The sequence below is a fragment of the Pezoporus wallicus genome, unplaced genomic scaffold (genome assembly GCF_028554395.1).
Source record: "Pezoporus wallicus isolate ANWC-B61680 ecotype Strahan unplaced genomic scaffold, APGP_CSIRO_Pwel_v1 contig_13243, whole genome shotgun sequence".
NCBI classification, from domain to species: Eukaryota; Metazoa; Chordata; class Aves; order Psittaciformes; family Psittacidae; genus Pezoporus; species Pezoporus wallicus.
In genome coordinates, this window is record NW_026635036.1 from 300,104 (window position 1) to 372,192 (window position 72,089).

The window sequence follows — 72,089 nt, forward strand, 5'->3', positions numbered from 1 at the left end:
AGGAGATAGCAGGTAAAGCAGAAAAGTATTTCACTTTCATTTATTCTCAGCTTGACTGGGACTTCTCCGACTTGTGCTGAGATCAGAGCAACTATAGCTTCAGCATAAAGTCAATCATTTCTTCAAGAGAAGTTCTCACCCCTGGTTTGTGTAGACCTTGTTGTAAGAACCTAACTCAGAAACTCTGAGGATCTGTATTTATGACCCTGCCTCTGCAAATCACTGTTACAAGTATAGCCTAATGCTCAGTACTCAGTCCTGGTTTTGTAAGACAGATGTCATGAGTCCATGCATTGTCTCTGGGAAGAAGGAAGTAGAAGACCTGATGTGTGCATGCATCCCTGGGATTAATATAAATACAAGACAAGAAGATTTCTATAGGAATATAGACTCAGCATGCATACAATGTATTATCTGCAGCTTCTCTTTCTCTTATTTGGAATGTTGGATTGTGAAGTTTTGCAAATTAAATCCTGTAGTACTTAGAGACACTTAGAGAAATTAAAATATCCTTGTTGCTATTGCTGGAGTTTATGTTTTCAAAATATCAAAGACGCATAGCCTGCTACAAGAATTAACTTCCTATAGAATGTTACTTTTAATTCAGAATACATCTCAACTAATTCAGAATGGCTAACAAAATCAGTTTTGCTAAAGATATTAGGGTACATGTTATTCTTTAAAAATCTGAAGTGGGCAAAACATTAAATGACCCTCACAACTCAGTTTTGTAATGAAAAAGCTCCTAGAAATTACTGAATAGACACAATCCGCCAAGTTTTCTCATGCTGCTACCTTTTGCATGGACAAGCCAGATGCTAGAAAGCATCCTTAATGAGTTCCTGTATCTCTGATACAAAGCCACTGTAGCTTCATATATGTATTTTTGGACTGCCACTTAGTTTTTGAGCACAAAACCTACCTTTGTTTCTGTAAATCAATAGATCCCTAAGTACTGGGACCTGGTGCCCAACTACAATTTTCAAAGACCAGGTTGTTCAGAATATGTAGGAAACTAGAGGAAACTAGGCCTTGGAGTTCAGCTGTCTTCTTTGGGGAGCTAATTACCTTGGGGAAAGTGGGAGGAAAACAGTAAACTAAGCTGCTCCACCCTTTCCCTTCAGACGTAAATGACTAAAGACCGTGTCAGCCAACTATTAGACTTTTTGTTCTGTTTGACCTTCTTTCATTCTGAGAAGTGTCAGTGTTAAATTACATGCATTTAAATACACACAGATCTTGTCCACTTATACTTTCAAGCCAAAAAAGACAGCTGGGGAAAAGGGAATGATAAACAATCCTTAACCTACAGAAAAAAAGAGAAAGTGTGTCCATACAAAATAAAAAAAATAACCTTCTCTAGCTGTTTGTGCACTTCACTTCTTCAACTTGCCTCTGGTTACAAAACCTTCTGAGCAGGAAGAATTACAGAATTGTGTAGCTCTAGTAGATGTATGGCCAAAGGAACTGGCAGAACAGGAAGCAAAAGTTAACCCTGACTGATCCTCTTCAGTAGACTAGTAAAAAACTGAAGGCAGAATATCAATGCAATGCCACCTTCCCCTGAAAAACAGGAAATCCTACTCAAAAAGCTATTCAGTCACACACACACTTCACAGAAGATAGATTTTGTACCAAGGCAGAGCACAGCTGTCTTCTGAGCAGGCCCAGATAATCACAACTGCCTGCATAAACTGTTATGGTCCTGATCCTTTGACATATTTTAGATTCAGAAAAAGGGGATTAGCATTTTCTTTTAGAAGTTAAAAATATTTTATTTAAATTCATAGTTCTAGTGTGGACATTGAGATATCATTGAAAATATCATGGTAACATCAGAATTATTGAAGTGTTTGCCAAATTTGTAACTAACTTCAAGGTTAGAAGTTTTGTTGTTGTTTTTAAATCTAGCAAACATCAGCTGGCAGAGAAATTGCATGCCTTAGAACTTCTTCAACTGAGCAAAGCTGTTCAAGTCTTGGTATTTTTAAATTCTGCAAGGCTCTCAGGTACTAAGAACAAAAATAACAGGAGCCAAAAAGTGTCTTTCTAATACTGTCATGAGTTAAAAATGAAAGCTTCTGGATCAGTTAGTCAATTGATTGTTAGTTGCTTAGACTTATACCTAGCAATTCACAAAATTATGAGATATGGAACCTCAAATCTGGATGCTTCATGAAAACTAAATGTAATATAGGAACTCTCAATGTGAAAGCCTTCTTTAACACTTTTCTTAGACTCTTTTTATGAGCTTCGCATGGAGACAGCACTGAAAAGAAGGGTTGGACATGCTGTTTTAAACAAATAAGGCATGATTCTTCAATACGGTTTTTAAATCTGTAGTACTATTTGGTTCTTGATACAGGACTGGGCCCAGATCTTCTTTCTGAATTTCTGTATAATTTGATCTCATAGACTGCTGTTATTTTTATTCTTTTTTTTATTTCCCCACCTGGTTTTGTAACCCTGTGTCTAAGTAATCTTGCACCTCAAATCAATACCTTTGCATCTAACTTATATTTCTTTTGATATAGTCTTCAAAACTGTTTGTTCTTCACCAATGTGTAATACCTTTACATGAAATAAACTCTAGTAATTTTTGAGAAATTCTCAGAAATAAAGATGGTTCCCAGTGTTTGATCCTTCCCAGCTTTGATCTCCCCCAGTAGCTGCTTTTATACTGACATTGCACCACCTATGCAAAAGAATTAACAACAGAAATTCTTAAGACTACCTTGTTGTCAGCAAAATTAAACATTGTATAAAAACAAAACAAAACAAAACAAAACAAAGCCAAAACATGAATGGTAACTGATATTGAACAACAGAAGCTATAATACTAATATTATAGTGATAGCTTTACATCCCTTTTTCCAAATAAAACTTATCTACAGAACATTCAAGAAAAATCCTGCTCAGCTGCACCTGAATCAGGTGCACTGAGATTAGCCAAATTATCAGACTTAACTGTTTTTTTTCTATCTTTTGTCTGCTTTCATTTCCCATGTTGCCAGTTGTTTCATGTAAAACTGGACATTACTATATTCTGAGGGACATTTTGCTGTCCCTCAGAATCATCATCTTGACTTGTATATTTTTTTTTAATTTATTCACACTTTAGTGTGTGTAAATTACTGAGAGGAAGAAGTAAAGATGAAGCCAGTGTACAGTGACCAATCAGAGGCAATGGATACAAAATGAAACACAGGAAATTGCTCTTAAGAAAAAGCTTTAATTTCACTGAGGATTGGCAAAAACTGAATCAAAATGTCCAAACTGGTTGTGGAGTCTCCATTATGGCACCTATTCAAAAGTCAACTTTAACACATCCCTGAGCAAACTGCTCTACCAAACCCTGCTTTGAGCAGGGAGGAGGTGGGGATCTCCAAAGGCAGCTTCCAAACTCAACTACTTGACGAGCCTCCTGTTTTGTGATTCTGTAATTCTAGTAATAAGTTCATAGTTACAGCTATTACTGTTTAACAAGAGCTAGACATAAATTTAACTAACATATCACTGCCTTACACAGTAGAAAAGGGTATTAGGAGAACTCACTTGACCTTACAGTGATGTTAGCTGAAGCATTTCTTTAAAGAACCACTTTGTTAAATTGCTCTTCCTCACTAAATATGGTTCTATTCTGGCCAGATTAGATGGGGCTTGGAGCAACCTGGTCTAGTAGAAGGTGTCCCTGCCTGTGGCAGTGGGTTGAAACTAAATGAGCTTTTAGGAATGCCATCCAGAGGGACCTTGACACACTTGTAAGGTGGGCAGATGCCAACCTCATGAAGTTTAACCATGACAAGTGCAAGATCCTACACCTGGGTTGGAGCAATCCCAGGCACAGCTACAGATTGGGCAGAGAAGAGATTCAGAGCAGCCCTGCGGAGAAGGACTTGGGGTGCTGGTCGATGAGAAAATGAACATGAGCCGGCTTCAGTGTGTGCTCACAGCCCAGAAAGCCAACCGTATCCTGGGCTGCGTCAAAAGGAGCGTGACCAGCAGGTCGAAGGAGGTGATCCTGCCCCTCTACTCTGCTCTTGTGAGACCTCACTTGGAGTATTGTGTGCAGTTCTGGTGTCCTCAACATAAAAAGAACATGGAACTGTTGGAACAAGTCCAGAGCAGGGCCACGAGGATGATCAGGGGACTGGAGCACCTCCTGTATGAAGACAGGCTGAGAAAGTTGGTGCTGTTCAGCCTGGAGAAGAGAAGGCTGCATGGAGACCTCATAGGAGTCTTCCAGTATCTGAAGGGGACCTGTAAGGATGTTGGGGAGGGACTCTTCATTAGGGACTGTAAACTTCCCCTAAAGAAGGGAAGTTTAGATTGGCAATAAGGAGGAAATTCTTTCCTGTTAGGGTGGTGAGGCACTGGAATGGGTTGCTCCAGGAAGTTGTGAATGCTCCATCACTGGTGGTGTTCAAGGCCAGGTTGGACAGAGGCTTGGGTGTCATGGTTTAGTGCGAGGTTCCCTGCCCATGGCAGGGGGGTTGGAACTAGATGATCTTAAGGTCCTTTGCAACCCTAACTATTCTATGATTCTATGATTCTAAGGTCCCTTCCAACTCAAACCAGTCTGTGATTCTAAAGAAATGGAAGAGAAGCATATATTCTATATTCAGATATTAGTTTGTCAGTCACAGAAATCAGTATTCATATTTTTATATTGTGAAAATATAGCTCAGGATTTGGTCAATAGTGCAGTAATAATTTGCTCCTTGCTGGCTTAAGTGAAACCGTTTTCTGTAACTATTGATATACCTTACTGTTTAATTTTTCTTTGATTCCAAAGAGGCATCTACACACAATGACATTATAGCTTTTTGCACAAAATCTTTAAAATTAATTGTAAGTTTATTCTAATCCAAATTAACTTTGAAGGATTGATCCTGCAGGCCTGTGCACCTAGCTCATTACAGCATTATGCAGCTTTACTAAATGAAGTGAAACTTTAGCTAGCAAAAAGAACTGGCCCAAACCAAACTGATCCTGAAAGGTTTCTGACACAGGGTTTTGTCTATAGCTAGAAGATGCCATACAGGTATAACGTATTAGACAGATACTCTACTGACACAATGGCAAAATCATAAGAAATACATTTGGGGATTAAAAATAATCAGGAAGTTGACCCTTTGTTTTTTCCTGCTCCTTATACTCTCTCTAAAGAGAATAGGTTTAAACACACCTCCAAGCCTCTGCTACAATGCATTCTGTAAGTTACTTAACCTTACAGCACACTTAACCTTGCAGAGCACACACTTAAAGCTTCCAGGAAAAAACTAAATATCCCCGACTGACTGTTCCCACATTTTCCCACATGATGGAAACTTATCACCATATTATATAAGTACCTATTACTGAGTTTTACTGAGGTGTTTGGAATCTGAATCTGAAAACCACACATACTAACTTAGGACATGAACACTGCCAATGTCTATGAACTTTAAACACTTTCATGGTGTCCTGGGTTCAGCAGTAGCAGTCATTTTTCCCCTTCTTGGTAGCTGGTGCAGTGCAGTGTTTTGACTTTCGGCTTGGGAACAGAGCTGATAACAATGATGTTTTGGTTTGGCCAAGGACTTTGTGAGCCTCATGCTCTGCTAGGGAGGAGGGGAAGCCGGGAGGAAGCAGAGACAGGACACCTGACTCAAACTGACCAAAGAGGTATTCCATACCACAGCACGTCATGCCCAGGATGTAACTGGGAGTTAGCCGGAAGGGCTGGAAGACTGCGGGGTTGGAGGAGGTATGGGTCAGAGCTTGGTCGGGCTGGGGGGTGGGGGGTGAGTTATCAGCCAGCTGGTGGTGAGATGTCGTATTCTCTTCCCTTGTTTTTTCCTTTATCATTGTTGGTGGTAGCAGTAGTGATTTGTGTTATACCTTAGTTACTAAACTGTTCTTATCTCAACCCGTGGGAGTTGCATTCTTTTCGATTCTCCTCTCCGTCCCTCCAGGAGTAGGGGGAGGGAAAGAAGAGGGGGAGTGAGTGAACGAGTTACTTGACTGGATTTAAACCACGACACATGGCAGAATGATGTTTAATTACTTATTTTGCATGGTCTTAAGCCATTATTTGTTCATGAAGACTGTAGTCATCACATCACAGTAGCAGGAACTTGTCACTATCACTGAGTTAGCAGATAGAACCAGTCAATATTTAGCTCTTATTTTATGGATAAATTGGGTTATTGATAGAAGTCAATCTCTCATGCTAGGACATCAAAGCTTCCTCCTGTAACAGTGAGAATGTGGAGTAGCAACATTGTCTCCATTGGCAAATTCATCTTGAATTTGTATTGGTGATAAAAATAGAATTTGGACCTGATTTGGTGTCCCTTCCTGAGTACTCAAGGGTAATGAGTACATTAATTATAGCTAATCTCAGCACTTTCTGACTCAGGTGGGTCTGGATGTAATAAATCAAATCAGGACAAAAGCAGTTATTAATATAAAACCCATGTCAGTATAATCAACTTATTAACTGTGTCACATGAAAAAAAAAATCATTAGCAGCTTCTATGTGTAAACAGAATATTTCAATAAATTTCATGTCAAGAGGCACTGAAAACTAAGACGTGTGAGAACACTTGTTATGAACTTCACTCAAACCTTCAGTATTTTTAAAATTTTGCTCAAGTAACTTACACTTTGCCTTTCAAAAGATCCAAGATACCTAGTCTACCTCTTCAGTATGTCTTATTCACCCAAACAATTCAAACGTGACAGGCTGGATAAGTGAACTCAAGTAACAATGCTCAATTTAATGCATCAGATGAAGCACATATCAGAGAGCTAACTAACCCATCTTTTTTTTCCAACTACCAGTATTTATTTGTGAAGGATGAGGAAGAAGGGTTCTTACATAGCAAGGCCACAGTTTTTCAGCCTCACTGAAGAAAACCTAATAGATTTAGAAATTCAAATCTAGTTTGAACTGTTCCTGAAGCTGAAAGAAATTTCTAGATGCTTAGATAATCCAAATTCCACCACCCAATGAATTATCAAGATTTTTTTATTATTATTTGATGTGAAATCTGCAGCAACATTAGATCTAGATTTCTGTCCACTGAAAACAAGACATTTCAAGAATACATCAGTCATTCACTTACAACTCTGGGATGAGTCCCTGACTGGGAAAAAAGCTAGCAGATATTTCTATTTCTGCATTTGCGAACTTTGATGGATTCTTTTAGGTTGCACTTAATAGAGTGTAACCTTCTACATTCATATATCACATATGTATCACTAAGGAGCTGGCTACAACATGGAATCCTGGTGACAATCAGTCCTGCATGTTTCCTGATGCTGCTAAATGCTCTTTTGTGAACAATTTTTAGGACCCCATTTCTCACCTAAAGTCTATCTTTGCTTTTGCTGCTGCTGTTGCAGGTGTTTGCTGCCAATTGCCTGTCTGGTGTGCACACTCTTCTACACATTAAAGGGCCTTTTGCTTATTGCATGGCTAGTAAAGAACACTGCAGTCAATTTCCCTGGTTCAGATTTGTGCACTTGAAGAGAAAACATGAAGTTAAGGTAGCACACTGCCATGTACACAACGAGTGCAAATGCAACTTTTATTCTGACTCTAGCAGATGATTTGGAAAAGAATAAGAGCAGCAGCAACAACAGCAGTCAGTAGGACGGATATTTCTCTATAGGCAAGCCTGTCTATTTGAGACAGGAAAATTTACATTCCAGATTGTTGCATGTTTGCTTTCACTGGGATGTGTGTTTGTGCAGCTAAATGGAAATAAGCAACTTTCTCCAGAGGTCTACAGAAAACCAAAATTATAGAGGCAATAATCTTAGAAAAAAAAAAATAAATAGTTCAAACACTAAAATATCTCAGTTGGCTCTTGTAATATTTGGGATGTCTGGCTATGTACAGCCTGTTTGGTGCTGGAGACGATGCACTGTCTCTCTGTCAAACTCCTTTCTGACATTCTAAACTGAAGAGCATTCTTGCCTTCTCTCCCATCTCCTATCTCCAGATTGACTTCAAATCCATAGAAGGTGATAAGAAAAAAGTTTTGCACAGAACACAGTGCTAATAGAGCAGGCTGATAAACTTTGATCATCCATTTAAATAGAGCACCAAGGAGCAAAGGTATGGCTACTTCTCAAGACAAAGCAATTTTTCAAGAGTGAATTCCAAGCAGGTGGTAACTAAGCAACAGCTTACCTGTACAGGGACTTTGATCACTTGACAAAGAAGATCAGAGCAACACAAGGGAAAGAGAACTAGGTCCTTTCTTGGCCTATCAATCAGAGACAAAGATGGAAAAAAGACTAAGAGATGCTGCAAAAAGCAGCCTGATGATCTGGAGAAGAGAAAGCTGAAGAAAGGAGCTAATGAACAGTTTAGTAACCATACTTTATACTTTGAACAGCTTCTTTTACTTCAATACCCCTGTTGCTTCACCCAGTATTGACAGAGATACTTGGATAGTACAGAAGAACAGCGCCTCTTCCTAACTCCAAGCTTGAAAGCCAACAATTTCCTGCCCTTGACCTGTGACAGACACATGTGGAAAGAAACATTGGCCAATGAAGAAAAAAAAGATGAATGTATTGAACTTCAGGGTTGTAGGGACAAATGGCAGCAAAGCAGGGGAGACAGTTGTTATATGGTGGGGTCTATTGCAGGATGCATTGATAAGGGGCACATACAGAATTTACAGTATGCAACTCACTTGGATGAAGAAAATAATTAGGAGATTAGATGTAGAAATTTACTGATAGGAGATTAGAGGTATATGGAGAGAGTAATATCTATAGCAATCACTGTCACAAACACTGGACACAAGCAGTAAGGAAAAGCAGGCATGCCAAAAGAACAACATAAAAGTTTTCAAATACCTTACGATTCCAATGATAATAAAGTTCTATTCTACCTCTTGAGTCTGATGATACTATAAATCTCACCATGTTTTATTCCTCTATCTGCATATTGCAGAACTGTTCTGATGCTGCCTCCCATATGAATTAAAACTGCATTTGCCTTCAAAGGGAGTTGAAAACCTGGCACATTATGGCCTGGATTTGTAAGTTTTTTGTTGTTTTTTTTTTTTTTTTTCAGAGAGAACTAGTGCAGGTCTTACAGACAGGAAATGAAAAAGTTATAGAATCATAAGGCCAGCAGTCAGATTGGTACCTCTTTTTCTGAGGAACCTTGTTATCTTTGAGTGTTTCAAGTTGCTATACTCCTGAGGAAAAGAGAGAAGAACATTTTAATTAAAAATGAATGTCCACAAAACTTTAAGTCATTTTTGCAATTTCATTATTCTAGCTAAAGAAGAAAGATACTAAAATATTATTAACTTCCCTTAAAATATTTATTAAGGGAAATTTAATTTAACTGTCTCAGTCCAGCACTATTGGAACAATTCCATTTCTTTGGTATATCCAAGGTAAAGACTACACTAATATTAGAATAACAGAAAGATCATTGATGATGCAACTGGGTTTTAGAGGTTCTGATGAACAATTTATTTTCCTCAATAATTGGTGATTATTAAACTGCAGGGTTTCTTCTTATTAAGCACAGAGTCCATTCAGACTAAATTGCTGCTTTTCTCTGCAACGTAAGAACTACTGCAAATGACAATGATGCAGCATAAAATGTCATATGCATGGTGAGTACAATTAAAGATTTTCTCTGTATTTGTCTGAAGACTGACAGCTCAGCCAACAGGGCAGCAAGGTTTATGCAGCTTTATGTAAGCCAATTGACAGTTTTCCCTGTAAAACTCTCTTCCTGGCTCTCTTCATCAGGTAAAATCCTTCTGAACCTTTGTCAGACAGCTCTTTCAAGAGCAAACAGGATGGGGAGTCCCACCATGAGCAGCTATGAAGTCTCATTAAAAAAAGTCTTTCACACTCTGTTGTCCTTGTTCTGCATTATGGTGATGGTTTGCCATAAAGTGCAAAGAAATGTTATTCTAATGAACAGAGGAGAGCCACTGCTACAATAAGGCATGATTAATGAGCTGAAGTCATTCATGAAGTCATTTTCCATGTCTGGCTGGTGACCTTTGAATTTGAAGAATTTTATTGCACATAATGTATAATAGGAGAAATTATTTGGTTAGCATACAATGTATTCACCATTTAACAAAGGAATTTGAAATGGCTTATGGTCCAGGAGAAAAGGCAATCCTGACACAAAAAATGAGATTACTTCTTCCACCTCTCTCCTTTTTCATCCTCCTTTGATTCTAATGCAAAGAGCTCACCCATACTACGAGCACTTGCTTATAAGCCAACATGTGACAGAATTCCCTTTCCTTGACAAGATTAAGGGAACTAGAGAGCACACAACAGCTGAGAGATCTGACCCTATCTGGGTTGCAAAATAACTAGGAAAAAAGAAAAAAATGTTGTTTTTTTTCTCTCTTTTAGGGAGCTAAACACAGTTCTTTAGACCATTTCAGAGGGGCTTCAAGAGTCTCAGCCTGCCCCAGTGATATACATGTCAGAAGCAGCCAGCAACCCCTTTTCCCTCATGCAGGGTGGGTCAGTAGAGGCTGAGACTCAGATTAACAAAAGACTTATACGGAAAGTACTTTGTCCAGACACAGTTAGGACTGCTCCAGTTTCACTTGGATATCTGGAACGATAACCCTCATAAGTCTACACAAATCCAATAACAGCACAAACCACTAAGCTTCTACTTGGCCACTTTCATATGCGTCACATTGGGTCTGCTTTCATGTGACTGAACAGAAGGGGAAATAGGTTTCAGGACTCTTTGTGAGTGCTCCAGTAATCTTCCTGCCTGCAAATTCTTTCTTATGCCCTGCTTCTCAGCATGTGAGCTACACCTACTGGTTATAGAAAGCATGATGGGATTACAAAATAAACCCTGGTGAGACTCAGAAGCATTCATAATTAACTGAGTGAGGGGCCAGTGATAGGAGTACCACTTCTCTCACAGCAGAATGACAGGTCCATCCACTAGTTTTTAGATGACTTGCAGCACTGTTTACTGTACAGTTTTGAATACAAAGGAAATGAATGAAGCTGATAGCAGGTAGCGTGTGAAGGACACAATGAGAAGGGATTGATTAGCTATTTTGTTTAAACCGTACTGATCAAAATAACAAATGATCAAGAGCAGCAAAGGACACTACATGTGTCAGGGCAGGTATTCATCTATTCTGTTACACACTGCTGCTTCCAGTGCAAGGTAAAAATGGAAATTCTACCTGCTCTGGCATCTGCAAGAAAGATGGAGAAAACAGAAGCTAAAAATATGGTTAACCTAGGTTATAAGTATAATACTGCCTTGATACTGTACATGGAGTGGAGCTAAGTGCATTTGTTAGTATTTTGTGGCACTACTGTAGTTTCAGTCACAAGCAAGTTAACTGGACCTCAACCCTATGTGCTTGGCTGAGAATCATTCCTCTCCCCCTACCATCCTCTGGTTAAGAGAACACCTTGCTTTTAGACTGTGACCTTGAATTAGGCAAACCAGTTTGGGCATGGAAATGAAAAGCATTTGCCACCTTTCAGTTTCAAAACTAGGAAAAACAGTCAAATAACAGGAAGAGAAAGGAATAAAGACATTCTCTCCATCTTTTTTTAGATTCTTACTCAATATGAACTATAATAATATTACCTTGTGCTCTTTTTGACATCTTTTCTTGCTGTGTGTATGCTGACAGAAAAGGGGAAATCCCATTTTTTCCCCATTCCCTTCAAAAAATAATGACAAATTCTTGCAATTAAACTTTTTTAAGCTTTCATAGAATCATAGAATCATAGAATAGTTAGGGTTGGAAAGGACCTTAAGATCATCTAGTTCCAACCCCCCTGCCATGGGCAGGGACACCTTACACTAAACCATATCACCCAAGGCCTCGTCCAACCTGGTCTTGAACACTGCCAGGGATGGAGCATTCACAGCCCCCCTGGGCAACCTATTCCAGTGCCTCACCACGCTAACAGGAAAGAATTTCCTCCTTATATCCAATCTAAACTTCCCCTGTTTAAGTTTTAACCCATTACCCCTTGTCCTGTCACTACAGCCTCTAATGAAGAGTCCCTCCCCAGCATCCACATAGTTTTGTTTAACTTTGGAAATTAGAGCTTCCTTTGAACTTTTTTTTTTCCCACAGTATCACAAAAACTTTTAACTGACATAAGACAATATTACCACCAAAAGAAGCCCTTTCTGTCCTTCCTCTCCCTAGCCTCAACCTATATTTTTTTCTGTTCTTTTGTGGCAGTGTAAGTACTTGCAAGGCTAGGTGGTGAACCAGACCAGCAAACTAAACTATATCAAACCTTATTCAGTCTTATTTTGTCACGTTCATTTTAAGTCAACTTCTCCTCCTTTGTTGTCCATTCTTGTTACAGCATAAGCATACAAGGGAAAGAAAGAATCAGCTGCTGGTGTCACGGCAGGTTGGGAAAACTTAATCAGTAGAATTGGCTTAAAACAATGGCTAAACCGTGGCTCCTGACACAGATGTAGCCACATCAGATATTCCATCATTAACCCAAGAGATTATTCCATTATAAATTCTAGCAAAGGTGACATCCTCACATAGTAAAATTCTTTTTTTTTTTTATAAATCTATATTTTCTGACAAAAAAAGTAACAGGGTAACTTCTCCAAAAGTCATCCCTGGGAAGTATTTTCCACAGCTACACATATGCTTCAAGCCACTTGCATTGCCAGAGAACCTGGACTGCTCTGTGAAAAGAAACAACAAATCTACTTGTTTTCCAGACAGCCCCTCTGTAGTTGTCAGATTCTCTGTCTCTCAGCAGACTGACCATTGATAAAGTACAGTCAGGCAGCATGATTAGTCCAAGGTGCTAGTATGGCAGCTGTAGGTCTTGAGAATTCACTTGCAGGACACTACACCAGAGATTTATTTTTTTTTTTTATTTCATGGTATGGAATAGTATAGTTTAAATTGTCTAATGAGAGCAGCAGAAGAGCTAAGTGGGATTTGATATTTTGTCTAATGAGGTGTGCAGAAAATTGCTAATGGATTTAATCTGCATAAATTTATTCTATCATACATATTCCCATGCACCCACACAAATTCACTCTAAAACTCAATCGCTAATGATGAATTTCATTTGTTTCTACATCGCAATTAAGAATATTTAATGAATTGTAATGTATAGTTAACTATCACATTCATAATTTAGACCTTGACTATATTGAGGTCTGGGTAAAGGAAAAGAGTTAGCTCCTTGTTATGGCTATACCAAAGTTGTTAGTGTGGCAAACACAATGCAAATACAGGCACTTAAGGTGAGGCTTGCAATAATGGCATAAATGCTGCTGGCATATATTTTCAAGGAAAGATGAATTTTGCATAGGTACAAATCACCTTTAAAGGATAATGCCTTTTCTTCCAGGACTACATACAATTATAATCAGAGCAGAGCACTGACAAACCCTTAGAATGTCTGGAAAAGAGCACGTGAGTCATTAGTTACCAAAAAGGATTCATTCTATTCCAAATTCACTGAATTTTCCACAAAATGGAGGGAAAGTAAGAAGCAAGAAGTGCTTTCCTCAGCAAATAAAATGCATGTAATGCATGAAGTAGCATTACTTGATATTTTTTTTTTTCTGGGGTAATGAAAAGTAGTGGGGACATGCAAGGAAGGCAGTTCAGCTGCATAAGTACAAACCTATGTTTGGAATGAAACTAGAAAATGTTCTCTCCTGAGACTCTTGTTAGTGGCAATTAATAATGGATTTATTTCTGAACCATAGCAAATCCTTCTGCATTGTGCAATTTTCCCATCATCCCAGTCAGCAAGCATCTCTTATGTCATATCTCCTTTCACTAGACTGAATATTTTCAAAACATAGTACACCTCTTCCATATTGCATTACTGTATGTGTAACATTAAATATCTTACCATAGTATTACTTCACCTTGAGTGTGTTGCCAACAGATTTACCATTAATTAAAGTAACATTGGATTTTGAAACTGTTTCTATGGGTAAAGGAGGAGTTATGAGCTAAACAGTTCAAGATGTAGGCAAGTTTAGAGAAGTTGTTTTAGGGATGAATCTGGCCCACTGTAGACTGGTTAAATTCTAATGTGTCTCTAATTCTTTTTTTATCTTTTGTGAAAACCACTTTTTGGGTTTGATGATAGTCAGCAAAGACAAGACAACACTTAAGAAGGCATCTCTGGATTGTTTTTTTGAATTATATGACCTTCAAAAAGTAGGGGGAGGGGAATAAGAACAGGGAAGATGCACACTTTCCTGTGTGCATCAATGAGCTGGTAGAGGCTGCAGGGAAGCTTTCCATCCTAGCTGCCTTGCTCCTGCCTCTGGATATCCTTGTAGGGCTAAGCCATAAAGGCACAAGTACAAGAGAGAAGAAGTTAAGTGGAAAATGGAGAAAAACACAGCTAAATACTCTTGAAAGAGATGAATACTGTTGAAGACTTCAGGATAAAACATTTTTGGACTTGCTGAATGCAACCATTCAATACAACTTACGAAGATTTGTATTCATTAGCAGTGCATCATCCACAAATCTCTTTTGGAGCCCAGTGTTACATGCATTCTGTCTTTTACATCTTCTTCCCTAGGAATTTATATGTCACATTTACTGAAATGTATTGTATAGCTTGTTTTTCAAGTAAAACACCCCAGAAATGCATTATGATGACAAATAACAACAAATAACAACATTAAATATAATACAAATCACATTTGTACCTGAGGCTTATTTCCTAAAAACCCTAGATAGTCTATTAGTATTCTCATGATTCAGTACCATTGATACTTTTATTTACATTTAGCTTGTATAGTTTAGTATGCCTAAGAAAATTCTTTAAGATAGTGACAAAGAAAAGAACAGATTTAAATGGTGATATTCTGTGTCCAGAAACAGTTACATCTCAAGTGACCAACAAACACTTCTTTCCTAAGCTACGTATTACCTATTCAGGTAACTGAAATAACAAGACCATCTGGCTACTTGCAAAAAAGGTTACACATATTGTCACCTCTGTTGCTCCCAGCCTTTGCAGGGGAAGACCATGGAGGCTTGATATTCCAGGTATGTCAGCCTTGCAGGGCTGAAGAGTTACATTCTTTCTACGATGCATAGACAGGGGAAAACTATGGAGACAGTGTTCTTACAGGAGAATGGATATTTGGTACATGAGCTCTGAATAATCCCGAAAGACACAGCAAGGCCATGAGAGGCCCAAGGAAGCTTAAGCAAGCAAGATAAGAAGAAGCTGGAATTCACCGAGTTATGATAACTGTGGACTGTTGGCAAGCTTTCGAGGTCAAGTTCTCACACCTGTGTTTAGCCAATTATATGTTATTGCTAAGGGTCTTCAAGACATGTAGCCAATCATAATATGCCAAATCACTGTGTTTGTAAGCAATAGTATATAAGGAGTTAAGGCTTTGCAATAAATGGCTTTTGTCTGATCATATTGATCTCTGACTGAGTCCATATATTTTCTGCAGCAGAAAACTTATTCCCATCTTTAACCAGTAAATTTCAGGACAGTAGTTACCTGAATGGCCTTCATCAGTGAAGCTATTCCACAACAGAGGAGGGTGTAAATTTTGACTGGAAGGTACAGAGTGGCTCTGCAGCCACCGTTATTTTGAAGGTGTAAGACACCTTCAGTGTTGGAGTAGTGGAGAAAACAGTTTCTTATTTTTAAAGAACAACTGGATATATTCAATTTGTACTTTGAATATATATTGGCACCTAAATTCCAGCCAAAATTCACCTCTCTATTGCATTGTGGCATGCTTTAGTTAACTCCAGGAAAGTGAGGTAAAAGTACATTGTCCCTCCTCATTGCAGGGGGATTGGACTAGATGACCTTTGAAGGTCCCTTCAACCCAAACTATTCTATAATTCTATAAATCCCCTTACCATAGACAGACCCCAACATACCACAGTTTGCATTGTAGGTGCATGACTATACTATGCCTCATACTGTCATCATCACCTTATATGATATTCTTTCTGCAACATCACACATTTGACATTGGAGAGACAGCCCTAGATCATTCCTGCAGCATCTTTAATATTGCCCATCATCATGAAAGACAAGATATGATCTATGTCAAACTACAGACACACCACAGGCAGCTTATGGAGGAAAATGGATCAGGAGTATAGTGATCTTTAATCCATTCCAGTTTTGGCCATGAATGCAAAATTGAGTCAAGGTAATTCCTGTATGAAAGATTAGCTAGTCACTTTCCTGTTTGCTACTAGAATTAACATACACATTTAGAAAATGGTAAGAAAAGCTGGCTAAGAATCCACCTTGAGAAGGCCTTCTTCTTGCACATTCAAAGTGAGCCAATACCTACTGAGTGCAGTCATAGAGACAGCAATGTTTATGTAGACTTCATATGTCTTCTGCCATTCATTGTGTCATAGTAACACATAAGGAGACTTGACATTTATAATGATCAGGCATTTAATAAAAAAGGCATGTGCAGGTAAGGAGTATTCCACACCTGCATATAGGCTGTCTTATGATGCTTCCTGAAAGTCTCCCCTCCAAAACCACTTCCTTCAATTCTATGTAGTAAAGCTGCAAGCAACAATTTGGTTTCTCATTCACTGATCCCCCTTGGTGCTCCATAAGCTCTAGCTTAATTTAAATCACGAAGTATTTTTTAAAACAAAACACAAGAAAATCCCTAAAAAAATATGTGAAGAAAATTGCTTGTATGAGTTGAATGAACTTTGGGAAAATTCTATTGGAAATAAGTTCTAGTACACCCAATTTCAGTATAAAACAATGCAAGGAACTGAACCTGTAAGTAATAGCACTTTTATCCAGAAACAAATCTGAATTAGATTGCACTAGTGAAAAAGTTACTACTGTGTTTATTTGTAGCTATAACTTCACTCATTAATATAAGAAGATTTTGCCCCGGTGGAGTTTCCATGAACCTCCACAGCAGAACCCCACAGACAGGTCTTAAAGCTTCAGAGGAAAAAAAATAAAAAAAAAAAAAAAAAGAAAGAAAATTAAAGCCTGATACTCTTTTGCTCTGGCAATACTTTAAAGAAATATTCCTCACCTTAGCATTTGAATGAATAAATTCATGATTAATCTGATCATATTCTTATCCTTAGCACCCAAACACTGCTGTGAATTTCTTTTCAGTGGTCTATGTGTAGGTTTGCTCTAGTTTGGGATGGATTTATTTTACAGGTAATAAAAATAATTTAAATTCATTTACATTGATTTCTTAGTCCATGTTTCAAATGTAAAAATCAAGTAATGCATGACAATTGCTCTCTGGTTTACAAAACCCCGTCCATTTTCAGGAATTATTGACAACAGCTAATTTGAAATAAACTATTATCAGTTTTGACTCAAGTTATAGAATAAACTGTTTCATACGTGCTGTTAATCACACTGTTGTTTAAAAGAGTACAAATTGTTTGCACAGCTTTAGATAAAGTTCCTAGAAATAATTTTTGCTAATGCTCTTTGTGGCGTGCAATTACTGATAGGTTTTCTCCATATAACAAGCAAGTAATACAGCTATGATAAAAAATACATTCCAGTTATGAGCTACATTTGTGAGGCTGTCAATTCCTACTGAAAACACAAAAATTAGATTACTAGAAAAAAATTAAAAATTCTTGATTCCAAATTATTACCTTTAACAAGTTAGAAAAAGGAACAAGACATAAATGATACCTGGCTGATCAGTGTAAAGAACTGTTAAAAGTAGTATTTTATGTTCTGTTAATTTTATGTATTAAATGCCATTTTGGGAGATTTGGAAGTTTAACCATACCAACTGTTTTTCATTGAATTAGAAGAAAGCCCTCTCATAGTAGCAGGAATCTAAACTCAAAGGAAAACATTAGGAAATACTTTTCTTATGATTCTTTGAGTAAGCCACTATTGTGATAAGTTGCAGCAAAAAACCTACACAAACAAACAAAAGAAAAATCAAACCAAACAAATGAAACCTGGGACCTGGGGCTGTATCTTTATGTCATCTTCTTTTTAATCTAAGAACTTCAGAAGCAAATTAGGCCATAGCTAGCCACAAGGAAGTACATCAGTGTAGTCAGTTTATATGTAAATAGATTAAGTGATTCCATATATTCAGTAGCTTCTCTACTGACCATTTACAACTCAGGTGATTTCCAGGTGCCTATGCTGTAATAACTACATAGTTGCAAAACTATTCATAACCAGAATATCCAGAAACAGTACATGGAAACACCTATGACAATTCTCATGAATAGGAAAATGGTTACACTTTGTAACATTTAAGACCAAATACCTGACCCAAATATTGACATAACACTGGAGCATATTTGGGGACATGACAGGCCGAGTACAGCAAACTTATTGGAAATGTGTATTAAATTTCTGGACTATCAGTTATGTCTCAGTGGGTTATGTCATTCAGATTTCATTGTATCACGTCATGCCTGTCAAATTATAATGGTGTCTGACTGCCAAAACACAATCTAGTATAAAATTTGATTGTACCTTACCTGTTTGGGAGTTTTGAAAAGCACAGCAAATAATATGTCCTTTGAAATATCGTAACTTTCACCACAGACTTGTCAACTTGCTGTTCACCTGAAAATATCCACAAATGAATGCAATGTCACATAAATCATAGAATGGTTAGAGTTGGAAAAGACCTTAAGATCATCTGGTTAAATCAAGGCAAGTCAAAATTATAAAGTCTAGGTAACGGATGAGCTGGCGAGCTATGTTTATAAGAATGAGTATACAGCTTTACAGTTCAAGTATTAAAGTATATAGGACAGACATAACAGGTTCCTTGAGAAACACTACATAACCACTGAAACCTTAGCATCACACAGTTACATCAATATATTCTAACAGTACTATTTCACATTTAATTTACTAACACATATTTAGAAACCGTGTTCCCCCTTAATCAGTTTACTTGTATTATGCCTTAAACAACAACATTGCAGTTCACAGGGTAAATGCCACACTGGCTGAAATAGGATCTGAGTCTGCCTTACTTCAGTCTTACTCTCAAGGCAGTTAAGCCATGAGTCCTTTCTACAGTTAAAATCAAAACTTTCAGAATGGCTTCTATTAAAATAAATGCAATAAATATTAAAAAAGAAAATTAAAAAAGCAATATACAGGCTGCCATTAAAACTGATTGAAATAAATCTTGTGAGCTATCCCAGTGCTGGCTACTCTAATGTTTTGTTTTGGTTTGCCTGTCTAGAGCTGGCGGATTTTAGGCTTAAAATTTTTTTGCCATCAAAAATGTAAGAAATTTTGAAATGAAAAATCAGTGAGTTGAAAGATTCTTGGCAGCCTCTACTATCTGCTATTTTTCAGCTTGCCGCAAGTATAACTACTGGGGAATCTCCTTCTTTAAAAAAAAAATAAAAAATTAAAAAGAAGAAAGAGCATACTGCCTGAAGTTACAAGAAGGTGACAGAAAGGATAAAAAAAAATGTTAGTTACAAGTGAGACAAAGCATCAAGAAAGTTTAATCATGGAAAAGTAGGAAAAGCTGATTAATCAATATTGTGATCATGGAACCATTTTGTTTAAAAAACAAAGCTGTGACAACGGGCTAGCAGAACAGGTTCATCACAGAATGGAGACAGACATGGCCTGATTTGGCAGGTATGCTTTCTGAGCAATCTGAAGAGCATGTACAAAAATATGAAACTGGAAATTTCAACTATAATTTCTGTCAGTTTCCCAAGAGTGGTCCAATCACATACAACAGTGTGAACCCTTGAAACAAGAACTGAATCCAACTCTTAACATTTCTGTTATGTATGTTCTTTGTTTGAAAAGGGAAAGGGGCTGCCTGTTGAAATCTTACACACAGACATGTACACACATTTTTTATGCAACTAAACAAATCCCCTTTTTATTATAAATAAAGTTCATCACTGAATCAAAGTGGTGAATATATTCCAAATATCATCCATATCACAAGAGAAAGTGTTGCTGGCTCTTTAAGATCATAAAATAAAATCTTTAAAATGAAAAACTTCTTAAAAACACTAGAAGACATAGCATTTCCCTTGTAGGTAAACACCCATTATGCAACATATTCTTAAAACAATCAGATCTGCTCTTACTGTGCTACAGGCCCAAAATATTTAAAACAGCAATGTAGTCTAGTCACACACTCAATTCCTAAAAAATATCCTAAAGTGTTCAAACAATACAATAGTTTCATTTATTTTTATTAAGGATTACTTTTCTATATTTTGCTTCATTTGTAGCTGTTATAACAGCTGTGACAAAACACATGCTTCCAAAATTACCTAATTGTCACTGAGAAATAAGGTTCTTTTGTTTAGAAACATCTTTGCCATGACACTGTTACATCTCTATTGGAAAACAGGAAAACATACAGTAGGTTTACTCATGAACTGAAATTAAATGCTTGAGAAAAAGTTAAATGGTGAGTGTCATTCAATTTGGCACCCAAAATATTTTTCACCTTTTCTAGTAGCCTGTCCTTGTCACACCATAAGTGAAAGACACCCCTTTTTCTCTCTAAGTAAGTATCTCTCTGCTAGGAGTATTATCCCACTGCTTCTAGCATTGAATTGTATTTGATGTTATAGGTAGAGTAAATGAAGAAAACTAAGAATAAAATATTTCTCAGTAGGATTAAATGTGACTGATTCCAATAAAGAAAAATTAAATTAATTTTTAAGTATCCAGAGTGAATTATAGATAATCTTATTTTCAAATTAAGCCTCTTACTATCTACAAGTATCTGATTAAACACTGATGTATGGCACTTGCTCTTCCTTCTTAAACTCAGACATCTATTTTATTTACATGCAATATTTTAAATGCATTTATTTAATGCAACACCTACCTCTGTACTACAAATTGCTTTTACTTGTCATGAATTCTAATGCGTTGGGTTTTTTGTGGTTTTTTTTTTTTTTTTGTGCTTTGAAATATCCAGCCACTCTTGGATTTCTTTTCTCTCAGGCTTTGATATATTGGAATCATTTCCCTAGGCAGCAATCAGTGTTGATAAAAGAGTTTGAAACTCAATTCACAAATAGATAGCATATTTATGTGTAGGAGAACTAGCACTTATTTCCACCATGTATCAAAACAAAACACAGGAATACTGTTTCTGGCAGAACTGAATTCATACAGCAGTATGAACTGAATTCATACAGACACACATTGGACTTAAAAAACTGTATCGATTTAAAAAACAGTGCCTATTTACAGCATTTAGGGGTTTATTTTACTTCTGGAGATAAAGATCTATATGCACCACAGCAAAACCTCATCTTCAGTCAGAAGCACACACTGACTGCTGAAGGGTTTTCTACTCTGCTGTGGGCTCACCTTAGCTAAGGGCCAAGCTGCACCCAACCTGCCCTCTCGCTCCTCAACAGGACGGGGAAGGGGGGAGGGGGGTGAAAATTAAATAACTGAAAAAGATTTGTTACGTTTAATGAAAATTACTAATTAAATTAGCTGATTAAAATAGACTCGTGACAAGAAGCAAAGACAGATGTTCAAGCACCCCCTTTCCTCTTGGCTCTCCCAAGCTCCGCGTCTGTCCATCTGAGCTCCTCTGGGCAGCGCTGGGACAAGGCTGTGGGCAGCACACAGCGTGATTCCTCCCTTCCCACTCTTCCCCCTCATGCCTCTTCCCTGCTCCAGCGCGGCCCCTCCTCCCCATGGTCTGGGGTTCCCACACAGAAACAACTACCTGCTCTGCTGTGGTGTCCTCCTCACTGGTGGAGATCCTCTGCTTCACCATGAAGCACCTCTATCTCCATGGTGTTCCCTCTGCTCCTTCCCACTCGTTTTCCCCTCCCCCTCCTTTGTTTGCCCAGCATTTTCTGCCCTCTTTTGTTTCCACAGAGACACCACCAGCATTGCTGAGGGACTCATCTGCACTCTGTGGTGGATCCCTTGCAGAACTGGTTGGAATAGGTACAGGGCAGCCCCACCTCTGCACCCAGGTCCAGCCCTGCAGAACACACAACGGCATTCTGGAACAGGCAACTATCTCCTGGTTACATGGGGCATCACTGTGACAACACCAGGATTCCCAAGGCACCCCAACATCACTGCTTCCCTTAAAACAACCTACCCCAAAATCAAAATACCCCACCAAAAATGCAAATCAAAGTTGCATTTATCTTTTTCTTGGTACTATTAATTAAATGTGGAAAGAAGTATTGTACCTTGGTACATTGGTGTTCTGCTTCCCAGCACCATTTCAAGTGTGCTGTAAATGGGTTTGTCTTACCCAGTTTCTTTCAAATTAAGAGATGAAAATGGCAATACATTACATTGCAGAATTTTGCTGTTTTTTTCCCAAGAAAACTATGGGATGTGCATGACAGAAAGCAGATTAATAGTCAGATTAAAAAGATGAGTAAAATAAGCAGATGGGACAAAATCTTCAAAAGTGACAAAGTCTGACTGACCCTCAGTGCAATGCCTCCTAGATACAAACCGTTCTGGAGATTATGTTGATATATTTTATAGGTAACAGATATTATAGAAAGACTTCCAAAGGTAGAAGAGAATCACCCAGGCAAGAGTAGCAAGCAGACAAGCTGCCTGGCTCTGGGATGTGCTCTGGCCATTTTCAGTGCCCACTTGGTAGGTAACGCAGTCAGTGTCCTGTCAAGATCAGAGACCGGTTATGCCACAGGTGCCTTCCTAGGGTACAGGGAAGCAAAAGGACAACTCACATGAGAGGGATCTGAGCCACAAAGATGACTTTGGATTCATACTGAATTTGTCATTCTTTATTTCTGTTGCTGTGTCCCTGCCACTTTCATTTAGGTTCATTTCCATTTGTATTGACAATTAGAGACTTAAATGCTACTGGCATTGACAAGTAATAGTAACTGTTCTTTAATTAGTCTTGTGCTGTAAACATGTCTATACCGAGACATCATTTCAGAGGTACATATTTCTGCTGAATTTTTAGACTTGTGAATAGCAGCAGAACACCCATGTCAAATAAAGCGGCCAATCTTCCCATGTTCTTACTAATAGCAAGCTTCCCAGTCACTTCACCAGTAAGATAAAAGTAGAAGTCAACATTGCAAGGGGATGGACATTTGTTCCCTGCCCTATTTTCTTTTTACTTATTTTTTTTTAATTAAATATAAAATAAGTATGTGCAAATTACATAGAACCAGCAAACTTTAAGAAACTTACCAGTGCGGTCATAAGCTGAGCCTCACTGCTCCTGAATATAAGGTTAATTCTGTATATGTGCTTCCCAGCAGAGACATTTCACACTCTGGCCAGTTTGGGAGATGAGGTCAACATTCCTAAGAGTCAGGTAAATGCCAATGGAACCTTTCACAGGCACGTCAGACTGGAACACACGCCAATAGCAATCGCACTTATAAACCTCACTCAATTACAGGCTTTTCAGCTCAGGATGAAAAACATGCCTGCCCTAAAGAAATGCATTTAGGCTTTCTCATTTCTGAGTGGTGAAAGAATGATGTCAGCCATCCATTATTGATCTCCTCAGGAAAGAAAGCATAAAACAAAGTGGCTCTGAAGATACTAATACAACAGAGTTGTGCTGACTTGCCACCTTCATTTAACAATATCTTTACTTCACTAGGAAAAGTTCATCTTTTAAGAGTACAGAAAGGTACATCCAAAAGATGGCTTCAATCAAATAGCAATTACTACTTCTTTTTAATTAAGTAGCCTTTTTTGGTAAGCAGTCATTTAAAGATATCTGCTTTATATGAAATATTGCAGAGTTAATATGAAGTCTCCCCCCTCAACAACAGAATAAAAATGTATAGCATATCTATTATATGTAGGAAGCTAGCATATTCAATACCAATAAGCTATTTGAAGATCTTCATCAGCCTTAAAAGATTGCCTAAATCAGATTTGGGAAATCTCCAGTATTTTAAAACATAATTTTCTAAACATTTTTTTACTTCAATAGCATTCCCGTTCTTCACACTATCATGGCAACTCTTAAACTATGCTATGAAAGCATTCAGGACATCTCTGAAAAAAATGCTAAGAGTTCTTCAAATTTCCATACAGAAAAAGGGATGTGAGATGGTAAGGTCATGCACCTCTCTGCAGCTCTATGGCACACAAAAACTGTACTTCACAAGGTGACTATGCACAGCATGAGACATTAAATATTTCTAACAAATCATTAATTAGCTTTCTTGCCCATTTGTAGAGAAACCTGTATAAATGTTACTATATCGCACTTACCTGGAACTGTCCCCTCCCTTGCTTTCCAGCTTTTAGTTAATTTTCACTTCTGTTAAATAAAACCTATTTCTCACCCAGAAGGCAGCACGTATCAGAAAGTAAATGTCTTTCCACCAGCTACTAACATCTTCTAAACCCCTGGAGAAATTTTGTACAGCAATTAAAGATCTTCTGGGTGAACGTGCTAGGTTACTGGAAAATTACTAGCATACTTCCTTCCAAACTTCTTCAAATAGCTCAGTTTTACACTGCTGATTCACCTTTTTTGATGGGATTCACTTGCAAATTGTAAGAACAAATGCACATCACCTCTGGCAATACTGGATCCTTCTAGTAGTTTGCATGTGTTCATCAGGCACTTAAGCTGCAGGTTTGGATTTGGAGGCAGGGCTGATATAAATGTCTGTTTTTGCTAAACTATGAGATTCAAAGCAGCATGCTCTTTGGGTTTTTTTCCTCTTTTTGAAGAGGTAAACTTTATCGCCACATTTGGGATACTTGGGGTTATCCTTAACAACCATTACTGGTAACAATATCTTTTTCAAGGGAAAAAATAACCAGTGTACTTGCAAAATTTAGTAAGGGTAAGGTCAACATAGCACATTCTTCCAATAGAGATTTTTGGAATATGTCAGCAAAACAGAACTGAAAATTAGATTACTATTTATGCACAAGTAGCAAAATGCATACACTGGCAACCTTTTAACCAAGTTCTGAAAGCCTGTCTGTTCCAATATGTACTCTATCTTTTTCATGGCAAATTTTATGCAAAATTGTATATTCTGCTTTCCTCAGAGTTAGGTAATTATGAACTTATTTTTTTTAATCATAACTGGACAGGGAAAGTAAAATAAAAGCAAGAGCTTTCTACTGAAGAAGGCATAATCTAGATATGTTACTTAAGTCACATTTTTAATATTTTTAAGCAGCATAAAAGGAATAATATTCAGCAAGGGTCATATCACAGAAAGACTATGAGAAAATGTTGCTATATGTTTTAAAATAGAAGTATTCACAACATGTGGCTACTATATTAACTGAAAGCTAGCTAGTGCCTATCAGCAAAACCAGACACAAATGCTTCTGCCTGAGGAAAGGCAGATTTTACCTTAAAAGTCGGGGTGGAGGAAGAAATCTCATTCCCGACAACCTTTCTGTCTCTGATCAAGTTAGATACCTCCTGGATAGTAAACATGACAATTGTAAAGAATTAGCCTCTGGCACAGGAGAATTACTAAAATTTCCCTTTATTTGGTAACTCTGGAGTTTATGCATGTTGCTGTAGGGATGAGGTGGGAGACCTTTCTCTCTTATTCAGAGCCAGGGCGATCTAGTTTGACCATCACTGGCTGAGAAAACACTTTAATTTGTGCTGCTGTGAGGACAACTTCCTGTGTTACCTCAAGAATATAGGGTCACCCAAGGAGTGGCCCTGATAGCTGTAGCAGCTGCTAGGGCTCTCTCTGCCAGAGGTACTTTTGAGTCTTGCAGATATTGCTTGGCTCCCTCAAGCCCCTTAACCTGGGCAACACTGAACTGAGCTCTGACTATGGGCACCAAAATGCAGAACTTGAAGATGGATGCATCGCCTAGAAAACTTCACTCATTTCAAAAGCACAAATAGTACTAAGATAGAAGTTTCTACAAGGGAGCCAAGTTATTCCTGCACACAAAATGCATTTTTGGGAATAATGAGACTATGCATATGACCAAAAGATTCTTTCCTTTGATCAGCCCATGAGGTCAATCCAAACCTCCTAGATTTTCAAACAACTTTATTTGTTCACTCTCCCATGCTGCCCATAAGGCTTGAAGGCCTCTGAAGCACTGTCTTCCAATCCAGTTATAAAACTCCACTTTGCTGTCACATGAATGTAAATCTTGACAATACTGAGACTACCCTGTACCTGGAATTCAGCTATTGCCTACCTGCAAATGCAAAAAGTGGCTGCATGCACAACTCTATGCAGATGTAAACACCCAATTTGCATATGTACATTTGACATTGTACTCATGCAAATCAGAATCAAACTAGAAATACCCTTTTCAAAGTGTAGAATAAGCTTAATAGCATAAATAAAAAAATGAGAGAATTTAGGAATCTGAACTCATATTTGGAAGCAAAAATATTTTGAGTTATACTGTCAAATAAAAGGGAATATGAACAAAATACATAGAAAGGATCAAAATGCAAAACCATGTTCTACCTTCACATAGTCTACTAAATAAAAACCCAACAAAAGTGAATCTACTAAAGTGACAATAATAACTAACCAAAATTAATGGCAGTTATTAACATATTAGTTATTAATAAGTCTGGTTAGAGTACAGCTACAGCCGCACTCTTGCGAATTAAGGCATTCTGTAAGCTAATGAAATGCCGAGAATATCAAAATTGTCACACTCTTAATAACCTTGGAACCTTGAACTTCAGGGTGAAACCCAGAGCCCATGTGACACAGTGAATTTAAGGGATTTTACGCAGCAGTTGATTTTTCGTTCTTTTTTTTTTCTAAAAATTTATGCCATGAAATGACAGACATGACATGAAATTAAGTGGGTTTTTGGTATTTTAAATAAACTTGAAAAGGAAATTATTGAGTAAAAATTATTTGCTAAATTTTGATTGAATAGGCCATCAGCATAAATGAGAATTGCTATGATTTAAAGACTATGATTTAAAATTTCAGGTATAAACAAGAGTTTACTCACAGTAAAGTTAGTATTCTTAAATTTAAGCCCTTCTATAAGGTTAATTAAATGATAGGGAGGAGCTGGTCCAGCTGAGTATCTTTAATTTGCCATAAAAATGAAGGAATCAAACAAATGTGTATCATGGTTAAAACATAAGGAGAAACCAGAAATATGATTCCATTTAATCTGCTTCTGACACCAGAATCAGTGCAGCAGAGCCAGTTTTGCATTGTGGGGATTTGCTCTGAGAGTTTCCCTGACATGAACAGGTCTTTGTGGAATAATGTCAGAAAAATTTTTTGCTAATTTGAAAGTATCAGGAAGTTTCCCAGTCCTGAATAATTTCTTCCTTGGTTGTCAATGGGTCTAAAAGATGAAAGCAATTACTGCTTTCCTTTGCTTTCCACTAAATATCAAAATTGAAGTTGCATGGGAATGTTTGTTGTATTGAGTGTCTATTACAGTGCTGAATATTTCAAAAGGCTTTCTGGACATGAAATATCAGTTTGTAAGCAAAAGGGAAACTTAACAATGTTCTGATTAAAAAAACCTACCCGAAAATTGTCATTATAAGCTGCCATGCTTATTTTTCTATTTGACGTTCTGCAGCAGATCATGAGGAAACACTAAACCGATCTCCTTAAATTTCAGTTCCGGAAACCTCTCCCCAGTCAAGCCAAAAGGTTACCAAAGAATTGATAACAAACTTGCCAACTGGATTGGCAAGAAATGGGACAACATGCTCTTTATGTCAAAAGCAAATTTGTTCTCTGTTTGTGAAGTCCCCAGCACAGAAAGAACCAGTTCAGCAGCACAGCCGCTAAGAGCTACTCCAGTAAAGAAAAAATCTGGTCAAATCACGCCTTGTATCACCTGTATCGAAACAACTGATTTCTTCTTTACAATCTTTCAGGAAAACAGCTTTACAGCTCTCCTTTTCCTCAATTTTTATCAGAATTTGTGTTTCTCACAACCAATTTTTTTTTTCTTTCAACCGCTTTAATGCCTTGCACTGAAGATAAATCTATAAATTCCATTTCAGACAAAATCCACTCCCAACTCCAGCACTACTCTCACATGCGCAAAAATCTTCACTGACCCCTCTTTCTCTCTCTCTTTTCCCCTCAAAAAATAAATAAATAGCCAAGCCTCCAGCTCCCCTAACGTCCATGTCTTCCTTGATCACTGGTAACCAGGGAAACCAGATACTATGGTAACTCAGGGATGACGAATCGCACACTCTGGATTCCTTAAACTCCAAACTATATGGAAAGTCCTCATCCCTTTCTTCTCTGGATGATAAAGTGGCAACAGAAATAGCTGCAGCAAATCCCCATCTTTATTCATTCAGTGTTTTGAATTATGTCAATTTGTTTTTTAAGTATGTTTGCCTTCCAGTTTTCTAATTGCCTTACTATGTTTAGAGTCATTTCATGTCCAGTTCAGGTTGACATAACCTGAGTACTCTCATCAAAATCTAATTGCAATTTTTAAACGTGGGTGGGTTTTTTTTAAATGTTTTAAGTTATCCCAATTTGAAGTATATAGACACTCGTTTCAGGTGGAGGGGAAAAATTAAGTTCCCTATCTGGTTATTTTCTGATCCTCAAAACTATCAAGGTCCAATATCTTAGTTGATATTTATGGCTCAAGAGTGATTCTATGTGAAATCTCTAATGACTAATAAAAGATTAGTTTTTTTTGTCTTCCCTGAGCAAGGATACAAAGATGGCTCTTTTTCTCTCCAATAGCTAACACTCATTTCCATGAAATCTGAAGGTAACTAATCTCAAGACTTCTGCCCTGTGCCAAACTCAAAAGTTGTTAAGGAGGTACATGCCAAAGGTCAAGTCATACAGATGTCATTTTTTAGGGAACTAGCTTTAAAACCTAACAATTTTGAGATTATCAGTGTTCAAAAATGTTTACTCATTAGTGGAAAAAAGGACAGCTACATCATCAAGAGCTTTCTATAATTCTATAACACATTTTATAGCACAGTTGATCTTGTCCTAAGTCCATTTACAAAACTTGTGTTAACATTAGCAAGAATAATTATGCATCAGTCATGTGTTTATACATCACGGAAAGTATACTTTTAAACCTTATAGCAGCTTTCCAGTATCTGAAGGGGGCCTATAAGAATAGTGGGGAGGGACTCTTCATTAGGGACTGTAGTGATAGGACAAGCAGTAATGGGTTAAAACTTAAACAGGGGAAGTTTAGATTGGATGTAAGGAGGAAGTTCTTTACTGTGAGGATGGTGAGGCACTGGAATGGGTTGCTCAAGGAAGTTGTAAATGCTCCATCCCTGGCAGTGTTCAAAGGCCAGGTTGGACAGAGGCTTGAGTGTCATGGTTTAGTGTGAGGTGTTGCTGCCCAAGGCAAGGGGTTTGGAACTTGATGATCTTAAGGTCCTTTGCAACCATATCTATTCTATGTTTCTGTGAAATTCTGCTGCCATTATATTCTGTGGAAATACAGACCACTGATATAGTGAGCTCATTGGAAATGGTGGGTGAATAACTTAGAAAGCAGCCAGTAAACACTTAGAAGACATTAGATTATCTTGCTGTCACCTCTGTGGGATACATGTTCTGTCAAACTTAAGATAGAAACAAATGATGGAAAGTTCTGTTTTAGAACATCATTTATAACATTGGATCCTTTTTTTGCCTATCACATACTTAGTGTCTATCTCCTTGGAAGATTTCACCTTGGCTCTAGCTCATTTGCTAGCTTACTTAGATCCTCTGATCACTCTAAAACAACTAGTATTAGCTGGAATAGTCCAAAGTCACAATACAGTTCAAAAAGAAGAGATGTTAATTTTATTTTTTAAAAAATCATTCTTGGTTTCAAGACATTGTCTCCAAAAGACATCCCTAACAAGCAGTAAATCTTGAGATAATGCCAAGTGAAAAAAAGTTCTAACAGCAAAATATACTGTTGAATTTTAGTCACTTCCTGTCTGGCACCCCATCTTCCCCTAACCTGCTGGATAGATAGAGCACAACCCAGTACCTAAATCACAGTATTCCAACACTTATGGAAACTCAAGGTTTATTCAGCATAGCACTATTTACATCTATACCCGTGAAATGTGCTTGATTCCCATGAAGAAATAAGACTGGCATTAAAATGAGTTTGAATTATAAAACAGTAAGTCAGGGTTTAGTAGGCACTAGTTTTAAGAAATTAGCATAAAAAGGACTTAACCTGCTTGTCTGTCTGTGTTACTCTGTGTTGAATGTGTTCCCACGTACTATCTTTAGCACTTATAAGCTTACTGCTTTTCAGGTACTGAAATAAAACTTAAAAAAAAACCTAAACAAGCAGTGATTATGATAGAAACTGAAAAGCTTACAGGTTCAGAGGCCATTGGGTGTATTTAAGAAAACGAAACACAAACCCAAAACCTATATATGTAGACTACACCTAATAAGAAGCTGTAGATTCAAGAACAGGATAAGATTTAATTCCAGATTTTCAACAATTTCTTAAGAAAACAGATGTGAAAGATCAAGCAGATAAGGCAATGTGCTCTTGTGCATCCCCTCAATAAATCTAATATGTATAAGATAGTACCAATTCCTAAATAATGACAGGAAACATATTTTAGACTGCAGGATAAATAAAACTTGTGACAGAAAAATGAGTATCTGCAACTTCATCTGATTCACAAGGAAAAAAAAAAGGCTGAAGCCATACAAGACATCAGCAACCATTGACAATGTTATCAATTCTTGATAACTTAAAGTCATTATGAAAGTATCACCCTTGTTTCTCACTGCTTCCCTAGACAAGGCAGTTCAATAGTTTAAGAAGAAACATGAATATCCCTAGTATTTATCCCATCTTGCTGCCTTTTCATTTGTTGGATTTTCCTTGAATGAATTCAGGTAAGTGAAGCTGGTTCTGTAAAACACAGGTAACATGAAAAATAATGGTCACACTGAGGAAAAAGTCACATACAAACTAGCTCAAGAACCACTTCTTGTGACAATAGTAAACAGTGCATAAACTGAGAGACACAAATTCACAATGCATGGGGGTAGGATCAAAGCGCTATTTCAGTTCTTACAGAAAGACTTCAACAGTATTGAAACATCCACAGATCTCTACTGAGAAAAACTATTGTAGTCAAATTATATACAGAGCATAGAAGTGGAAGTGAATATACAAGTGTGCATCTGTTTTCTAACATGTTGCCCTGTTTAGTGTAACTGTCCAATGTTATTTTCACAGTTTTACATGACTGAATTTAAAATAAATAATAAATATCTTTCTGTGCCATACATTTGTAAAGACATTACTTTGCATTGTTTTCCCACCTACACACATGAAACATTCTTTCCTGGCATCCACAAGCAGAACAAAACTATCATTTTTTATGTCAACAGGTAATTCAGAAATACAGGATATTTTTCACTTGTATAGTTTATTAATTTTAGCAGTTTGCAATATTTTAGAGCAAGACTTCAAAGAGCTATGGAAGGAATAAAGATGCCACCTTGTCATTATTTTTATGATGAAACCTTAGTGTGTTGTAAGAAACGTTGCTTAATTTATTTCAAAATCAATTTACAGAGGAGCACATTATTGCAAAGGGAACAGTCTATTTTACAAATCTTTTATTCGGTGACTGAAAGATTTTGACCACTAAAGAAAGTATGTGCCTGGGAAGGACTATGAAAAACCATGCATATCGCTTGCAAAATGTGACTATTTTCTTATTATATTGACAGTACTAATTTTTAAAAATACCTAAATAATACCAATTAGCCTTGAATTAAGATGATCCCAAGTTAAAAAGATCATCATATTGACACAAGAAAGAGAAAACAAATCTATGTTTCCTGCCTCTGAAGTAAAAAATATTGCCACTACTACAAATAAAGGCATATTACTGTTTGTCCTATTAAACAGAAGCCTGTGACGAGAACTCCAACAAACCCAAAATCCACATAAAATCAACAGACCCAAAATTTAAGAAAAAGATGATTACTTTTTAGGTCCAGGATTTTATGCCTAGTCCATTACAGAGGCTGGGTTAGATGAAAATCTGGATTCCTCACAAAATAGTGTGCATAAGCAATAGCCCTTGTATGTTTGCTTGCTTCACTTGAAAAATTTCTGTGCAAGAGGCTAAGCGTCAAGCAAAAGTTAAAATTTGAATCAATACTACTGAAGAAGCTGCATTCAGTGTGACAAGAAGTGAACAAAATGGCAATGATTGCATCTAATCCAAAGAATTCTGAGCAGTTACAAAGATATAGGCATGGTTCTTTGTAGTAAAAGAAGAGTAGTGTACTAAGGTCTACGTGCTGTGGTTTACAACAGTCAGTAAAACTGACTAACACACACTGCCCCCCCCCCCCCCCCCCCCCGGTTCCCCCCCCCCCCCAAAAATAAAAAAAATAATTAGAAAAACACCTAACAAAAATGAGGAGAATAAAAGGAGCAAAAAGGAAAAGACAGGACTAAACTCCACTCTTTTAACACTGACACATAAGAAGGAATCACATCCTAAAATATATGATGTGTGTTGTTAAGATACTAAAGTATTCTGTGCCTTTTGGTTGATTTCCAGTGATTTGATCAAAATCTTTATCTGCCTTGGGAAAGATCTTTGAAATAGCTTCTACCTGTAGTGAATTGGCACACAGTGAATATAGATGGGAGAGCTGCATAACCATATTCAACATCATTCAGACAGTTCAAGTTCTTCTAGTCACTTAGAAGAGTAGCAGAGCACTGATCCACTATACATAATTTAACTCCCCAAAGAATATAATTTCTTTCCAATTGCTTCCTGTAAACACTAAGAGAAAAATGGTTCAGTATCTATCCCTCTAGTCTACTTTCGATTTAGCTTTAAAGACAGTAGGAACAAGTTTTATGTTGCATTAGATGTTAGTATGAAAAGAAATGCTGCCTGTTTTTTACATGTCTTTATCTCCAGTTATTCAATAAATGAATGGTAGATCTAGAAAGAGCCTCTATATGCAGAACTTAATAATTATGTAAATATTCAATCTTGTGCAATTGGCAAACCGGGAAATATGCCAAAAATCTGCTTCTCATGAACTCACTTGGGACTGAGGATAACAGTATTTTGACATCCTTTCTGTCTTTCAGTTATGATTTTTCTGGTGTCCTAGGTTGAAAATGTCCCATAAATCTGAGTGATATTCAGTGCTGTACCCTTGTGTATATATTTAAATTAAGGAACGACTTAGGAAGTAACATTTTTGCAAAGTGAAATTTAGGGTAATACATATTATGTGCTAATTTTGCCACTTTGCCCTTTGTTTGTTACGAATAAAGTTTGTCTCCTCTGGAATTCCTTTCTCTTTCTGCTTGATACTTGGCAAAGTTACAAAGCTGCAAATGGAGAAAGACTTATTTTTTTTATAATAAACCCAAAATGATTTCAGATGTGAGATCATTCACAAAGAGCCTGGAATCCAGCACAAAAGATGTGCTTAATTTGTATTCTGAGAGAACCACTTTCAACTGCAACTCTGCAAGAAATATTTCTTCAACCGAGGTAATAACAGTATGTGTAAAAACTGATTCTACAGGGTGACAATCAAGAATTAAATGCAATCACAGCTTCTGTGATTTGGATGCCTGTCCACTAAAAACAGACCTGAGAGCAGAAATGGATTTTATAAGGACACTGGACTTGCTAATATGATTTCCTCAAAGAGAGGGAAAACTAATTTAGATGGCGCATCAGAGTAACAACACAACCTGCAGTTTATCTTAGGTAAGTACAAGTTTTGTACAATCATCTTCCACATGGTTCTTTGAAGGCAAAGTTTATTCCAAGCTGTGCATTTATGAAGTTTTAATTTAGAGGATTTGTTTCTGAATTCAAAATACTGAGGATTAATACTAACTTATTGTACTTTGTCATAACTACGCTTCCAAATTTGTGAAGCATAGCAAAATGGCAAGGTGTTTCTATTAAAAGCACCACATTTCCAGCTTCACAGGTAGAATTTAAAAGCTGACTGCCAACTGCAAGATGTCCTTTATAAATGAAAACTATAAAATTATTCATAGATACAGCCAAACAGGAAATACTATCCTAAAGCTCTACAATTAAAAGAAATGCAACAGCTTATCAAACTGTTAGGCGGTCATTTAATGGACTTTTCTTGCTGTTATCTGATTGTCTAAGGTCAGCAAGAAGATCTGAACACTTACTTATAAATTCTTTTCTAATTACAGGGTAAGACATAACTATTTTTTTAAAGATAAGCAACCTAATGCCATGCAAACCTCACTGACTGATTAACAAAAAAACCACCTCCTAAAGGAGATCTGACCTCCTATTTTCTTATTTGATAGACAGTTCTTTAGCACCTGAATAAAGGGTAGAGCCTCCTTTTCTTTAGTTTTACTAACAGTTCTAAATGCACATAAAGGGATTTAGCTGCAGCCTTTGGCTGTTTAAGTATTTTAAGTGTACTCTGCTTGTCAGCACCAATGGGGAGGTTTAACAGTGACCAGAAGTGAGATGCCAATGACAGTTCTCTACCAAGCCTAAAAGATATTCAGAAACCATTGTGGAAAGGGGCATCTCAGGAAAGGTATAATTAATTTACTTTTTTTTTAAATGAATTATTTAGCATAAAACTAAAACAGATTGCAGAAAATGAATATAGAAAAAGTGTGTTCATGAGCTGCTACATGTAAAGATTGGGAAATAAAGGGAAAACCTTATGGCCTCCAGGATCACTCCTTACTCAGCCAGTCAAGATGACTTATTATACCTGCACGCAGCAGAGGAGCAAAATGGAAAGTAAAATTACCTCATTGATTTTGTTCCAGTGTATGTAAATAATCTTATTGTCAGATCTGCCCTTTCTGAGAGGAAAAAAATGTTTTGTCCAATTTGCCAGATGATTTTATTAATTTTTTTAAAATCTGATTTTTGTATTTCACTACTTCCCCACTGAGGAGTTGGCCTACAGTAGCAAGATTAACAGAAATTATATTTACTATGTAATCAATTATATGAATTATTTTTAAATAGCTTTTAAACTTTCTTAATATTTTTTCTTGTTTCATCCTAATATGGTGATTTACGAAAAAAAAAGTTCTGTTGAGAGATTTCAAGCATTTCAAATATTTCTGTTTTATACTTCCACTTGTCAGAACTGTTCATAAAGACTTAATTTTTCTGAGTATATTCTAAGTAAACAAAGTTCTAACCTCCTATACATGTCATACGTGTCTCAATTATAAAACAAATATTGCTCTGATAATAAAATAATCTATACACCACTAATTTGAAGGAAGGAAACACAACCTATCAACCTATGGATCAGTCTCAAGGCAGCAAATTTTTAAGACAAAATCAGTCAGTGTTTGTGAATGGCTGGGAATACGCATGTGGACAGTCACTTGAGGGTAGAAGCAATAACCAGCCTGTCAGTCATCTTAACAAGCTTAAACAAATATTGATTTTGTGTATAGAGGCATGCAGTATAATATGCACACATTTAGAAATGTTAATAAAAATGTGATCTATTGCACTCCTCACTAAATACAAAATGCCAAAATAATCTAAATAATTCCAAGAATATTGTTTGCTTGACAAATCTATCTGCAAGAGATCTAGAAATAAATCAAGCTTTTCTTGATGTGAGATAGCATATTTGTGCTAACAGATCAAATAGAATGCAATTCAGCTACAATTCAAATAGTTACAACTCAGTCTCATTAGAGACAAGAAAAACAAATTAGATGAAAATAAAATTTTACTTAGGTCATCTTTCAAAACAAACTGAAAAAATTAAAAAGTAGTACACTTTCAATGCACATGAATCTGTGATAGACTTAATATGAAATACATTAATTTGCTATATATAATTCATATCTACAGCTAGACAAAGTAATGTTCTTTTTTTTTTCCCATGAATTTCAAAAGAATCTTCTCAAAGCATTCCAAAATTAATAACCCTTGCATTGAGAACTAAATGAGCTGAACTAGTGAGGGCAACAAAAAGTACAAGTATTGAAAGGATGTTCTGAGGTCACTGAACAGGACAATGTTGTGCTCTTCACTTATGCTTAAAAATAGTGTTGTCATTTTCTTGAAATGTCTTATATATACAAGATAACAATTTCAAGCATAGCATTCTGGAAATTAAACCCAGGTCAGAAAAACCTTATCAGTTAATAATAACCCTAAAGCACTCTGTTCTGTATGGAGCAGCAGTTTCAGATAAATGAGATATATAAATATTTAATACCAATCCTTACTTTTGCTCTTGGCCATGTGTTTCCATTGCTGAGACCAAAGCATTTTTACTGGGTTTTGAAATGGGAGTAATGTAGTCAGTTTTCGAATATTCTGCAACCATGATGGTAAGCAACTGGCATTACTGTTAAAATTTGTACCACCAGCAATCTGAATTTAGCACAAGCAGCTATGCGTTTCAGTATTTTCTAAAATTTATTTTGCACCTGACAACAACAACAAAAAAAAATTGCCATCCATGTTCTAAAGAAAAAAGTTAAGACAGGAAAAATGCAGAACGATGCTCAAGAAATGGAAAATCTTCATATGAGATTCCAAGGTCTTTTTCTTTCATTGTCTGGCAAGCACTGTAACAACGCATGTTATAGGAGATCTACAGCCTCATCTCTTTCTTTCCAGCACTAAGCTTGCCAGCTTTTCTGTACTGCTAACTTAGAGAAGTCTGTATGGCAAGCAATTTCTTATTCCTTTTCTCCTTTCTCTCCTTTCTCTCTTTCTGTTGGAGATATGCTGCATGAAAACAGAAACTCATAAGAGATGGGGAAAGGCACTCTAAATTCTCAATATCCTCCATGTAGTCACAGGAGAAAAAGAAGAAAAAGATACATTTTAAAAAAATGTTTGTAAGTACTTTTTTCATGGAAATGAAAAAATATTTTCAATCAGTTAAAGTTGAAAAAGCCAATTGAAAATTTTCCAGTTCAAAATTGGCACTGAAGAGCTTTATCAGAATTTTGACAACCTCAATACTGTCTAGTTCCCAAAGGCAGAAACAGCTATGTTTATTCTGGCTTAATCATAATACTGTATGTAACAATCTGATGTAATTATGATTCAGCTAACACACTAAAAGTGCAACCCTCTTATACAATAGCCTAGTCCGCTTGCTCCTTTCAGTGTCAGAGGAACAAACTTCAGAGAAGCACAGTCAAAACAATAAAACATGCCAATGTAAGCTTGTGCAATTATTATAAGAAATTGAATGATCTTTACCCAGGCATTCTTGCATGAAGAATAACACAGAACAATTTAAAACTACATTTTATTTTCAGAAAATGTATCCTTACATAAGTTGAAAGGATCCAACAATAAGAAACCAGAGATATATATAAGAGATAAATAACATAAGTACATGTAAATCTATATTTATTATTATAGTTTGGGTTTTATGCTTTGTACTTTAAATTGCCTTATGTTATTTGGCAGAACCAATTTTAAATTGTCCATGTAAAGACATAAGAAATCATGTTCAATCTTACAAAAAAATCTTGCTGTGCAAGGGGGTCTATAACACATTACAGATACACACACAATAATCCTGATTTTCTCTCCTTAAAACTTGTTTCTTCTTTCAGATATATCATCTGATTAAGCAAAATGACATTTGCATGTGAAAAAGGAAATTACATAAGAACTGCAAAATAACACCATTTTCCATTTTGCACATAAAAAAAGTTAAGTAGCAAGGGACTTAACATATTAAGCATCACACACAAAATACATAGAATTATGTTGAAAGAGCATTAGAGTTAACTCAGCAATATATTCTTCTCCCAGAGATGTTATGCTTGATTCATACGTAGAAGGGGCCCAGTTTAAAAGTTAATTTAAAAAAAATAATCTATTAAACAGAGGGTTTATTATGATAACCATCACATCACCAAGTTCTGAGAACAGAGCTCTCAGAAACTCATGAAAATTTCACATTGAAAACCTGAAGCCCGACATGACTATCAGAGAAGAGACATCTACATGCATAAGGCTCTTTCTATAAAAGACTGGACTGATACTACTATAATTGAAAGAAAGATTCCCTATGCATTAGGCAGTGGAAGCTGTCTCACCAATAGATCCTCTATGTCAGTAGCAGATAAAGCAATCTTTATACATGCAGCACATATATTGCAAATATTGTACAAAGATATAAAAGTATATTTCAGGATAAAAAGGACTATATAAACACACTATAAAAGGAGTATGTCTCCCTTACACCAAGCACAATAGAACTAAGTATATTTCATAAACAGTAGAACCTGGTTTAAATGTTTATTCTATTTTCTTGGTTGAAGTCCAGCAGAATAGCCGATGTCTACAACACATTATTAACATAGTCAAAATCATTGTTAAATCTTCAGTGGTAAGCTTATTGTAGAAAACAGAGTACTTTACAGCAAAACTCAGAGGCATCTGTTTCTCCTAAAAGATACCTCTTGGAAAAAAATACTGCAACACTGACAAAATCAGCGTTATTTTTACTGTGACAACCTTCAGTTTCTTTGTTTCTTTGAATATTGTTACTGGTACTGTTGGTCAGAGCCCCTTAAATCTCAGCTTAACTGATATTATTGACTCTTAAGATCTGAAATACAGGTCTAACAGATTTTTTCCCATCTCCTTAAGTGTATTTTATATAAAACATTAAGGACATTGATATATTTGTTTTTTTCTTTTGGAGAAGTACAGACAACTTTATCATTCTATACATCACCTTCATTGATTGGTTTATTTCTAAAGATGTGTGACAATTTACCTGCAGGACACTTGTTCCAAACTCATTAAGAGCGATCAGTAAACCCTGTGGTGTTCATTAGAAAGAATCTTCTATACACAGAAGCAAAAAAAAATATTTCTTTCAACAATGCTTCAGACACTGTAAGGTGGCTGTAAGGTCAAAGAAATAGATAACAAATGCATTGAATGTAATCTCGATTGTATCTTCTTATTCTGAGTACATCCTGGAGGCATAAGGGTCTGATTCATGTGCGTTGTTTAGATTCACTCTGACCCTCTTGCCTAGTTTTTAATAATATTTATTTGGTGATAGCTCATAAATTCTGAAATTTAGAAGAGATTTCTGGTGAAGTAATGAGGCAAAATATGACAAAACATCAGTCAAAGAAGCTTGTGACTTCTGACCCTTTCTGGTCTTCATTTTATGACTTTCATATCTTTGAAGTTATGAAAAGGAGACAAGATATGACAGGTGCTGTGCTTGGAGAAACCACTTAGTCAATTTAATTCCAGCCACCTGTGAGTAACACCACAGAACTACTTCAGCAAATTTGAAAGTGTTCAGCTCCCAGTCTTCCTTTCACAGGAGTAACACATAAACAACACAACAGCTAGCGGTGTATTTGCCTAAGTTTCCTTCAGCTCCTTGATAAAGAAAAGGATTTAAGTAAAAAATGCAACAGCGTTTCATTTCAACAGCACAATCTATCAAAATCTGAGATTGCATTTTATGAGTGCAATGCAAAATATGGTTGTGTAAAGTTTTAAGAGGACTATGGCTAGTTACTTCTGTATGATAGGTGAACTGAAAGAAAATTAATCCTTATATACATCTTAGGTCAGATCCTCAAGCAGGGCATTTTGGCAAAATTGGAACTGTTAACTCTCTGTTAGTTGTGCTAGAAGAGGAATACAGATGGAAAGTGATATTTATTTCCAGCTTTTGAGCTTGCGAGTCTTGGGTGCCAAGAAATGACACCATCTCAGGGCGCTTTTTGAAAGTCTGGATACTTGTGCAGCCCAAAGGAAAGAGAAAATTTCTGATTTTAATTATGTGATTTGGTTTTATCAAGCAGGAGATTCTGGATTTGTCTTTGAACAGGCCATATTAGATCTTTCCGAAGACAATGAAGGTGCATCAATTTTCTGCAGAAACTGAATTAGTGTCTTAGGGAAATAAGATTGTTCTTTTAGGGTTAGGGAGAAGACCTGGAGAAGAGTTGTTCATGTGCAGAAATAAAGCTATTTGAATTAGAAATAGGTTGTAAGAAAAGAGGTAAAGGCAACTGAGGCAGCCTACTTGAAGGTTAAACTGTTGTTGTAGGACTGGCATCCTCCTACAATTTCATGGAAAAAATTGATAGACTGAATTGCAGAGAAATATAAGTGTAGACAATAATGTTTAAACACTTTTTCACATTAAAATATTTGCACTTAATATAGCAAAGGTTAAAAGCCTATGTATTTCAGAAACCAGAGTTCTGAAAGTTTGTGGTACACTAGGTGAGGGCAGAGCCAGAAGGCAGGAAAAGGAGAAGGAAAATAAGCATGTCTTTTTTGTGCCAATTTTCTCTCCTGCCCAAGGCTTCCACTTTGGTAATAACCTGAGTTTCTAACACCTTATATTACACAGGAGGCTAAGACTCTGAAAAGTTATGTACAATAAAAATATGAGAAATGTGTAGAGAGTAACAGTATCTGTTAAATCTTTAGGCGTAGCTCTATTAAATCGAGGCTTCCTGGTAGGAATAAGCTAGTTGGAATGCTATTATTCAGAGGAAGACAAATTCCATCCGATTTTTAATGCAGGGATGTGTTTGTGGAGGTAACAAGTCCTAGCCTGGAAGCAGACCCACACTTTCTCTGGAGAGAGTGGAGAATTTTTCAATCTTTCATGAAAGATTTGCTCGGCTTTGTTAAGGTCATACACAGAATGGAGATAAATAGGCAGCATCTTAGGAATTTGGCTATTACAAGAATAGTATCTATATTTCTTCTTCTAAATAATTATCACAGGGTCAGCTTGCCATAGAAGTTAGTAAATATAAAACATTCTCAAGAGCTTCAGCCATGTATCCGTACTGATATATTTTTCTTTTTAGGCACTGTAAAAACCTGGAACAAAAGATAGTACCTCTGCACTTAGGTCACTGACAGATCCATTAACATGGTGGATGCTCTTGCATGAGACATCAGAGGTTTTTATTCTTAATGGGTAGATTCTTTTCTCTTTCTGATAGTCAGCTTCCTGCAGGAAGCAGAGGGAAGATCAAAGCACGATGAGAATGAGATGGGAAGCAAGACCCAGGAGTTCTAATCCATTTATATAATCCTGTCTTTCAATATTGCGGGCAATATTCACTGAAACGAATGCAGCCCATAGTGAAAATTAATTCTGAACTGTAATATTACAAAGTTGGAACACGAATGCTTCATGTACAGGATAACAGGAGGACAGGTGTCAAGTCTGCTTCTTACTGAACAATAGATATAAGGAAAAAGAAAATTAAAAAATAAATACTTAGGACAGGAAACCTCACTCCTTGGTGCTACTGTAAATGTATACTCTGGGAAAAGATAATTCTGAGAACTTCACAAAGCATTTCACAAATCCTTCGTTTCGACAATAGAAGAAAAAGGATGCAAGACAATTAGTCACTTTCTAGGAGGGTAAGATACCTCTATATAATGTGTATGGCAAATTATGCAATATTTGCAATTTCTACACTGCATTTGATCTTACTTTAATTCCACTTTTAATGTGGATTTTCTATATGGATATTTTGTATGATACTTACAGGCATATGTAGACAGAATAATACACATGCTATTTGTTGCTAATGATTATGCATCTTCTAACACAGAAAATGGTGATGGATAACATTGGAAATTGTTATTGCATTATGAAAACCCCAACGAAACCATATGAGAGCCCATGAAGAGCACAGCAATATTTCAACTGTTTACTCTTTGAGTCGTGATTTATACAGTGAATAACATTCTCTTTCACACTGAAAGCCACTTGGAAGGTCAATATGCTTTTGTGCAGTGCCTCAGACGTTCTTCTCCAATGTTTTGATAGTTCCTCAGTCCACAAACTTCGGTCTCCAACAGGTCTCAGTACACCTATCTGAAAGACCTAACAGGATTTATAATATACCTATTTATACACACCATACCTACCCAAAATATCCAATCCTGGTTTCCTATAGGAATTTCAAAGTTGCAAAATTCTTATAAACTTCTCACCGTTAGTTTACTTAACTATAAAATACATTTCACTACCTATCCCCACTATTTATTAATGAAAAAAGACACAAGATATTTGCACTTAAATAAAAATTTGCCCCCAAATTGCTAGCAAAATTAAAAATTGACAAAACTTATGTAACTACTTTAGTTCCCAACTCAAAAATTGTGTCCTATACAACTTCAGTAGGGGCAATACAAAAATTCTTTTTGACTTTAAAGGTCTTGAACCTGGCCAAAAGGACCAGATCATTCTCAACCTTATTAAAAATGTGAAGATTGGAGTTTCATAGAAAGGATTTACCTTTCTCTGTTAATCCTACAAGCAGCAACAAAGGTAAATATACACTATGCTCTTCTCTAAGTTGTCATGGAGAAAAGGCTGGAATGAGATTAGTCTAATCAGAGCAATGCAAAACCATACGTCATTCAAACATTTACTCTCACTAGGACAATGCCATCAATAACCCATTCAAACCTACTTATTTTAAAAAATATTTTCCTATATGTTATTTGTAGAATAGCAACACTCCCAAGTTAGGAATGCCATAGTGCAAAGTTAGATTCATGCAGAAGGTGCTGGAGCAGTTGAACAATATTAAGATGTCTCCTAAAAACCAAGTTAAGAACTAATATGTGATCTCAGCAAACCAGAAACTATTCAGTGGCATGTACTGCAAGTTTACATTTGATTTTGCACCAACATCAGCATGCGAGTGTCAGTCATGTTTTCATACACAATTGTGTATGAAATATATAGTTGAGAAGAGGTAAAATTTTGGCCCTGTAAGCACAAGTTCAGTTGGCAGCTCTCTGCTCAGTGATGTTATGAGACTGCATTGGCCTAAGTAAATCATAGAAACTTTACATTGCAGCCTGATGTGTAGGAATCAGCCAGGATGAAAAAATGTGATTCTTGTTTTCAGTGCACAGTCACAGGTAAAGTTGAAGGCAACTTTTCATACATAATCCAAACAACAATATGTGGGCATTTTTCCCAACTGAAATGCAAAAGAAGGGGGAGATGAACAGAGGCAGGGAGAGAACATGAGAGCTGTAGAGATTATGCAGTAGAAGAGCAAGGAAGAATTTCTAAATGATTTTTAAGCATTTCAGGGACAACTTTTTTCCCCTTCTCAAGGTGTCTGGGGTGAGTACATAAGGATACAGAGTTTGTGCTTAGGCATCTGTATTTTCTTCTAGGTTAAATTAAGCTAATGAAATAAAGTAATGGAAAACCACTGATGAATCTTGGCTGAAGACATGGATGTCAAACTTCCTTTAGATAACAGAAATACTGCTTGACAGAGAAAGGTATTTGTTAGTGACTTTCCATCTACTACAAAGCACCTTGAGTTGTCTTGGCACAGTGACTTGCCATATGGAGTGGTGTGTGACCTCTGTTAATTTTGTTCCTATCAAGACATTTTGTTTAATTTCCACAGAAATGTTGCGATGGAAATTATTGGCCGCATATTGGCAACTGGAAGACATAAAAATTTACAGCCTTTTTAGGACATTTAGAGCTGATCATAATTCTACATCAAATTCCCAAGAATTCTTTACCATTATTAATCTCTTCTATCAGAATAAAGTAGTTTTGAGGTAACAACAGTAATATTGCTTTGTTCCCTAGTAAACAAGCAATTAAATAAGTCGCTCTTGTAATTTTTTCCTAATAGAAAAATATTTGAACATTCAGTTGTGACTGCTATATTAAGCCTTAGAAGCAGTATTTATTTATGAAGACCATTTCCCAAATAGAATAGGCTAGAAAAGGATAGGTAGAAGAGAATATAATCATAGAATGGTTGCAAAGGACCTTAAGATTATCTAGTTCCAACCCCCCTGCCATGGGCAGGGAAACCTCGCACTAAACCATGACACCCAAGCCTCTGTCCAGCCTGGCCTTGAACCCCACCAGCGATGGAGCATTCACAACTTCCCTGGAGCAACCCATTCCAGTGCCTCATGATCCTCACAGTAAAGAACTTCCTCCATACATCCTATCTAAACTTTCCTTGTTTAAGTTTTAACCCATTACCCCTTGTCCTATCAATACAGTCCTTAATGAAGAGCCCATCCCCACCATCCATATAGGAGCCCTTCAGATACTGGAAGGCTGCTATGAGGTCTCCAAGCAGCCTTCTCCTCTCCAGGCTCAACAGCCCCAACTTTCTCAGCCTGTCTTCATACAGGAGGTGCTCCAGTCCCCTGATCATCCTCGTGGCCCTCCTCCGGACTTGTTTCAAAGTTCCGTGTCCTTTTTATGTTGAGGACACCAGAACTGCACACAATACTCCAGGTGAGGTCTCACAAGAGCAGAGTAAAGGGGCAGGATCACCTCCTTCAACCTGCTGGTCACGCTCCTTTTGATGCAGCCCAGTAGAGGGTTGGCTTTCTGGGCTGAGAGCGCACACTGAAGCTGGCTAATGTTAAGTTTCTTGTCAACCAACACCCCCAAGTCCTTCTCTGCAGGGCTGCTCTGAATCTCTTCTCTGCCCAACCTGTAGCTGTGCCTGGGATTGCTCCGACCCAGGTGTAGGACCTTGCACTTCTTTTGGTTGAGCTTCATGAGGCTGGCATCAGCCCACCTCACAAGTGTGTCGAGGTCCCTCTGGATGGCTTTCCTTCCCTCCAGTGTATCAACCGAACCACACAGCTTGGTGTCATCGGCAAACTTGCTGAGGGCACACTCAATCTGTCATGTCACCAACGTGACACTGTCCATGTCACCACCAAGCATGTTGAACAAGACCAGTTCCAACACCAATCTCATTTGTTTTAAAAGCATGTCCCACATGACACTATCTCATTTGTCACTGACTGGGTATGTGTTCATATGTACCTGTTCACATGTACAGTTACATAAAATGTAAAATATGCTGAATTGCAGAGTAAAGGGGAAGCAGGAGAGGAAGCAAAGTAACATGGCTTGAAGCTTTCCATGCCCAATAATAACCTGCATCTAGAATGTTTAAGCATCTAGCAGAAAAATTCTGATAAATCCAGGATATTAAAAAATATTGTTTACCTAGGCAACCTGTGAGGAAAAATGCCACTCTTTCAAACAATCTTAAAATGGTAGTTCGAACACCATTCCCTTCCTCCACCCTCTCCCCAGTATCTTCATCTATAGAAATACTCATAAAAACACTAGTTTTCCTTTTTTTCCCCAGAGCAATGTAACTTTATCCAACACCCCAGGTTGCTATCAGAAGTCTGTTTTAGCAATACTCCTGTGTATGGTGTTTATTGCTTTTAAGAAAGAAACAGAACTAAGGCTACATAAAAGGAAACATTTTCAACATTTGGATTATATAAACTAATAAATATTCTCCTACTAGACCTGGGATCCTTAAAGTCAATACTTTCTGAAAAAACATTGTTTCTCACTTTCCATGTTTAAAAGAATTAACAATCAATAGAGAGGTCAGAAGCTTTTTGTCACTAAATGCACTGTGTCTTCTTTTTCGTTCCCTTTTCTTCTGAAGGACACCTAACATTAGAAAGCTGTCATAATCAGAGTGGTATGTGTCCTTGCAACTTCACTTGAATTTAAAACGTGGAGTCACGCACAGAGGTGACACATGATTACATGTATTTGCTATCGATAACTACATTTCCTTTCCCTCCTAAGGTTTATTACTGGCTGTTATGGCACCCCATTTTAAATAAACCTCTCATTTTAAATAGGCCAGCCAAGCACTCATATCCCTATCCTGCATCCAGTATTTAAAGTGCAGTACTGAATATATTAAAAACATATTGCCTTGATGTGACTTATAGTTGTGCGTGTCACTGAATCATAAGAACTATTAAGTCTTCAGGGCAGGAATAATTCTGATGGTACATCTAGTAAATGTATCACATTTATTCAGTAGACGCACAGTCCTAAATGAGGTTTCAGTTATACTGAATAAACAATATCAGTAATCAATAACAATTATTTCCTAACTTTACGCAACAAATAACTTCAGCAGTTGCTGAACCTAAGTTCATTTTCTGCAGTCTTTCAAGTTTTATACTACTAAAATTAAGTAGAGGAAACTTTTTATGCTATTACAAAGAACTCGGCTCAATAATTATGATCCTTTAAGGCTCCTCAAATTAAGTGCAATCCTAAAGAAAAAGGAAATGGAAGAATAACCTGATTTTATCTTCCCATCTCTTTCCACTTCCATCCAAACTTTCTGAAGAAATATCATGTTTTCCTGTGATAAAAATGTAATGAATTCTAGTTTATCTTTTCCTATCTTCTCTAGAGTTCTTTACAGTTAGATTAATACTGTTATGAATGAAGTAGAACTGTTTTGTAGATCCCTGTGGAACTTGAAAAAAATAGGCAAAGCTCAATTGCAATCAGCAGCTTGACTAAAATCTATGTCAGAATAAACAAAAAAACAATGTGAAACAAGTATTAGGAGAACAGATTACCTTACATAGGACTGGGCTGTCCCTAGCTTCCACTGCTTGCTTGAATGTACTTCAGAAGAATATCTTTCACTAACCAGATTCCCAGTACTATTTATTCAAAGCAACAAATTAACTGACTGGAGATTTTTCACTTTTAGGTTATGGTAATTATATAAACTAATAAATATTAGTTTAGATTCAAATCGGGGGGGGGGAATAAAAAATTAAAATTAAAAAAAAAAAGAACACCAAAAAAAAACCCAAACCAAAAACCATAAATAAAGCTATTAAAAATTACTTTCATCAAATTTTATCATACTACTCCTAATGCATAGTTAGTAGCAGTACTTCCTGAAAAGTAGAGAGAAAGCAACGGTTGCCACAGCTACCACTACATAATAATGATTAGGAAATGTTGGCTTCTCAGTGGTGGTGACTGTAGGATACCCACTGACTATAGAACAAAGAACTCACAGTGATTGTTGTGTATAACAGGAGGCCATATTAGTATTTCATGAGATCATGGATCTTCACTGTGTAGTTAAGATCCCTTTTGGCTACAAAAACAAGAGGTAACCAAGGAAGGAAAGTAATAGCATGAGCTTTGTGACATCACCTAAGCTGCATTCATACTGTGTTGGTTTTCAACAGAACAAGATTAAGCTCACAGTGTCTGACTGCTGTCAGTGCTTTAACTATCTCATGAACTGTGATGAAATGATTCAGAATAAATCATCTGTTGGGATATATGATGAACTGGCAACTAAACGACCACCCTAACTGATTTGTAGTGGTATTGACAAAATACAACTGTAGAATAAACACTGATTTATTTTTTTTTCTATAAATATTTATTCATGCTTGAAAACTTCTCTTTTTACAGTACACTACCATCCATAAACTTTGGTAAGAGTCTGTGGGAAATATTTGACATGGAGACTTCCAATTATCTTTTTGCCACACAAATGTTATTTTCTATACTCCATAAAATAAGAATACATCGAAAGAGCACCATATGAAATCTTGAGTTGCTACTTAACCTGCTTAAGCATGAATTTCAATATACATTACAAACATAATAACTACATTTCACAGATAACAGAGAAAGTAAAAAATTATATGAGTTTCCTGAACACATACCTGAAGCCTGTAGCTAAACAGGAATTGCATTAAATAATTGTCCCCTTTAAGTATATAAAAAAAAACATGTATAGGGTATTGAAGTTTTACAACTACAACTCCTAGAAATTAAAGATTTCTAAAACTGGCCATAGCGTCTATAAAACAAAACACAGCTGCTAAAACATTAGTTTACAATTAGGCAGTTTGTCTTCTGGATTCATTTAGTGAACTTTTGTAAAGATGCTGCTAGCATGGAGGGTGTTTATTCCAATAAATAAATAAACCTAACCAAACTATTAAGATAGACCAACGTAAAACTAATATTTGGAAAAGGACATTTTTGTTTTAAAAAAGGGGGCAATGAAGAAAGAGTGAGCTGCAAATAGATTAGGGTTCCAGCTTTAGATCATTAATAACATGACAGCTGCCAGCTGGACTCCTTTAATGCTGAGTTAAGTAGTCACCCAGGGTGTCATTTTTATTCTATTTGTCACATAGCTAAGATATTACTTCAGAATTCAAATTTTGCTCAAAAAAACAAAAACAACAAACCCCAGAGTAAAGAATTTGAGCTGTATTTTACATGTATTGGACTAATCTGCTCACCCTATTCATTTTTGTAGTTTGACCAATAGTTCACCAGCTCCCTGACTTTTTGACTTGTTGCACTAAGTGGCAACAATTATGATAAACAAACTACAGAACAACATAGAATCCAAACACTTTAGGAACATGTGTGTTAATTTCTTTCTTCAACTCTTCTTGCATACAGTTAAGGACAGATTGTATAGTAAATTTATGTGAATAAGAATCCAGAGAGTTTTTATTTAGTACATACCAGAACAATACATATGAAATAAGACTCCAGATAGATTACAAAATTACTGTAAATATTCAGTAAGAGAAGAAACGGCTAGAGTGTTCATCTTCAGCCAGCAGCTGGTGGCTAACTTAACTGATTACAACTTTCTCTAAGCCACATTTTCACTGTCCTTTTATTTCCTGTCACAAATTGAGTAACAAAGCAAGTTAATTTCTGCCAACATACTTCAAAATCAGCATTGACACTGATATATGAAAAACACTGGAGGAAAAAAAGCATAATAAAAAAATCAAATATTTACAGTAATACTCAAAGATTAATGATATTATTTCTTTTTTTTTTTCCATGGATTCTAAAACACCAAACAGAAACACCAAGACTTTCTTAAGTTTTCACCTCACACCTTAGCTTTTTTTAACAACTGTTTTCCAGTCTGTGTCCATTCCAGTTTGTTGCATCTTTCTTGTTTACTCCTTGGGCATTTTCCCTGTAGGAAACAGGATATAGGCAGCAGGCAAAATACTATGTCCTTACATTCAATGTGACTGAAGTGCTGGTTGTTGTACATTACACTAAATTTTTGCTACAATTAACCTCAGTGAACACATTCCTACCATCACATGAAATGACCTCACATTTATCTGCTTTTGATAATATACATATAATGCTCTATTATTATAACAAGATATTTAAACCGATTAAAGTTCTTACAATATCCCACTATCTCAGGTCAGGGTATGCAGAATTCAGTGGACATGCAGAGTGCCTCAGGTACGTGCGCCTCTGGGGTAGGATTGACATGTGTCTATGAAGTACAATTTATCAAAAATGTTAACTGAACTGCCAGACAAAATGGCTGAAGTCCTGACACTCTGTTCTGGTAACATGTCTAGCCAGTAAAATAAGAGGTCCAACCATAAGAAAACCATCTATCACATGCTGAGACAGATTGTTATTTAATTGAGTTTTTTTCTGATGTGTTCAGATCATCTTGATGTTTTCCAGATAAAACACATGTATAAGGTGCATGAAATAAGTTTTAGATTATGTTGATCTGTTTCTATTCTTCCATTTCTCTGAAATAGACATGATAAAATAATTTTTAATGTATTTTTGATGTTGCTAAATCAAAGGGTAAGAGCTTATAAACTTGATATTAGCTTAAAATATCTCTAATTATTAATACATTACGTACAAGACAATTATATGATCATTATCAAAAGCAGATTTCTAGATTCTGGAACTAGAATAGAGCTTTTTTTATAATATATACTGACATGCTTTTATACTAATATGCCTGCAAACATATATACTCCATGAAAGGACTAATGCAACTTACTCATTTGACTGAAAGTCATGGCACCTGAAACTTTCTTATTTTTGCTTTATTCTGCCCAGCAAAGTTGCTGAACAGATGGATGAATCTCAAGGAAAGGTAGAAAAGTCAGTTCTAAAATCTAGTTTTTATATGTATGTCTAGGTATTTTATTCTATAAGTATAGGCATGATTCTGCAACCATAAAAAAGGTTTGAACCAGATAATTTTGCATCAGCCTTTCATATGCATGTGAACCGAATGGATACACAACAAAAAAATAAATTTTCTTATCATCCAGTGGATGCTCATGGGTGTTGCAGTCATTTAAATATTCAGGTTTACAGGTCTTTAAAATAAAAATACTTTCTTGTAAAAAATGTCAAACTGTCTTCTCTAGCACAAAACCTTCATATCAGTCCAATGGTCCTGGGATATGGTTTATAAGGAGAGGAGGTGGCAAATACAGTAATTACTGAAATAATAATGTATTGTCCTGGGTTCAGCAGTAGCAGTCATTTTTCTCCTTCTTAGTAGCTGCTGTACTGCTGTGGTTTTGACTTTCAGCCTGGGAACAGCACTGATAATACCAGTGTCTTTAGGTGTTGCACAGTAATGTTTACTCTGATCAAGGACTTTCTGAGTCTCATGCTCTGCCAGGGAGGAGGGGAATTCGGGAGGAAACAGAGACAGGACACCTGACCCAAATTAGCCAAAGGGGTATTCTGTACCAAAGCACGTCATGCCCAGTATATAAACTGGGGCAGTTACCCAGAAGGGCTAGATCGCTGTTTGGGGCGGGCTGGGTATGGGTCAGTGGGTGGTAATTGGTTGTGTTCCTTTCCCTTGTTATTCCACTTATCATTATTATTATTGGTGGTAGCAGCAATGGTTTTGTGTTATACCTTAGTTAATGAACTGGTCTTGTCTCAATGCTTGGGATTTACACCCTTTTAGAATCATAGAATCATAGAATGGTTAGGGTTGGAAAGGACCTTTAAATCATCAAGTTCCAACCCCCTTGCCATGGACAGGGACACTTCATGCTAAATCATATCACCCAAGGCCTCATCCAGCCTGGTCTTGAACACTGCCAGATATGGAGCATTCACAACTTCCCTGGGCAACCCATTCCAGTGCCTCACCACCCTAACAGGAAAGAATTTCCTCCTTAGATCCAATCTAAACTTCCCCTGTTTAGATTTGAACCTGTTACCCTTTGTCCTTTCACTACAGTCCCTAATGAAGGGTCTGTCCCCTATAGGTATCTCTATAGGCCCCCTTCAGATACTGTAAGGCTGCTATGAGGTCTCCAAGCAGCCTTCTCCTCTCCAGGCTCAACAGCCCCAACTTTCTCAGCCTGTCTTCATACAGGAGGTGCTCCAGTCCCCTGATCATCCTCGTGGTCCTCCTCTGGACTTGTTCCAAGAGTTCCATGTCCTTTTTATGTTGAGGACACCAGAACTGCACACAATACTCCAGGTGAGGTCTCACAAGAGCAGAGTAGAGGGGCAGGATCACCTCCTTCGACCTGCCGGTCACGCTCCTTTTGATGCAGCCCAGGATACAGTTGGCTTTCTGGGCTGCGAGCGCACACTGAAGCCGGCTCATGTTCATTTTCTCATCTACCAACACCCCAAGATCCTTCTCTGCAGGGCTGCTCTGAATCTCTTCTCTGCCCAACCTGTAGCTGTGCCTGGGATTGCTCCGACCCAGGTGTAGGACCTTGCACTTGGCATGGTTAAACTTCATGAGGTTGGCATCAGCCCACCTCACAAGCGTGTCAAGGTCCCTCTGGATGGCATTCCTTCCCTCCAGTGTATCAACCGAACCACACAGCTTGGTGTCATCGGCAAACTTGCTGAGGGCGCACTCAATCCCACTGTCCATGTCATCAACAAAGATGTTGAACAAGACCGGTCCCAACACCAATCCCTGAGGGACACCACTCGTTAATGGTGTCCAGCCGGACATTGAGTCGTTGACCACAACTCTTTGTGTGCGGCCATCCAGCCAATTCTTTATCCACCGAGTGGTCCATCCATCAAATTAATGTCTCTCCAATTTAGAGACAAGGATGTCGTGTGGGACAGTGTCGAACGCTTTACACAACACTTTTGATTCTCCCCCCCCATCCCTCCAGAAGAAGGGGGAGGAAGGGGTGGCGGGGGGGGGGGGGGGGGGGGGGGCGGGAAGTGAGCGAGGAGCTGCTTGGTTCTGAGTTACTGGCTGGGCTTAAACCACGACAGTTCTTTGTGGCACCCAACATGGGGCACAAAGGGTTGAGACAATGACAGATCTGACCATAGTGTGTCTAATTATATTCATGATAAGCATTTATTATTTCGGATTAATAGTCGCTCATCACAATGATGATTTATTGGCTATCAGAGTTGTTGCTTTTGATCTCAGAGTTTCAGCATGTCGTACCCTACTTACAGCCAGTATTTGCTGTCTTAGTGTTTATCAGCTGGAAGGCCTAGGCTAAGCTTCTTGTTTCTCTGTACTTTATGGTAATGACTTATAATACAATAAAATCATTGCTCATGAAACTTATCTGGCTTGCATTCCCAGTGTGGTCATCACCTCTATACTTTGGGAGGTATATAATGGAAGTGTTTAGCAATTATATACCTTTATTCCCTCCACGAGTGGTCAGCCTATGAAGAAGACATTCCCTGTACACTCCCAGCTCCCCCACCAGACTATTTGCAGCATCATTTGAGAGTTCTGAAGGTTTTGAATGGCCTTTGGGTACCCTTGAGACCTGCCTGCTGATGACCATTTTGTCTGATCTTAAGTTAAGCAGAGTCAGGTTTGTGTCTTGTCTAGAGCTAGACAACGATATAGGAGGACCAAAAGATTTTCCCCAAGGCTGGACAGTCATGAGTGGCAGGCTGTGTGGGATAGCATGGGCAAGTACCTAGGCCTGTGGGACCCTCCAGTGCTTTGGAAGTGTCAGAGATGGAAGGCAGCTGTATGGAGTCCTCAACGACAGGTTGCAGAAACTGCTGAAGGAGAGGGTGAATCGAGTCAATTTGCCGAGGTGAAAGCCATCCAGCTGGTCCTGGACATTGCTGAACGAGAAAAGTGGACAGTACTTTATGTCTATACTGACTCATGGATGGTGGCAAATGCCCTATGGGGGTGGTTGAAGCAATGGAAGCAGAGCAACTGGCAACACAGAGGTAAACCCGTCTGGGCTGCTTCACTGTGGAAAGATACTGCTGCCCGGGTGCAGAATCTGGTGGTGAAGGTACGTCATGTAGATTCCCATGTACCCAAGAGTCAGGCCACTGAGGAACACCAGAACAACCAACAAGTGGATAAAGCGGCTAAGATTGAAGTGGCTCAGATGGACTTAGATTGGCAACATAAGGGTGAATTATTTTTAGCCCGGTGGGCCCATGACACCTCAGGCCATCAGGGCAGAGATGCAACATATAGATGGGCGCATGATCGAGGGGTGGACTCAATCACTATTGCCCAGGTTATTCACAACTGTGAAACATGCTGCAATTAAGCAAGTCAAGTGGTTAAAGCCTCTCTGGCATGGAGGAGGATGGCTGAAATACAAATATGGGGAGGCCTGGCAGATTGACTGTATCACACTGCCACCAACCCGCCAAGGCAAGCGCCATGTGCTTACCATGGTGGAAGCAACCACCGGGTGGCTGGAAACATGCACTGTGCCCCATGCCACTGCCCGGAACACTATCCTGGGCCTTGAGAAACAGATTTTGTGGCGGCACGGCACCCCTGAGAGAGCTGAGTCAGACAATGGGACTCATTTTCGGAATAACCTTATAGATATTTGGGCCAAAGAGCATGGCATTGAGTGGGTATATCACATCCCCTACCAGGCACCAGCCTCTGGGAAAATCGAACGGTACAATGGGCTGTTAAAAACTACACTGGGAGCAATGGGTGGGGGAACTTTCAAGCATTAGGATACACACTTACCAAAGGCCACCTGGTTGGTCAACACCAGAGGATCTGCCAACAGGGCTGGCCAGCCCAGTCAGAACTTTTACATACTGTAGAAGAGGATAAAGTTCCTGTGGTGCACATGAAGAATTTCCTGGGGAAGACAGTCTGGGTTATTCCTGCTTCGGGTAAACGCAAACCTACTTGTGGGATTGGTTTTGCTCAGGGACCTGGATATACTTGGTGGGTAATGCGGGAAGATGGGGAAATTCAACGTATACCTCAAGGGGATTTGATTTTTTTGTTCAGTATCTGCAGGGTAGCCTGACGTGGCTCCAGACACTAGTATAGAGCTATATAACTTGGAGTAACTAGTTCTGCTGAATGTCGTGCAGTTTTGCAGAAAGTGGAAGAAATAATGAATGCTTATAGAAAGGTATGTGCCTGAAAGTAATATGGCTATTAAATCTGATTATCACAATTAAGAAATTAATTATGTTACCCATCTTTTCTTGATTAAAAAAAGGAAACAAATAAAGAAACAAAACAACAAAAAATCCCCAAACCAAATCAGTTTATGTTATTAAATACAAACATATTAGGGATTTATGAGATTTTTCTTTTTTAAAATCATGGGGCAAATTCTACATTACTTTTCATTATGCTGTGTGCTCTGCTGCAAAATGATTGTAATGACCACTAAAATGATTCAAGCTCTTTAAGCTCTGGAGCAAGTAAATAATAACAGTAACACAGAATTTAGCATGATGTGGGTTACTGACAAGCCACAATAATTTACTAGTAATGTTCAAGCTTCTTAAACAAAAGAAGGAATCTGCTATCTCCTGAGGCCTGTGCAGTCTCTCAATTTACACTACATTGTACTAGAAGAAACCCTAAGTTAACCACAGGGATAAACATTAAATCCACTGCTTTAAAACAGTGTTAGCTCATTCAAAGAGGTTCATTAAGTAAATCTGACATATAACACTAAAATCTCTTTACATGCTGCAAATATTTCCTTACAAATAAACAATAATAAAGAAACCCAAGCTTGATCTCAAGGCTTTTATTTTGGAACTTCAGTCAGGAATTGAGATTTAATCTCATCTAAATTGAATTAAGCACCTTAAATTTGCAAAACAAATTCAGTATTCCTGAACTCTCATGAATTGAAGTGACAAGTGAAGAAAGACTTCCAGCTCAGACACATAGAGCACTTGATCAAGACAGAAGTGAACACAGCTCACTCATATTTAAAACATTCTTTCATATATTTTTAATAAAACAACTGATACAAATTCAAAACCAACTTCATAAATCAAACATTATTCAATGTATGAGGCTTCAAGGTTTCCCCTGTTATGGCTCTGAGCGTGCATGTCTCTAAGACAAGGGGTTTGCACTTGAATGCTTGAGGTTTTATGAAAGGTTTATTGGATTTCATAGTCCCTTAAGGGAAACCCTTTAAATGTCTTTGCAATTATGAGTCTAATAACAATTTCAGCTCTTGGACAGAGCCTTGACTTGACAAAGATAAGGAACTGGAAGTTGCTCAGTCAATACAAAGCTATTAATCTCTGTCACCCTGCTGTCATTGTGGCTCAGGGAAACAATGTAGTTTCTTGACCTACGTGAAGTCATGTAGTGATTTTATTCAGGATGTCAGCATTCATCAGTACAGATTTTGTCACACTCCGACTCACTTGAAGAGCTCCCAGTTCTTTATCTTGACTGCTTTGACACCCTTCAGATACCAGTAGTTTGTTTCAGCCTCTGCTTATTATTATTATTTAGCACTTACTCATGTGTAAAAGCCCCTAAGAATAAAGTTTTGAGTTGAAATATAGGCAGTTTCATCACTGCCTTCTGTGTCCTCAGTGAAGGACAGTTTTAAGTTGCAAAATGCCATACGTGCCTGCATAATCAAATTAAGGTTAATCTTGTTCGTCTTCAGTAAAATTAAATTATTATTTTTCCTTAGTGGTGTGCTTTTAATATCATACTTCCCTGATCTTGAAACAGTGTAAGAAAGCTGATCAAACTCTTAGGAGGTTATCTAGCCAATGTTACTTTTCATGAGCTAGAAATGCACAACTAATGTGGATTTGTTATAAATAAGCTAAATTCAGTTTTCTTTATTGGTTAGTGCTCCTATGCTATATGAGAAGCTACAAAACAGATTAATGAATGTATTTGAAGTCTTTGTGAGCAGAAGACACCTTATTTTCTTCCAGAAGTCTTCAGTGCAGGCTACAGTGTCATAGTTTAACAGATGTATACAAGTAATGTACTTAGGTAAATATTAACACTTTATTAACTGTCACATATTAACAGCAAACTGATATAGAACAATGTTATCAATTCATACAGAATAACTGCACTCAAACCTTTAATAAATATTTGCTAAAGGAGCTACTGAATGATGAAAATGTGTACCAAGAAAGCTAATTAAATTATGAGTAAAATAATGTATGAATGATGATTAGATGGGTTACATTACCGAGCACCAATTAACAGTATTATACTAAACAATATATATAAATACTATGAAAACCTAGCAAATATTAGTAATCTCTTTAGCAAAATACTGAAGAGAACAGCATCCTGATACTACACTAAAGGTAAAGTAACTTCACTGACTTTAGAAAACATATTTTTCTGAATAAATAGGGTTTTCAAAGTGAAACGATATTTTAGCAAACCTGCAATGTTGATCATTCTAGGTTGAGTAATGAATATGGATGACATGAGGAAGAAGACGAATTAGAGACATGTTCACTCCTGCGGGCTATGATCTTACCAGCATCACAGATACATGGAGGGGTAGCTCCATGGATATAGACTCTTTAAGAAGTTCGGGAGGGGGTGTCACCGTCTACATCTGTGACCATGGAGCACCACCTGGGGGCGGCTGACAAGAAATTTGGAGAGGGGCTTTTGACAAGGACATGTAGTGAGGACAAGGGGGAATGGTTTTAAACTGACAGAGGGCAGACCGAGGTTTGATATTAGTGAGGGTGCTGAGGCACTGGCACAGGGTGCCCAGAGAAGCTGTGGCTGCCCCATCCCTGGCAGTTTTGAAGGCCAGGCTGGACAGGGCTTGGAGCAACTGGGTTTAGTGGAAGATATCCCTGCCTATTGCAAGGGGGTTGGAACTGAATAAGCTCTAAGGTCCCTTCCAACCTTGGTATAAGAATGCAAGGGTTTCTTTTTCATTTGTGTTTTAGGGTGGGGTTTTTGTTTGTCTGGGGAGCTTGGGGGGCATTTTGTTTTGGTCTGTTTTTTGTTGTTTTTTTTTTTTTTTTGAGAGGGCTGGTTTTGGTAAGAAATTACAAAACTAACTTGATCTTGAAATAAACCACTATGTAATCTGACAGATAGCTCAGGTAAATGTGTATCACCAGTGATAAACCCCAAATGTTAGAGGCCGATTTATGAAAGTTAGGACAATATTTTCCACAAAAATGAGTATACATCTATGCATTCACACCCAAATGTTTGTTTTGATTAGGTAAATATGAAGCTTCTGTTAAAGTTTAAACAAAAAAGTTACAGCAATCAATCAGATTTCTTTCAGATAGTCTAGGAATTTTCTATCAACTCTTTTTTTTTCTTTTTTATCTCTTCTTCCTCACTTTTTTATTTGTCTTTTTATTATGTTCCCCTCTTTGTCGTACTGCTCTTGAATTCTTACTCTTTTTTGCCCTTGCATCTGTCTCTACTCTCCACCTGTTTTGCTGAACAGGTTGCAGAGCAAGTTATTATTTAACTTTGAAATCCTCCTACTGAAACTGCAACCTGCCTGCTGGTCTTCCACTTGCCAGGTGAACCTGCTTTTCTAGATGTAGCCCTTCTAGCGTACAAGACAGACAGAGGCAGTGCTCTTTTCAGCAAAGTCAACATGAATAAAGGTGAGAGTAAGGAGCTGAAAAAAAAAGCTAAGAGTTAACTTCAAATGAAATTTTTGGCTGTTTGTTCTCTGTAGGTTTCAAAGAAAAAACTCTTAAAGTCACTTTATAATGCAGGTTCAAGTCATTGAGGAAAGTAGTTGCATTACTTTCTCTTTTTATACTAGACACTCCTAAAAATCTACTCACTCAGAAGACATTCATTAAAGTGTCTTCTAGTAACTACAGAAATTGAAGTGAATGAGCAAACTGAATTAATGTATCATTTGTCTTCTTCTAGATTTAATTCTGTCAAGGCAAGAATCTATGTCCATTGAAACCTGTAAAGCTGCTCCCAGTAACAGAGGGTGAGCACCTACTGATATAGTTGGAATTGCTATTTTTCTCCTGCTTTCTTCTACACTAATATATTCTATATTAAACTAATCGCCAGTATCTTTCAGTGTATTTTCTTCCTCAACTATTATTCTCCCTCTTTTTTTCTGTCCATCTGTTGTCTTTATCTTTTCTTCTTCAACTTCATTAATCACCTTTTCTGCTATCACAGAAACACTTTTCTGTATCTTATCAAATAAGAAATACCACTCCTTAGCTCATGACACATCTTACATATTTTAGAAAAGCTTGCTGTCAATGCAACTGAGTAATAAAAGAGGTGTTGACAGATGCAGTGCTTCATTGACAAGATGGCCCAGCAGGACAGTATCACAGCAAACCTTAGTCTGACAAAGGGGCTGGAGTAGGTCCAGTGCTTACTGGGTACCAGAAACATGGGGAGAATCAAAATTCTGTTTCACGAAATCAGAATTAAAACCACCAAAATTACCAAGTTCCCTCCCACTATATATCCAACCACACCCCCAAAAAAGAATCAAAACCAAACAACAACAACAAAAATACACCAAAACCCACTAAAAAAAAAAACCAAAACAAACAACTTTCTTCTTTCTTTGAAATTAAGTTCTGGAACAAACAAACCCTTGGTTTCATGAAATGTTTTGAATGCAATAAATCCATGTAGCCTAAAATAATTTTAATGTGTTTGGGGTTTGGGGTTTGGGTTTTGTTGATGTTTTATTTTAAGACTCAGATAGCAGTTATACTAGGCACTGGACGTATGTATTTACAATGTATGTATAAGCCTACACAGAGGAAGGAAAAAGTGGTTTAGAACTGAATTTTACAGATGAAGTAATAGCTTTGTTGTGTAAGTAGTTCAGAGCATAGCAGAAACTAATCTCAGTTAAGAAGACTCCCGCTCTAGTTCCTTAATTAAATCTCTTGTTCTCTAACTCAATAAAATTATAAATGCAAAATGAAATTGTGTTTCTTAATATCTATCAGAATTTGGGGAAATACTATTAATCTTATAAATTCTGAAAAGAATTCTGTCTCACTGAAAGTGAAGTTTAAACATTTATCATGTAGTGAAAGCTAAACTGAAGAGTCAATCTAGTGATTTATTTTATTTTTTTTTATTACTTCTGGTAGATTAGAATCTAAACACTTCAGTTTAACGATAATTATGACTATTGTGCTGGGCAGTCTGTAAGAAACGTAGGGCACTTTGTTTTTCTCCCCAGTGAGACTGCAATTATTGCACCTTACAAACCACAGCAGCTAAAGGGTGAGTAACGAAGCAATGTGTATTTTTGCACAGATCAGGGTCAGCTCTAGAGATTTGTCCTGACAGAGCAGTCTGAAGACCAGTTTCTTGTTTCTGTCAGGTAAAGTGATATCTTTACAGCAATGTTGGTGGGATAAAAGTTTCAACATAAAATCCCCCTCTGAAACTGTCAGCCCTTGTAAGAGACCTAAGTTTGCAGTATTAGAATGCTTTTGCTCTCCATAGTTAATTACACTTCTTGTAGTTTACTTCATCCAAGTTTTATAGACAGTGGGAAACAACTGTATTTGGATTAGTCTGATAGTAGTTTTTAACTGATATTTAATATTTCGCTCATGAAATTTTATTCAATGTTACTATTACAAAGAAGGGATTTACGCAGTAAAAAAAAAAGGTTTAAGAGAAGAAGTAACTTAGCAAGGTAAAGTTGCAGAACAAGTAAGTAGAATTCTGCTATTTTATTTTGAGCTTCTGAAGTTTCACAGCTCTCATATACAGGCATATTTGAGTTTACCCATTCACAAATCATGGTATGTTACAACATAGATTCAATCTCATTCAGGCATAAACCATTCTGTAGTGAAAAATTACTATGCATTAACCACTGTTAAATAGCTGCTGAAAGCGTTTGCTTTTCGTCCCATATCTCATTATTCACCTTACTGCAGATCTGTGAGTATAATAACAGAAGTCCTATTGCATAAAATGTAACATGATTGCTTAGATTTAGTTTACTACTTGACCATTGCAGATCTGGAAGTTGTCACTATGAACAGCAACGCTTTTTTGAATTTATGCATGGGAAATACCAACAGTCTGTAGTCTTCTATTGTAGGAATTAAAACCAAGGTCTTAAAATCTATTAAGTGTGGCCATGTATGAAAAAAGTGCTCCTTCTTTCAAACAGAAGTTATTTACACAACACCCCTACATCAGGAGCATGAAATGTACCATTAAAGTTCTGAAAAGAATAATAACACACCCTCATTATACATGGTCTATTAAAAATGAGAACCCCTTTTGAAATCTCTTAAGCAGACAAAGCAATGGTACTTCATAAAAAGACAGTGGAAGTCACACAACACTAAGACAAGAGTTCAAAAATGACACTCTAACTTTGGCAGATGGATTACAGAGCTTGGAATTATGTTGCCTATTTTGAAAGCTAGTGGATAGTACACCTTCTTCTCTCACAGTCTTTTTGTTTGTTTTTAACTTGTAGAGTTTACACACTTTATGAAGGAATTCAGTCAGTAAAGTGCAATGGATTCATTTCTTTTCTCCTCTATCTGAACTCTTCGTTATCATCTTTGACCTTTGGGTAAATTGGATTTGATTTTAAGTTGCACACCCATTACATCTTCATATGGACTCCTACAAGGCACCTGTTTTGAAATTTTACTTTTCAAAAAGACAAAGAAAGCATTTCACATTAAATGCAAACACATGATATAAGTCAATGTGTTGAAGAATAGTGAACAGGAGAAAAGAAAACTGGTGATATTCCAAACACTAAAACCAGTCATAGGTGTCACCCAAAATGTCTTTTTGACGTTAACACAGAATTCAGAAAAAAAAATTGTTTGGATGAAGACTGCACATTCACCACTAAAGCATTTTCCAAATGGGAAGACTATCATTATGCTGTTAATCTGGATACATTTTACTGTATTATTCATCAATGACAACTGATATTTGAAATTAGTCTAGAGGTAATCAACTACAATATGCAACTATGCTTATAGCAGGTTTTCCTCACTCCCTGCTTTAATACGCACAAACACAAAAAAATCTTCATGACACACGAAAAATCTTCATGACACAAAAAAAACCTCCATGAAGCAGAAGTGCTGTTGATGGAAAAGATTTCAACTTTAAACAATTCCCCATGGTGGATATAGACAATTTTATCTATCAATTATTTTACTATTTGTCAACGGCTTGCATACATGCTTTCAGCTATTAATTATGTCACCCAACTCTACTTGTCTTTAAAACACTCCCACACACGGTACCTTATCTACCTAAGATACTGTTATCTATATATAGATACAGATGTTATATATATGAAATACCTTTCAAAAATATGTCAATAATGCCAGCCAAAATACGAAAAAAAAATTCAGCCAGAGGCAAAGTGCATGAAAAAAACACAGAAACAAACAAAACCCCCAAAACTCTCCGTACAGGAATCAAAGATCTAGCACTGTAGAATTTTTCTGCTACCAGGCTGAGATAAAACAAAGCTTTCCCACATATATTAATGAATCTATTAAATCTATTAGGAGAGTTCCAATTATTCCAGTCTCTGGAACCATTACAAACATTAAGAATTATAGTAAATTTCCCTAAGAATAGAAAAAAATCCACACCTTTCCTCTACATTAGGGCGCTTACTGTAAATAACAATTTGGCTGATACACAAAAGGTCTTTTGTTATAGTAATTCCCATGTTTATTGTTCTGACAATATCGACGAGTCTTTTACTAAAGGTTCAAAGATAGTAATGGGTGTAATATAAATAACAGTTATGAGAATGACAGTCAGGAGGAATGGTACAAGCAGTAAAGGGACTCTCAAAGTCAAGCCAGGGAAGTAAAAACAGATTCTAAAAGGAGTAATGTTTGTAGCATTAATGAATGTGTTCTAACTAGTTTTAACTCAGCTCAGCTGGGGCCACAACTATAAAGGAGGAAGGTGGAGCCCTTGTAAAAAAAGCTGGGAACAGCCCAGAGAGTATACCACATGTGACAAGTTCTTTAATTTCTGTGTTGCTATTAGCTAGCTTACAGTTAGCTTAGTTATGTTTACAGTCACACATCTCCGTTGCCTGAAAGGATGTCTGTAAGTTCTAGTGGAACTATTGCTGATCACAATGTCAGAATTGTGACCTCTGAGTCCTAAAACAAGCCAAGATCCAGATGGGGAGCAAGCACCAACACCTACGGGAAAAAAAAATAATTACCATAGCCCTATGCTATGGTAATTACATCCTCAAAGATGTGAGGATTTCAGACTCAGATTTTGAAATGAACTCTGCTTTGCCTTTACAAGTAGCTGCATCACATGGCTTTGTTTAGAGTCTGAACTATTTTTGATATACAGATATGTACATGTAGCTACATATGCACATATATGACAGATAAATGTAAGCAAAATACAATGACTTGGCTTGAGAAATAATTGTCTTGAACTTCTGAACTCAATCTTAGCTCTAAAAGAAAATACTCTTCTAAGAAGAGGAATTTGATGTTAGTGTCGATGGGCTAAATCTAAATTCATAAACTGTGTAGGCAAGATGAACTTCTCTGATGTCAGTATACCCAGCTACTTGATATCTTGATACTGTTCATTTCTAATAAAAAAAAAAAGCGTATCTCAAAGATGTATTAACAGTTAAGCAGTGGGACAATATTATGGCACTTCCCTGCTTTAATATTTGCTTAAATTATTTACCGTAACTAATCCCTTTGAGGTTTATCTTGCAATCACAAAAGTTAAACAGAAAACACTCTGAGAAATATTCAAAGATATCTTCCTTTTTCCTACAGCTTGCTAAAGATGCACAACCCTGAATCTTGCAGAATAGCATTAAAGACCTGCTTACAAAATTAAGTCAGAGAATGTGACCTTCCATGGGAAATTTGATGTGAGTAGCACACAAACAGATGCCAGAGGGTAGACAAAGTACCAGCAATGCTAAGGAGCTCAGTTCATTGTAGCAGTGAGATAGTGAGGTAAATAAATAAATAATTAAAAGGGTCAAAAGCCTTCTGTTATTTTCTTATGGGGCTTTTCTCTTTTGATGACTGTGCTAACAGACCTTGTTCTATTTATTCATTGAAATTTATGTTTATATTCCATGTGAGATGCTCATCTATCTGCCAACCTGTGTCAGCAGAATTATAAACCTGTCAGTAGGACAGTATTTTAGTAGTAACCTATGCTGGCTGTAAAAAACAAATGCAAATCTTCTGACAATTACTTATATGCAATGAAAAGAGCACTTTCAACAAATAACGCTGTCAAAAAAATAGTGATGCTACTTATCTCTAAAACAATGAATTTATATCATATACTTTGAATCATGTTAAGTTTTTTGAAAGGCTTTATTTCTTCTACTACCATAAGAAAATTGAAGGCAGTTTCAGGTATATCCTAAATGCAGTTAGAGATGAAAGCGCCAAACAACCTTCCTGAAGCATTTTGCAAGGCCGTGCTGAAATGGCATTGACTGAATCCAACCATGCAAAAGTTGTCTCCCCTAGCCCACAGGTGTTAACATACTTGAAGCTGCCATGTCAATACATAGGTAGGGATTTGCATATTGCTATAGTAAAAATACTATATTATAATCAAGCAGGCATATTTGCCATAAAGCATTAATTCCATTGCATTTCATCTTCATGGGGGAGGTTATTTACTTCATAGAATTAACTCAATTCAATAATAATGGAAGGGGAATCACAGGTTCCTCACAATGCCACGGTGAAGAAAAATAGCTCAGGATATAATGTCCTGGCTTTAACCTTGTATTTAGAGCTGGAGGTGTACAAAACTTTATGACTTTATTCAACCCAAAGGTATGCAGCAGACTTACCTGAACAGTACATTTACCAGTGTGTTTTGCCTTTACAATGCACAGTGCTCATATCATTAAATAAGGAGTAGAAGAGATTGCAAGAGTTTATCTGGTGTATTTTCTTGCCTCAAGGTTTTGTGACAGTGTGACTTTTGCCAGTCTATTATGCGCACACACAGTAACCAATTAGCTATAAAATTAATCATAGCATATTAAAACTACAAAACAGTGCTTGTAATATGTGCTCATTTTATAGATAAGCTAAATTAGTATAGCCATAGCAAATTAGCTCTGTTTCAGGAATTACAAAGACAAACAGATTGCATCTTTCAATGTCTGTATGCACGAGGATTAGAAAGGATTTGATTCATAATAGCCAGACTAATTATATTTACGCATTCAGGACATTCTTTCATGCAAGTCTTAGCTTCCATTGAACAACCATATTAAAAGTTTAAATGTATAAAATCATACCTCTCTTATCTGATAAATATTATAAGGGAAATATAAAAATCATATTGGGAAATAAGGGAAATAAGATAAATGTTAAATCCAAGTATTTTTTATTAGTGTGCCATTGTAAATGAAGCTTATCATCTTTTCTTCCACTTCAGATACACCTTGAGTAGGAGAATGTGAAGTATTTTACTACTGAACAAAATAGAAAATTTTTCCAGTTGAAAGTTTCTTCTCAACTTCCCCTTCTGCTCTTAAAAGTAAATAATATTTGAATCCTTTTATTTGATATTTCCTATAGGAAGAAGGATGTTAGTGATAAGCCTGCTACTTCCAGCTCTCATGTTTATATTTAAAAACTAAAAAAAAATAAATCCATGTCCCTTACTGCAGTGAAATTTTTTTTAAAAAAAAGCTTTCCAATAAATGTTATTTGCACTGTCAACTATCAGCTTCAGAAATGCAAAATTTTAAATTTAACCATGAATAAATAAACATGTTTTTCCAGTAGAACTTCTACTGATAGTATCCCAGTCTCGCTAATGACAAGAGCATCCAAAAGTAATAAAAGAACACAAAAACTTGAGTAGAAACTAAAGAAGGAGATCCACAGTCTCCCTACATTACCTGAAAATATATGAATGTGTTATTATTCATATATAATCTCCTTGAATTTTATTTACCTCAGTACTCATTAAATTTTCTCCATAGTTTCAGGCATCTCTGTGTGATGAAGAGAATACCAGAAGAAGATTGTGAGAATGAATTTTTGTCCTTCTTTGGCATAGATATTTATACCTCAGAGAAAGAGGTTCTGTTAACACCTATGCAGTCGCAGACAAGTTTTCAAAAGAACTAAGCATGCTGAGTAGAAAAGTTAGTTTTAAAACTGGACTTAGGTGTCACAATGGGAACAGTGCTGGGACGTATTTGAAGATCTGTCACTGATATACATACCCTAGTTGGAGTTAATACCTTTTAAAATTCTATCTCCAGCTACAAATACTTGAGAATTAGGCTTTGGGCTTGTCTAGGTTGCTTTTTTATTTAACAGACCCTTTTCAGAGATTTTGAGGACCTACAGTTCATGTACAAGTTCACATGGTCACTGGATACTTAGCAGATATGAACTATTGGCCTATACTCATTTCTAAATATTGGGGTTATTCATTACTGGAAAATTATTAAGTCTACTTTTTATATCCCTTTCTTAGTCACATTGCTTGACAAAGTAGCTTCAAACCAACCTTTTTTCCTTGTGATCCCTTTAGCAGTTCGTCAAATTAATTCAGCATGCTCATTATTAAAATGTTCTAAATGATATAGTATGCTCCAGACAAACTTCTGACAAGACAGACAGCCAAGGGACTGAAAGGTGATAGTCTTTTGCCATTTCTGAGTAATGTGGCTGCCAAATCTCATGGACTTGAGGAGGTTTGACCTTGCACAGTGATCTGTCTTCATGAAAACTGTCTGTCATACGCACATTCCTCAATTTCACAGAGGAAGAACTGGAACTGTAAAACAAGAAAACCTTGGACTTCCCTAAAGAGAAAAAATTGTATAAAACTGTCAGGGCCTCACCAACAGCTAAAATTAACTCCAAATCACCCATGTGGATATATTCTGATGCAAACACATTTGCCATAAGCCATAGCGATTACTATCTTCCATGGCCACCGCAACTGCAAATGAAAGTTTCTTTCCCCTTACCAGATCTAAAAAGCTGCTAAGTTTTCATTAGCACAACCACTTTTTGCAAGGACAAAAAAAAAATTTTCCATGCTAAATGTGGTTTGAAAGGATAAGAAATCCTTTTGTGTAACAAAGCATGCATTTTTAAAGAAGGTCACTATCATTTAATGCCACTGTTGTATGTTGAGCAAATCTGTTCATTTTGCCTCACAGAAAAAACAAGCAGCCATTAGGAGTCCAGGAGGGCTAAGGGAAATGCAGTGGTTTAATTGCTTTGCCTTGGGAATGTTGCAGAAGCTGGTCTTGCACAATGCATATGTTGACATCTCAAACAAAGATTTATCTATGGAATTTGAAACTGCTTTAAAAAGAACACACATGAACCTGACAAAGTACTGATGGAAGACTAAGTGTTGGCTTATTAAACAACATAAATAAAGGAAGGGTGCATTCATAACTGATTTGTCATGTCCATCTGGGATCATCTAAAGCTAACAGGAGTAGCATATTACTGAGGGACAAAATTCTGGAGGAATTTGAAAGAATTCAAGAAGAATTATTATTGTTTTGTACAAAAAAGGAAATTTATTTATTGCCAGACTTTCATTTTCTATCAGTTTGAGAGCAAACAACAAGCACCATGTTGGAAAATTAGGTATTTTTAATTCAAGGAATAGAAAAGCTAATTATTAATAGTCCTGCAGCAAGATGTAATCCTAATACTGGAGTCTGAGCAAGGATGACATAGACTTGTAATAGTGTATGCAAAGTACCTAATACAACAGGGATCACGGCTTGGACCTTAAGCAGTCAATACAGATTAATAATAACTACCTGGTTTCTATTTTAACGGTTCTGAAGTATAGGAGTGGTTGCTATTCATACCACAGTTTGTAAAACACCAAGTTATACACAGCTATGTGCAAAAATATGTAAGGGAGAAAAAAAAAAAAAAAGGAAGTACTGTCCCACCATCTAAACAGTTCTGTAGCCCCTTATAAACATGTAAACTACTAATAGATAAAAATAAATTATATACAATGAAAGCAATTGTTTTCCCAGTCCAAGTTAAAACAAGTATTTTAATCATACCTCAGTGTTACCAAGATTGAATATTTTATGGCAGCTCACACGTCATTTTAAAAGACCTTCCTATTGAAATAAACTGTTTGCATGAAATATTCAAATCTTAGTTTAGATTCAATAAAAAGTAAAAAAGTGATATAAGCCTCAAGACTCTCAGCAGGAAAGCTAGAGGAAATTGGTTTATAGATTAATGGTTCTGTTGGTTGGGATTTTGGTTTGGGGGGGTTTCCAGGCTCATGATATTTACACATCAGAACTGTGCAATACTGCTTCTTAAGGGCTCCTTTTAAATCATAGCATAGTAATGGGAGGATATTACCAAGCTGTCAATAAAATAAACTGCTTGCATTTAATTACTTGCATCCTAAATGAAATTTAAAATCTATTGGCTAGGAGGAGAGGGGACACACATTTGCTATCAGCCATCATTCTTCTGATTTTAGGAAAATCATGTGTTGATACTGTAAACATACAGATTTCTTCACAGATCATTACAGCTAGGAACACCGGAAAAGTTCAAGACTTTAAATGTAAACAAGCCTTCTAAAGTACAAAGGAATTACTCCTATTTTGCAAAAGGAGAACTTAATAATAGAACTGAAGTGAGGCTAGAGAAACAGCAACTTTTGTGAGGTAGTAGGAGTAGGCACAGGCATTCAGCTCCAAAATATTGTGCATGTAACCTGCATAAAGCAACTGAATTATTTACTTGACACTAGAAACCAAGTTGGGAATAGTGCTTGGATTATCCATGCCCACACAGATCATTCTCTCTTTGATAAATGCTGATGTCTGCTTCATGGAGGTGGTTATAGGAGATAAATAATTGTTATAAAACCCCAAAAAATATAAGTAACCAAAGCCCATCTTTACAAACATTTGTGTTCATGCACTACCCACTCTTCACTAAGTACAACTAATTACCGTACTATGTACCAGCACTAGGTACTCGGTTATACTCCAGTCAAATATACTCCGGTGCTCTCCTGCATTAAATATCTACCTGCCTACTTGTTCCATCTCTGCAAATTAGGAAGGGAACCACATGTTGATACAACCTGTTCCTCAGCGGAAGCAACCATGTTCCCACCACATTTCCAAATGTAAGCAAGTGAAATGTTATTACTATGATTAAAGAAAGTTAATTCTAGTTTAGGCAGTTTCAAAACACAGCAACATATCCCACCCTTGCCTTTTAGAGATGCCCACTATCTTTATTGATCCTCTGTTTATGACCATGGGCTCTTTTAGAAAATGTCATATTATCTAACTGAAAAGAAAAAATTTGTTTTGGTTGTCTATGTTATATTTAAAATTACCTTTGTTTTCTACTTGATTTAAAAAGTTGGAGCTACATCAGTGATAACACAGTTGCAAATGCTATATTCATAGAGACAGCTAAGCTCGCCATTGTTAAGATAAGGGAACAATGCAGCAAATGCAATAACTAGTCATGCATATGAGTAGTCCCAGTGGTTAAACTTGAAAATAAGGACAGTATTTAAAAAATAAAGACCAAATTTTTTACAACATCCTTTGAGTCTTTCATGTATGAAAGAAGCAGCTTCACACCTGGTAATATTAAATCTTATTTCAGAGATCACTGGTTTAGTCCTTTGGACTACCTTATTTGTTTTTATTCATCTCCCATTTTGAAGTGTTTTTCAAGAAACACTTGGGATTTATTCTGGCAGCTTTAAATATCTGTGATGAAACTGTCACCATGTCTGTTACTCTTCCATTCACCAAACAAAGTAGAATCACAGAATAATTTAAATCCCCCAGTTTCTAAAACAGAGAAAATAATGGAAATGGTCATCTTCAAGACACCTGTGATGAAAATGCCTCCGTTTTAGTGCGAAAAATCCAATACAATAACAAGTAAGTTCTTATTTGAAGAAAGTGTTGAGGTTCTGCTGCTTCTTATGTTTAAGAACAGAAACACAAACAGAACAAGTACAACTATTCTCATTATTTATTGTTCTTAATTGAAGCTATTTTGCCTGAGAAAACTTTGAACTTTCATGTTCCAACACTCAAGGAAACAGCAGTCCTATTGTTTTCAGCACTAGATCAGTGCACTAACTGATTAGGCATGATGACACAATAGTATTTCTGTCACTTTTGCTAATACATATCATTCAGGGTTTTATGGCTGCTTTACAGGAATCAACAGAAGCAATAGAGGGAAGTTATGCTGGATCAGGGCCTCAAGCAGCTGCAGCACTTTAAGTAGCACAGAAGTCCATGCTGAACCAGGGTCTGAGTTTGCAGAACTGGAAACATCTGCAGAGCAATTTTTAAATCTTCTTTCCAGAAGAATTCAGCAACAGTTTTTACAGCTCGTGAATACTTTGAGCTGCTATAAACTGTTGATGTTGCTAAAAGAGTTACTCTAGTTAGTTTAATAATGATCATTTCTGGTTTGCTACCACTCTCTCTTATGCCATCTTCTTGGTATTGTACCATGAACCAGACCAGGAAAAGTACACAGGCTAGCTATTTTTTGTTGAAATATTTGCAATCCAGACTAGTTTCCAAGTCCACATAGGCACATTCATGTCACTATGAACTATCTGAAGGCAATGGGTGAGTGGACTGATCAGTAAAGACTAGTGACACTGCTTTTTCTAAGCAAAAAAAAAAAATAAATCCCAGCTTATGCAGGCCTACATGATTTGTAGAAATACCATATTAATCATGCCATTGTTCATAAAATCTGAACTCAAAAGAGGTGTAAGCACTGCTCAGATAGAGGAACAGAATTATAAATTTATCCAAATATAATAATTACTTGCACTGGAATCTTGGGAGAAAGCTGCCCATGTTCTTGCAAATAATTCTTTGGAAATTTTTAATGGACTCAAATATTCAAAAAATTTTATTTGTCTAAAAAAAAAAAATGACACTATCATAGCAGAGAACCACCTTTTAACATGTTATTAGCTCATTGACTCAGGAGGAATAGTGCCATCTACTGAATTTACTATACTCATTACAATAGAACAAAATCATCTCTCATCAGCTGGTTATTGTACTAGGATGAGTCATTGTCCAGTTAATTTAATAGAATGCTGCTGTAGTACAGACACTTCAAATCACTTGGCACCTGCTGTTTTTCCTTTGCCAGTAGTGTATTTCAACAGCTTATTCGCAAAATAAAACAATAAGGTTATTCTTCTCAAATATTTGCAATGATTCTTTCAAGAGCCTTATATGGGCACCGAGTGCTTGGAACAGTCTATAGGGGAACTAACTGTTGGCTGCTAAATGTTACAGAAAAAGATAGAAGCCTGGAACATGTGAGTAATGAAACAAGTCAGGAAAAAATAAATCTGTGTTTACTGTTTCTGTAAATATCCAAGGAAATCCAAAATCCAGCAGTGCAAGCATATGTTATTAAAAGAATACAATGAAAGAGATTACCGTGGATTCAAACTAACAACAAAATGTCTGGAATGCAAATAAAATATATTTCAAACAGTTGAGGAGAAAAAAAATAATGGGATGAAAAAAGTTTTGGCGATATTAAAAGAACAGATTGAGGTTAACAAGATGAGGTTTAACAGTATGAATCTCTTAAGCAATCACTGAAAAAGCTAAGTCCTTCTAGGTCTTCCACTGAAAATTCATCCAATTACTAACAGAGAAAGGAGCAGATAGGCCAGCAAGACCAAAAGGTATGTAGCCACCCATAACAGCATTCCAATCATGAGAATATCCCACCATGTCTCTGTAATTGGAATGATATCATGACCCCGAGAGCTCACACAGGTGTACAGGCATTTCAGAGAGGTAATTGAGCGTGTATGTTTCCCAGAAGGGGTGCAATAGGATCTACCGTCACTTGATCTATCATTTGATCTATCAATATTATTTTGGCTTGTGAAGTTCATAATGGCTTATCAACACTTTCTCCATATCCACCCATGGTAGCTCCTACTGAATCTTTAACCCCTGCTGTCTTTCTGTGGGAGAGCAACTGTAATGTACTGAGCTCTTCCTAGGTGTGGAAGAAGAAAAAAATCAAGTTCTTATGGATAAGAATTAAGAGGTGGGTTAACACTGACTACTTGTGGTGGATGTTTACTACAGACCACCAGATCAGGAATAAGTTGATGAAGCCTTCTACAGACAGTAGAAGGTTGTGAAGGAAGCAGCCTCACAATCACAAGCTCTGGTTCTCACAGTGGACTTCACGGGCTTTACAGGGGACCTTGGTATCCTAATGTCTTCCCTTGGTTGAGAAGTACTGGGCTAGAGATAATTTAGGCAAACTTGATAGCCACGGATTCACAGGTGCCAACATTATGCACCCAGAAGTGCTGAGGGAGGTGGCAGATGCTATTGTTAAACCATTCTCCATTATCTTTGGAAGGTCATGGAGAACAAGTGAGGTGTCTAAAGACATATCCTCTCCAGTCTTCAAAAAGGAGGACCCAGGAAGCCTCACCTCCATTCCTGGAAAGGTTGTAGAGCAGCTCATCCTGGATGTCATCTCCAAGCATGCAGAAGAAAAGAAGGTTATCAGGAGTAGTCAACATGGAGTCACCAAGGGAAAATCATGTTTGACAAACCTGTTAGCCTTCTATGGTGGAATCACTGGCTGGGTAGATGAGGGAAGAGCCATGGATGTTGTCTACTTTGATTTCAGCAAGGCTTTTGACACTGTCTTCCATAACATCCTCATAGGTAAGCTCAGGAAGTGAGTGTTAGATGAGTAGGCAGTAGATGGATTGAGAACTGGCTGAATGGCAGAAGTCAGAGCATTGTGATCAGTAGTGCAGTGTAGTTGGAGGCCTGTGGCTGGAGATGTTCCCCAGGGGTCAGTAGTGTGACCAGTCTTGGTCAGCTTCCTCAAATCAAAGACCTGCATGAAGGGCTAGCGTGTACTCTCAGCAAGTTTGTTGACATTATAAAACTGGAAGAAGTGGCTGACACACTAGAAGGCTGTGCTGCCATTCAGTGAGACCTGGACAGGATAAAGAGCTTTGTAGAAAGGAACGCAATGAACGTCAACAAAGTGTGGGATCCTGAACCTAGGGAGGAATAACCCCATGCACCCATAAAGGTTAGAGACTAACCTGTGGGAAAGCACCTCTGCTGAGGACCTGGGACTCCTAGTGAACAAGTTAGCCACAAACCAACA